Source organism: Thalassophryne amazonica, chromosome 21, assembly GCF_902500255.1.
Source record: "Thalassophryne amazonica chromosome 21, fThaAma1.1, whole genome shotgun sequence".
NCBI lineage: Eukaryota > Metazoa > Chordata > Actinopteri > Batrachoidiformes > Batrachoididae > Thalassophryne > Thalassophryne amazonica.
This window is the reverse complement of record NC_047123.1, coordinates 39,153,522-39,225,610: the sequence shown is the minus strand read 5'-3', so window position 1 is coordinate 39,225,610 and position 72,089 is coordinate 39,153,522. Positions and strand designations below refer to the sequence as shown.

General features: G+C 42.4%; 4 protein-coding genes across 7 annotated transcripts in view; 3 read left to right on the top strand and 1 right to left on the bottom strand.

Moving 5' to 3' along the window:
• The first annotated feature begins 22,302 nt into the window (after positions 1-22,302).
• Positions 22,303-34,409, top strand: aig1 (androgen-induced 1 (H. sapiens)). 3 transcript variants are annotated; one of them, XM_034161861.1, is made up of 6 exons: positions 22,303-22,551; positions 23,383-23,538; positions 24,370-24,471; positions 32,989-33,104; positions 33,430-33,596; positions 33,988-34,409. In XM_034161861.1, exons 1-6 carry the CDS (start codon positions 22,411-22,413, stop codon positions 34,005-34,007), a joined length of 702 nt encoding a protein of 233 aa, XP_034017752.1. In that variant the 5' UTR covers positions 22,303-22,410; the 3' UTR covers positions 34,008-34,409. The 3 variants fall into 3 exon arrangements, with proteins under 3 accessions (XP_034017752.1, XP_034017753.1, XP_034017754.1); XM_034161862.1 differs by lacking the exon at positions 22,303-22,551 and adding an exon at positions 23,111-23,180 and having other exon boundaries at positions 23,371-23,538; XM_034161863.1 differs by lacking the exons at positions 22,303-22,551; positions 23,383-23,538 and adding an exon at positions 23,285-23,290.
• Positions 34,410-35,230: 821 nt separating this feature from the next.
• On the bottom strand, positions 35,231-37,877 carry adat2 (adenosine deaminase tRNA specific 2). 2 transcript variants are annotated; one of them, XM_034161865.1, is made up of 6 exons: positions 37,672-37,877; positions 37,391-37,477; positions 37,140-37,290; positions 36,563-36,669; positions 35,713-35,785; positions 35,231-35,311 (listed from the first exon to the last, which is right to left on the bottom strand). In XM_034161865.1, exons 1-6 carry the CDS (start codon positions 37,738-37,740, stop codon positions 35,283-35,285), a joined length of 516 nt encoding a protein of 171 aa, XP_034017756.1. In that variant the 5' UTR covers positions 37,741-37,877; the 3' UTR covers positions 35,231-35,282. The 2 variants fall into 2 exon arrangements, with proteins under 2 accessions (XP_034017756.1, XP_034017755.1); XM_034161864.1 differs by having other exon boundaries at positions 37,373-37,477; positions 37,672-37,874.
• An 810-nt stretch (positions 37,878-38,687) lies between these two features.
• pex3 (peroxisomal biogenesis factor 3) lies at positions 38,688-46,988 on the top strand. The gene is made up of 12 exons (XM_034161860.1): positions 38,688-38,911; positions 39,983-40,114; positions 40,697-40,778; positions 40,879-40,922; positions 41,852-41,973; positions 43,691-43,757; positions 43,843-43,897; positions 44,629-44,767; positions 44,894-44,964; positions 45,102-45,224; positions 45,904-46,000; positions 46,160-46,988. The coding sequence occupies exons 1-12, from the start codon at positions 38,839-38,841 to the stop codon at positions 46,241-46,243; spliced, it is 1,089 nt and encodes a 362-aa protein (XP_034017751.1). The 5' UTR covers positions 38,688-38,838; the 3' UTR covers positions 46,244-46,988.
• A 23,982-nt stretch (positions 46,989-70,970) lies between these two features.
• atf3 (activating transcription factor 3) overlaps positions 70,971-72,089 on the top strand; it is a 4,040-nt gene continuing 2,921 nt past the window's right edge. The window contains exon 1 of the mRNA XM_034162547.1: positions 70,971-71,110. The gene's annotated coding sequence lies outside the window, so the exon portion shown is untranslated. The remainder of the gene's footprint in view (positions 71,111-72,089) is intronic.

Genomic DNA, 72,089 nt, shown 5'->3' with positions numbered 1-72,089 from the left:
GCACTAATCCCAGCTGTGTGATGGACAGGAGCACAGAGCAGGAGCCAGCAGCGCTAGTTTTAAAGCATAAATCCCTCAGAGTGAGCGAGCAAGCTAGCGTAGAGTTAATCGGTCTTAACGCCATGCATATGGAGTTAGCGCCAGAGATAGCCAGCTAGCTGCAGCTAATCCTAGAGGCTAAGGGAAGAAACCCAACCTCTGGTTTCCCTAAAACTGTCAATATTAGAAACTGTAGATTAAGATTAAAGCAACAGATTAAAAATGGTGAAGGAGACGGACAGCAGGCAAGACATGAAGAGGGAGGACATACAGTGAGGAGAAAAGAACACATGAGGATTTTATAAACTAAATACACACTCTGTCTGTCTGTCTGTCTGTCTGTCTCTGAGTCTCTGTCTGTCTGTCTGTCTCTGAGTCTCTGTCTGTCTGTCTGTTTGTCTCTGAGTCTCTGTCTGTCTGTCTCTCTGAGTCTCTTTCTGTCTCTGTCTGTCTGTCTGTCTGTCTGTCTGTCTGTCTGTCTCTGAGTCTCTGTCTGTCTGTCTGTTTGTCTCTGAGTCTCTGTCTGTCTGTCTGTCTGTCTTGTCAGTGCAGCTCCTCCTATATCACTTTATGATGTCACTGAGCAACAGCTCACTGTGTGCAGACTTGAAGGGGAATAATTCAGATGGCGATCATTTGACTCTGGCGGTTATTTGTCACTTTCATAGACGGAGGTTTGGATCCGTTTGTTAATTTAGGTGTTACATCACAGAAGATTGACAGCCGCTGATTTGTCTGACGATAAGGAAATGTGTGGGTGCAGAAATATCTTGCCGCTCTCTCTTAAGTGCATGTTCAAACCGAAAGCACCTGCTGCTCGCTCTATGCAGACTGCAAAATCACAGCCTTCACTCACTCACACTCTCGTGCTCTCTGGTCCGCTCTCTCTCTCTCACTCTCACTCACTCTCTGGTTCCCTTTTTCTCTCGCAGGAAGCCACCATGTGGGACAGCAGAGGCGAACCACCTGTTCCTGGCAGATGAGATGATGGAGGGATGGAAAGAGTGATGAAAGGATGAAGGAAGGACAAATGACAGGAGACTAAGGGCGACTAAAGGGAAGTGGGAGGGCACAGTGACAGAGGGATGGAAGAACAAGGAAAGAATGAAAATGGAGAGACAAGAGGAAAGATAACAGTTTAAAAATTGGGAAAAAAAAAACAATAGGAGGAGGAGAAGGAAATAAGGATGAGAAAGTACTGAATTTAAGAAGGAATAAGAAGGTATGGAACTTTAAAAAGGAAGAACAGAAGAGGTTAGGGGAACAAAAGATGGAGGGAAGCTGGAAAAAGCATTGAAGAAAAGAAAAGGATAAATGAGGTAAATGAAAATTAGCCAAAAATTGAGGAATGAGGGACAAAGAAAAGATGGATAGAAGATGACAAAACAAGGACGTAAGGATGTGAAAATTTCCCCTGAGAAGCAATGACAAGGGTGACAGTGGAAGCATCTTGGTTGCTTCCCTCACTGTCGTCCAAACTCCAGACAGATTTATCATACCGTGTCGATTCACTGAACTCCGATGGATATTTATGATTTACCGTATACCGTGTCGATTCACTGAACTCCGATGGATATTTATGATTTACCGTATACCGTGTCGATTCACTGAACTCTGATGGATATTTATGATTTACCGTATACCGTGTCGATTCACTGAACTCCGATGGATATTTATGATTTACCGTATACCGTGTCGATTCACTGAACTCCGATGGATATTTATGATTTACCGTGTCGATTCACTGAACTCCGGCGGATATTTATGATTTACCGTGTTGATTCACTGAACTCCGGCGGATATTTATGATTTACCGTGTCGATTCACTGAACTCCGGCGGATATTTATGATTTACCGTGTCGATTCACTGAACTCCGGCGGATATTTATGATTTACCGTGTCGATTCACTGAACTCCGGCGGATATTTATGATTTACCGTGTCGATTCACTGAACTCCGGCGGATATTTATGATTTACCGTGTCGATTCACTGAACTCCGGCGGATATTTATGATTTACCGTGTCGATTCACTGAACTCTGATGGATATTTATGATTTACCGTACCGTGTTGATTTACTGAACTCTGGTGGGTATTTAATCTGAAAATTTAACCCTATACATAAATGTCTGATTGGCCATCATCAAACCTCCATCCCCGCCCATTCAGTTGTGCCACACAGGTAACACTGATGTCACAGGTCCCGATTGCAGTCGAGGGCAGCGAGGTGTGTGACGATGATGGACATGTGATATCCATGAAACATACAAAGACAATCAGCCGCACATGTGCACCTGAAACAGGAAATGTGCAGCCTGCAGAGGCATCATTTGCATCAAGACCGACACGGAAGTGAAACCAAAACTCCATGTTGTTCTTAACACCAACACTCAGGGTAACGTTATCATCACACCAACGTAGTCGTGCACTCTTACGCTCTCATTTTGGATTTTGGACAAATTCCGACTCTGCTTGTTAAATAACGATTTACAAATTAATATGAGAGACAAACAAAATATTTCAAAAACAGTCCAACACTGTACTGGATGCTACAAATACTTTCCCATCATGGAGTTATTTTCATTATTCAATTACAGTCACAAGCAAAACTGTTAAGAAGCTGAGAACTTCAATACATATATATATTTTTCCCATAACTGGATAAGTAGATATTTTTTATTTCTGAACATTTCTGCTCCAACAAAAATGTAAAGTGCCATTTTTCTTTTCCTTCATTCAATAAAATTACAAGCCTCATGAACAATTTAAAAACAAACAACAACAAAAAATCTTGCAAGTGAACTGCCCAATACTCAATAATAAAATTCTGAAATACTAAAATACCTGATTGAATAGATTTTTTTTTTAATTACAGAAATCACTTTAAAGGCAATAACTCATAAACAGTAAGTGCTATCATGTTGTAACTCACCACATTATGACAACAGATGATGAGGATGAAGTCGTTAGATCATGGTTAACTTTAATGCATGACGTCAATACAAAAAGCAGCTTTGTTTTACCTACATAATATCCTGTAGACATGTCTGCCACCTGCTGGATGTGGCACCTGCCTTCACCCGATTCCTCTGGAATACCTATCAAATAGAAGACATCCTGCACACTGGCACCTCCTGGATGGTCCTGCTGCTATTTCTTTCGGCTGACCCCGGTGCTTTGGGGTCGCCACAGCAGATCCAGCACAGAGTTGTATTGGGATCTAGCACAGGTTTTACACTGAATGCCATTCTTGACACAATTGCAGTTCTACGTGGAGAAACACACAAAAGCCCCTGAGCTTTCCAAGCAGTCTCCCAGCCAAGAACTAATCAGGACTGACTGCTTCACTGCTGAGATCTGACAGAATCAAAAGGGATGCTTCCACATTAAATGATGAACTACACATCTAAAGGCTGCAGTCAGTGTCAGGTCTGTGTGTGTGCATGAGCATGTGTCTTACTCTGTGCAAAAGTAACCATCTATCTTCTGCAGTCAGGTGAAAGGCGGGCGTGTCCAGGTGCTGGTTCCTCAACACTGAGGCACCTGCATGCTGGACCAAGACCAGAGAAACAGCACATGGACAAAATATCAAAAGAACCAGACAGATGTTCTCACTGCAGGAGCAGAACTCAGTCAGGTACACACGTGCACACACGTGCACACATTGCTTTCCATCTGATTTGAAAGTGCAAACAAAGAGACCAGTGGACTTCTGGGTATCTGGAGGAAATAGGAGGCAAACTAACTGCTGTTGTCTTGGCAACCACCGCATCCCATAATGCTATTCAAATGTAATCACTCTATCTCCCAAACACAGACACAAGCGTGTAAAGGGAGAGAGGCAGCTGTCCGTCAGTGCACGTGATGGTTTTGTGTCCATGTGAGACGTTGTCAAGGCCACAGCATGCATCCATCCTACTAAGCTGCGGTCACCATGGCAACAGAACATACACTTCTTCTTGCTCCTCGCTACCACTATTTTGCAAAAGACTTTTTCTATTGGAATTCAGAACCTTTGTGAGCTCTTCTTTGAGTCAATGTCCTCCTGACTGAGGATGGTTTGTTTCTTCAAACACCTTTAAAGGGATTGTTTGACGGTTTGGAACGTGGCTTTGGTTTGTGCTACGTGGTTTTTTTCTTTGTTTTTTTTCCTCCATGAACAAAGACTGTGGTCACCATGTGATGAATTAAAGTCCTGCATTTTGTTTGGTTGGATTGAATTTGGAGCCACATGTTTGTTCTGCCACCAAATAATTTCTGATGTGATACGTGAAAAAATCAAGTTTGTTCACAATGAGAACAATGAAAAAGTGGGTGTGAAGATTCTCCGTGAGCACTAAAAAGATGTTCTGACTTTATTCTCCTGTTTTTTGAGGGAAACAAAGATTAAAAACAGGTGAATAACTTTGAGGAGTGATCAGCAGTCTGTGAAGAAGAACCATTTCTATAAGAGTTTCAGGACAATTTTCCTCTTTAACGCCCCTGAAACTGGCTGCACGTAAGACCAGCATCCAGTTCTGACAACCAAAGAATTGTCTAAACGCATTCTTGTAGCGTGAAATAATCTTGGAGCTGCATCTGCCAGCGACACCCACCAACAAAGGCCAGCAAACACTGTAATGTTTGAAAAGGTGTCACTGTTATTTTGTCACTGATCAGTAGTGACGGATTTAGGATTTCAGATGCGGAGCGCCGCCTCCTGCGTTTATAGTTGGGCGTCTCGCGAGCAGGTGTGGATGTACTTTCTGAGCACGTTGCCTCAGTTTGGAGCAGTTGTTGATGTCTCCTTCCAGGTGCGTGTGCTCGCTCTGCACACGCTGCTGTACTTCTCACTTCCTGTGTTTGGTGCTTGCCTGTGATGTTTCACGCCGCACAGATAGTCATCTCTTTACAGGATCTATTTCTGCACGCTCTGAGAGTGAAACCAGCAGAGAGACAAATCAGGGTGTCTGGACAATCACCTTCATATTGCTTTGATCAGGAGCTGAGTCCTACACACAAAGAGGAAGTGACATCATCAACACACTAACGCTTCTTCATGTGTGCTTACAGTCATCACGTTTGGAAAACAACTCTACCAGGACACAGTTTGAAATCACTTCAAGTCCACACGTTCTGCTGTAGTTTTGCACCACTTGCAGAAATGATTTGTTTTTACATTTCTCGTGCACCAAATAACCATAAGGAGGACTGTGGCAGCTGGAGTCATCCTCTGTGAGGTGTCACTGTAAAGCGCTCTGAGCATCTGCTTCAGATGGAAAAACGCATTAGAACTTTATCTACTGATGTTCACTCAAAGATGCAAAACATTCACTTGAATTGTTGTCTTCACTTAAATTCTGGACCACAAATTAGCACCAGATCCTCATCACAGGCCGTGGTGACGCTGTCGTCCTCTGACAAGGTGACAAGCAAGTGCCCAGAATGCAGGCAGCGAGCATATTTGCGGGCTGTCACATGACCTGGTGTGACAACAGATCAGCTTTATCTCCTTTCGTTTTCAGCTATGACTCGGGTGTGGCACTCCATGTCATCACACCCACGGCACCATGGAACCACCCCAGGTACTGGGTGCCAACCACCGAGTACAGGGTGGTAGTAACGTCTATCTGCTGCAGACAGGTGCGACACAGGCGCATCCTTTACCAGGTGCAACACAGGCACGTCCATCACTGCAGATCGCTGGTTCAAGTCCAAATCTGACAATCACACAGTAAGACAGGAAACACCAGGACCCTAAAGACTTGGACCTTCATTAAAGATATCAGCATCACCAAACACCTCTGACCTTTGACCTCATGGCTCCATAAGATCTTTGAAGAGGTCTCTGGATGTCAAAGGCTGAGGACCCAGAGACATGAAGGTCACTGCTGAGATGAATGAATCCAAATGTTTGTGAAAGTGCTGTCCATGAGGCTGCATACGGAGAGCCCGTCCAGTTTCAGTAAGTAACCCTGAAACCTCCCCTCTGAAAACACGAAAGTTCATTTGTGTGTCAGTGGAGCTTAAAGGTCAAAAGGTCATGTGATTTTTTTTTTTTCTCAGCACACAAAGCAAGAATTTAAATTCCTGCCATAATATTAAGCCTGTTTGTTAACAGCAAGTTTGATGGATCCTGAGGGTTTTTAATCTCATGAAAAAAAATCCCTGTTCTCTTGTTCTTGATCTTTATTTTTCTTCTTCTTCAGGTACGCTGACAGTCGACAGATAAACACAGATGACACCCTCTTTCAGCTCAGCGGTGTCGTCGCTGTGTCGTGGTGATTTTGGGTTTTCTTTTGTCACTTTTTTCTTTGGGGTGTTTTTAGACGCCCGCTGGGGTTTCTGTTCTGGATCACCTGCTGAGACTGGATTTCTTTTCATCCCCTGATAGTTTGGAAGCTTTTTTTTCCTTCTTCTTATGTGTGAATATGCAAATCACTCAAACTAAAGTAACTGAATGTCTTTGTCTTTTCACACAGAATATGAGCTGGTTGGATCCGTTTATTCATTTAAGGCCCGTTGACACCTTTAAACTGGTTTTGTCTCATAAATACTGAGCTTGATTCGTTACATTTTAGTTCTCCACCTCAGTTTGGGTCTAGTATCATTATTATGATTATCTATTGTTTAGCATTGATCATTTGAAGGCTATAGCTTCATGCTAATCAGTCAAGCTCTCTGGGCTAATGAGTCATCGTAGCAGCGAGCGATGAGATGATCAGATACCACTTACTTCATGTAAACGTGTATGTGCACGCTCCAGTCTTGATCTGGTTTTGGAACAGGTTTTACGCATCACACTTGCTTCTGTCATTTTAGATGTTTAGCGGCGTCACCGTGAGATGTGATCATGCGTGAGTTCTCTGACCAAACTTCATATTTTACCAGCTTCAGCAAATCAGAGTCCAGTGATCAGAAATGATTAGAGATGATCAGAGATGATTAGAGATGAGGCTGAGTGACGGACAGATTCTCCTCTGAGAGACATGAAACTATCAAATACAAATAAACTGCCGCTTCCTTTGTATGTGAAAACGAATAAATAAATCATGTTTTTTCAGCTGGGTATGAAACTGAAAGCACGCCGTGGGGACACCGCACCACTCATTAGGCCGCATTTGAATAATTCAGCCAGCGCTGTCAGGACCTCGGGCAGTGCGGCGCTCTCATGTTCCACCGCAGCTCCCGTTACCACATGTGCATGCTGTCCACAATCAGTGTGCCAGTGCTGCCACTCAGGTGGTACCTCACTTAGTGATGTCATAAAGCTTTCTGATGTACACACTGGCACCTTTACACAATGCTGTGCTAATGCTAACATGCTAGCAGTATGTTGATCCATGACAGATGGCCCTTCAGCATATGCAGTTAGAGCAATCCAGTCACCAGAGGGCGCTACAGCTTTTACCCTGTATTCTGTAAATTATTTGACCATGAAAAATCTCTTTCAGACATTTTCCTCCTGTATGTCTTTCATTCCAGCTGCTATGGTGCATTTTCAGAAGCTGAAACGCAGCAACCGCATGCTAAAAAGTGATGACAGGACGCTCAAAGCGTTGGCGAGCTCATCTTGTACGGGACGAGTTAAAGGAAGTTGTGTGAAGAGCCTTGAGGCAACTTTGTTGTGATATGGTGCTATATAAATGACATAAATTGAAATTGTTATACATGATCAATGAAGGCAAGTCAGTCACTGCTGGAAGCATTAGCATTAATGCTAGCACATACTCAAAGTGGTGACCCTTGACCCCGACACCGGCTCAATGTCAGAGTTTAGACAAAGAATCAGTGATGTTCACCAAATGTTTCCAGCTCTGTCCTCTTTAGAACGTGTGTGCACGTGTGTGCACCCCAGTGCGGTGCACCGTGCTGACCATCTGAGGTGTCGGAGCGCCAGATGGCATGCAGGTCCATCTCTGCCATGCACGCACTCGCACAGCAACGTGCACACTGACACATATAACTCCGCCCCAAAACACACTCATCACGTTGCATTTCTGTGACATATTACAAAATTTTAAAAATATCACAACCGCTCACTGTGATGTCATAAGGAAAATAATACATTTATACGTTTGATCCTGACCTTTGACTTCCACACTATGACCTCTGTTATAGCAGTAGAACCTAATACTACAGCCAGTAATGAATACTACAGTTTTTCTGTGTTCTTGTCCAGGGTTGTATTGGTGATTTTCAGACGTTCCTCCTGTCCGGCGCCTTGAGGCAGCTTGTTGTGATTTGGCATTTTATGAATAAAATAAATTGTAATTCTACTTTACTCTGCCATAATTTCTTAATATACAGTACTAATAATGCAGTATTCATTATTGCACACATTGTTCCATTATACTGCTTTATTATACTTCATTGTTACTCCAAACTATACTACTTATTATTGCCCTGTTGCTGTACTACACTACCTAGTACAAAACTACAACAGTGGTACACTCTACTTACTGTTATTGCACAACCCCACATTAATACACTGTACTACAGAGTACTCTATAAATTATAATGCTATTTAAAATTAAATTAGGGTCGTTATAGTTACTGAACTGTAAATGACTCTGTCACATTTACTGTACTGTAGTATTCTGCATGAATACACAGTATTATTACTGAAGCACACTACAAATACACAGCAGCTCATGACTGCAGTACTCTGCTGCAAATACTAAACATGTAGTTCCAGTGGTAAATCTGTTTAGTGAGCGATGGATCAGTCAGCTGACAGGGAGCAGGGCCGCACCGGGTGTCGGAGGGCCCCACTCAGGGCCGGGCCCCGGCCTCTCCACACAGCTACACGTCATGGAACATTCCCGGAACCAGCCAGAGCACCGCCCACCACCTCTCTCTCTCTCTCTCTCTCTCTCTCTCTCTCTCTCTCTCTCTCAAAAAAAGTTGTGTGTGACATGTAACAGTTTGGACAATTACTGTACAAACAAAAATAAAACAATATTCCAGAAGGACAAACACGGAAGTGCCGCCAGACACCAGGGGTCACTGTCAAAAAAGTCTCCATGAGGAATGCTGCAGGAATGTTCTGGGAATGGTTTAGGAATGTTTTTGGAACAGGAGAGGATTTCCAGGTGAACTTTTCTGTCTGTCAGAAGGATTCAGAATAAATAATGACTTGTTGGACACAAACATCACCTCATACCCCGCCGTGTCCATGTCCTCACCACGCTGTCTCCATGTCCTTACCCCGCCGTGTCCATGTCCTCACCACGCTGTCTCCATGTCCTTACCCCGCCGTGTCCATGTCCTCACCACGCTGTCTCCATGTCCTTACCCCGCCGTGTCCATGTCCTCACCACGCCGTCTCCATGTCCTCACCCCGCCGTCTCCATGTCCTCACCCCGCTGTATCTATGTCCTCACCCCGCCGTCTCCATGTCCTCACCCCGCCGTCTCCATGTCCTCACCCCGCCGTCTGCCTGTCCTCACCCGACCATCTCCCTCTGTCCTTCACCCTGTTCTCCCCGCGTGTCCCCCCTGTGCCCCCCCCCCCCCCCCGGCCTTGCAGGCTGCTGCAAATTCCTCAGGATATTACGCAACCCGGGTAATCTGCATGCAGCGCAGTGCGTGCCCGGGGTATTCCCCGCGCACAGCCGTGCCCTTAAAAGATAAACAAAAGCTGAAGAAAGCGGCTCCTAATGTGCGCCATGGCGCAGCAGTCGCTGTCACTGCTCGGTGCCTTTTCTTACCTTCTGTTCGGTTCCGGTCCGCTGCGCGTCTCCGCCTCGAAAATGACAACAACCTGGCCGGTGACAGCGGATCCGAATCCGGGCTGGTCTCACACCTCGACTGGAGAAAGGATCGCTGGTTACCGGAACAGGCAGGAAACGCTTTTAGAAATCCACAAGAGCCGCTCGGAGCGGCGGAAACGTCGCGCTGAACGACGGCGCAAAAAGTTGTGCGTAAAAAAGAAAAAAAAAGAAGGAAGGAATGAATCCTTTTTTCGAGCGCGTGTGCGCTGCCGGAGCTGCGCTGTGCACTGTGCCGCGGACACGCTACAACTGTGCGTGTGACCGTGTGGTGAATGTGCGCGTGTGCGAGGTGAAATCAAAAGACGCACACATGGGGGTTATTCCGAGCGCCGCTTCCCAGAATAGAAGCACGGAGAGAGCACGCGCGGGTTGTGTGTGCGTGCGTGCGTGCGCGCGCGTGTGTGACGTCGGCGGATCCCCCAGCGCGCAACCAGGGCAGAGGCAGGGGCGGAGGAGCAGTGGCCGAGGAGGAGGCTGTGCGCGCGGCTGAGACGGGGCAGGATTCCCCGGTCAGGTCGGTCTGCGGCCTCAGTCCTCCGAGTCAACCGTCAAAAAACACTACAGGTTCTGTAGACTGTCCCAGGGTTTGAGGGACTGTCCAAAACCCAAAACATGGCTGACAGACAAACCATTTAGACCGTTTGAGCTGTCATATGTCAACACCAAAACATCTCCAGAAGAACGGGTTTTGGTTCCGTTTTGTGATGGGAGTCAGTGGAGCTGCAGCAGATCAGAGACTTCCCAGAGCTGGAAGACGGGTCACCTGTCTGTGTTTGGGCCTTCTAAGACCTAAAGCAGGGGGTTTTATGATGTGGTGGATCTGGTAAAATGCAGTATTGGGGCATGATCCTAGACCTGACCTGACCTGAGTTGACCTGAGGTCTTGGGTCACAGAAACATCCATTAGATTAGACCAGATTACCTTTGGACACCACAGATAGGGTTCTTGGCAAAGATTTGCTCTGTCTAGAGTTGAGACCTCAAGCTTGTTGAAGAATAAGATAAAAACTGATTTAGAATCAAATCTGGATCTGCCTGAAAATGTCATAAAATGGACCCAGAGAGACAGATACAGACACAGACAGAGAAACAGATACAGAGAGACAGATACAGACACAGACAGAGAAACAGATACAGAGAGACAGATACAGAGAGACAGATACAGACACAGACAGAGAGACAGATACAGAGAGACAGATACAGACACAGACAGAGAGACAGATACAGAGAAACAGATACAGACACAGACAGAGAGACAGATACAGACACAGACAGAGAGACAGATACAGAGAGACAGATACAGACAGAGAGACAGATACAGAGAAACAGATACAGAGAGACAGATACAGAGAAACAGATACAGACACAGACAGAGAGACAGATACAGAGAAACAGATACAGAGAGACAGATACAGAGAAACAGAGACAGAGAAACAGATACAGACACAGACAGAGAAACAGATACAGAGAGACAGATACAGACACAGACAGAGAAACAGAGACAGAGAGACAGATACAGAGAGACAGATACAGACACAGACAGAGAAACAGAGACAGATACAGAGAGACAGACACAGACAGAGAAACAGATACAGAGAGACAGATACAGAGAGAGAAACAGATACAGACACAGACAGAGAAACAGATACAGAGAGACAGATACAGACAGAGAAACAGATACAGAGAGACAGACACAGACAGAGAAACAGATACAGAGAGACAGATACAGAGAGACAGACACAGACAGAGAAACAGAGACAGAGAAACAGATACAGAGAAACAGATACAGACACAGACAGAGAAACAGATACAGAGAAACAGATACAGAGAAACAGATACAGACACAGACAGAGAAACAGATACAGAGAAACAGATACAGAGAAACAGATACAGACACAGACAGAGAAACAGATACAGAGAAACAGATACAGAGAAACAGATACAGACACAGACAGAGAAACAGATACAGAGAAACAGATACAGACACAGACAGAGAAACAGATACAGAGAAACAGATACAGACACAGACAGAGAAACAGATACAGAGAGACAGATACAGACACAGACAGAGAAACAGATACAGACACAGACAGAGAAACAGATACAGAGAGACAGATACAGAGAGACAGATACAGACACAGACAGAGAAACAGATACAGACACAGACAGAGAAACAGATACAGAGAGACAGATACAGAGAAACAGATACAGAGAGACAGATACAGACACAGACAGAGAAACAGATACAGAGAGACAGATACAGAGAAACAGATACAGAGAGACAGATACAGAGAGACAGACACAGACAGAGAAACAGATACAGAGAGACAGATACAGAGAAACAGATACAGACACAGACAGAGAAACAGATACAGAGAAACAGATACAGACACAGAGAAACAGATACAGACACAGAGAAACAGATACAGAGAGACAGATACAGAGAGAGAAACAGATACAGAGAGACAGATACAGAGAGACAGATACAGAGAGACAGACACAGACAGAGAAACAGATACAGAGAGACAGATACAGACACAGACAGAGAAACAGATACAGAGAAACAGATACAGAGAGACAGATACAGAGAGACAGATACAGAGAGACAGATACAGACACAGACAGAGAAACAGATACAGAGAGACAGATACAGACAGAGAAACAGATACAGAGAAACAGATACAGACACAGACAGAGAAACAGATACAGAGAAACAGATACAGAGAGACAGATACAGAGAGACAGATACAGAGAGACAGATACAGACACAGACAGAGAAACAGATACAGAGAGACAGATACAGAGAGACAGATACAGAGAAACAGATACAGAGAGACAGATACAGAGAAACAGATACAGAGAGACAGATACAGAGAGAGAAACAGATACAGAGAGACAGATACAGAGAAACAGATACAGAGAGACAGATACAGAGAGACAGATACAGACACAGACAGAGAAACAGATACAGAGAGACAGATACAGAGAAACAGATACAGAGAGACAGATACAGAGAAACAGATACAGAGAGACAGATACAGAGAGAGAAACAGATACAGAGAGACAGATACAGAGAGAGAAACGGATACAGAGAGACAGATACAGAGAGACAGATACAGAGAAACAGATACAGAGAGACAGATACAGAGAGAGAAACAGATACAGAGAAACGGATACAGAGAGACAGATACAGAGAAACAGATACAGAGAGACAGATACAGAGAGAGAAACAGATACAGAGAGACAGATACAGAGAGAGAAACAGATACAGAGAGACAGATACAGACACAGACAGAGAAACAGATACAGAGAGACAGATACAGAGAGACAGATACAGACACAGACAGAGAAACAGATACAGAGAGACAGATACAGAGAGACAGATACAGACACAGACAGAGAAACAGATACAGAGAGACAGATACAGAGAGACAGATACAGAGAGACAGATACAGACACAGACAGAGAAACAGATACAGAGAGACAGATACAGAGAGACAGATACAGAGAGAGAGAGACAGATACAGAGAGAGAAACAGATACAGAGAGACAGATACAGAGAGACAGATACAGAGAGAGAGACAGATACAGAGAGAGAAACAGATACAGAGAAACAGATACAGAGAGACAGATACAGAGAGACAGATACAGACACAGACAGAGAAACAGATACAGAGAGACAGATACAGAGAAACAGATACAGAGAGACAGATACAGAGAGACAGATACAGACACAGACAGAGAAACAGATACAGAGAGACAGATACAGAGAAACAGATACAGAGAGACAGATACAGACACAGACAGAGAAACAGATACAGACACAGACAGAGAAACAGATACAGAGAGACAGATACAGAGAGACAGATACAGACACAGACAGAGAAACAGATACAGAGAGACAGATACAGAGAAACAGATACAGAGAGACAGATACAGACACAGACAGAGAAACAGATACAGAGAGACAGATACAGACACAGACAGAGAAACAGATACAGAGAGACAGATACAGACACAGACAGAGAAACAGAGACAGAGAGACAGATACAGAGAGAGAAACAGATACAGAGAGACAGATACAGACACAGACAGAGAAACAGATACAGAGAGACAGATACAGAGAGAGAAACAGATACAGAGAGACAGATACAGACACAGACAGAGAAACAGATACAGAGAGACAGATACAGAGAGACAGATACAGACACAGACAGAGAAACAGATACAGAGAGACAGATACAGAGAGACAGATACAGACACAGACAGAGAAACAGATACAGAGAGACAGATACAGAGAGACAGATACAGACACAGACAGAGAAACAGATACAGAGAGACAGATACAGAGAGACAGATACAGAGAGAGAGACAGATACAGAGAGAGAAACAGATACAGAGAGACAGATACAGAGAGACAGATACAGAGAGAGAGACAGATACAGAGAGAGAAACAGATACAGAGAAACAGATACAGAGAGACAGATACAGAGAGACAGATACAGACACAGACAGAGAAACAGATACAGAGAGACAGATACAGAGAAACAGATACAGAGAGACAGATACAGACACAGACAGAGAAACAGATACAGACACAGACAGAGAAACAGATACAGAGAGACAGATACAGAGAGACAGATACAGACACAGACAGAGAAACAGATACAGAGAGACAGATACAGAGAAACAGATACAGAGAGACAGATACAGACACAGACAGAGAAACAGATACAGAGAGACAGATACAGACACAGACAGAGAAACAGATACAGAGAGACAGATACAGAGAAACAGATACAGAGAGACAGATACAGAGAAACAGATACAGAGAGACAGATACAGAGAGAGAAACAGATACAGAGAGACAGATACAGAGAGAGAAACAGATACAGAGAGACAGATACAGAGAGAGAAACGGATACAGAGAGACAGATACAGAGAGACAGATACAGAGAAACAGATACAGAGAGACAGATACAGAGAGAGAAACAGATACAGAGAAACGGATACAGAGAGACAGATACAGAGAAACAGATACAGAGAGACAGATACAGAGAGAGAAACAGATACAGAGAGACAGATACAGAGAGAGAAACAGATACAGAGAGACAGATACAGACACAGACAGAGAAACAGATACAGAGAGACAGATACAGAGAGACAGATACAGACACAGACAGAGAAACAGATACAGAGAGACAGATACAGAGAGACAGATACAGACACAGACAGAGAAACAGATACAGAGAGACAGATACAGAGAGACAGATACAGAGAGACAGATACAGACACAGACAGAGAAACAGATACAGAGAGACAGATACAGAGAGACAGATACAGAGAGAGAGACAGATACAGAGAGAGAAACAGATACAGAGAGACAGATACAGAGAGACAGATACAGAGAGAGAGACAGATACAGAGAGAGAAACAGATACAGAGAAACAGATACAGAGAGACAGATACAGAGAGACAGATACAGACACAGACAGAGAAACAGATACAGAGAGACAGATACAGAGAGACAGACACAGACAGAGAAACAGATACAGACACAGACAGAGAAACAGATACAGAGAGACAGATACAGAGAGACAGATACAGACACAGACAGAGAAACAGATACAGAGAGACAGATACAGAGAACAGATACAGAGAGACAGATACAGACACAGACAGAGAAACAGATACAGAGAGACAGATACAGACACAGACAGAGAAACAGATACAGAGAGACAGATACAGACACAGACAGAGAAACAGAGACAGAGAGACAGATACAGAGAGACAGATACAGACACAGACAGAGAAACAGAGACAGATACAGAGAGACAGATACAGACACAGACAGAGAAACAGAGACAGAGAGACAGATACAGAGAGACAGATACAGACACAGACAGAGAAACAGATACAGAGAGACAGATACAGAGAGACAGATACAGACACAGACAGAGAAACAGAGACAGATACAGAGAGACAGACACAGACAGAGAAACAGATACAGAGAGACAGATACAGAGAGACAGACACAGACAGAGAAACAGATACAGAGAGACAGATACAGAGAGACAGATACAGAGAGAGAAACAGATACAGAGAGACAGATACAGACACAGACAGAGAAACAGATACAGAGAGACAGATACAGAGAGACAGATACAGAGAGAGAAACAGATACAGAGAGACAGATACAGAGAGACAGACACAGAGAGACAGATACAGAGAGACAGATACAGACACAGACAGAGAAACAGATACAGAGAGACAGATACAGAGAGACAGATACAGACACAGACAGAGAAACAGATACAGAGAGACAGATACAGAGAGACAGATACAGACACAGACAGAGAAACAGATACAGAGAGACAGATACAGAGAGAGAAACAGATACAGAGAGACAGATACAGACACAGACAGAGAAACAGATACAGAGAGACAGATACAGAGAGACAGATACAGACACAGACAGAGAAACAGATACAGAGAAACAGATACAGAGAGAGAAACAGATACAGAGAGACAGATACAGACACAGACAGAGAAACAGATACAGAGAGACAGATACAGAGAGACAGATACAGACACAGACAGAGAAACAGATACAGAGAGACAGATACAGAGAGACAGATACAGACACAGACAGAGAAACAGATACAGAGAGACAGATACAGAGAGACAGATACAGACACAGACAGAGAAACAGATACAGAGAGACAGATACAGAGAGACAGATACAGAGAGACAGATACAGACACAGACAGAGAAACAGATACAGAGAGACAGATACAGAGAGAGAGACAGATACAGAGAGAGAAACAGATACAGAGAGACAGATACAGAGAGACAGATACAGAGAGAGAGACAGATACAGAGAGAGAAACAGATACAGAGAAACAGATACAGAGAGACAGATACAGAGAGAGAGACAGATACAGACACAGACAGAGAAACAGATACAGACACAGACAGAGAAACAGATACAGAGAGACAGATACAGAGAGACAGATACAGACACAGACAGAGAAACAGATACAGAGAGACAGATACAGAGAAACAGATACAGAGAGACAGATACAGACACAGACAGAGAAACAGATACAGAGAGACAGATACAGACACAGACAGAGAAACAGATACAGAGAGACAGATACAGACACAGACAGAGAAACAGAGACAGAGAGACAGATACAGAGAGACAGATACAGACACAGACAGAGAAACAGAGACAGATACAGAGAGACAGACACAGACAGAGAAACAGATACAGAGAGACAGATACAGAGAGACAGACACAGACAGAGAAACAGATACAGAGAGACAGATACAGAGAGACAGATACAGAGAGAGAAACAGATACAGAGAGACAGATACAGACACAGACAGAGAAACAGATACAGAGAGACAGATACAGAGAGACAGATACAGAGAGAGAAACAGATACAGAGAGACAGATACAGAGAGACAGACACAGAGAGACAGACACAGACAGAGAAACAGATACAGAGAAACAGAGACAGAGAAACAGATACAGACACAGACAGAGAAACAGATACAGAGAGACAGATACAGACACAGACAGAGAGACAGATACAGACACAGACAGAGAAACAGATACAGAGAGACAGATACAGAGATGCACAGACAGATAGAGACACATGTAATTTTTGTGCCCTTCTGTCCATGTTTTGAGGTTTATGAACTAATAACCTGCACCCTCAGGGTTTTGGACTCACAGCCGTTTGACGTGGATTTAAAGTCATCACTTCCTGTGGCTGGTTGTCTGTTGGGGAGACGGTGTGTTTTTGTGCTCGGTGTGGCTGATGCAGCTGGTCCTGCAGCATCAGCCACACCGTTTGTTCTTTGTGGTTTCTGATGCACTTTAGCACCTGCACCGTTTTAGTCCCGGAGATGAAGCTCAGAGGCTAAACACAGAACGTGTAACTCCGCCCTCAAGTTGAACACTCTGATGAGACTGTTCTCGTGATAATAAACTCTATTTTTGCACAGCCATTTTCAAATGGCACCTATTGTACGCAGGAACACATAATGATACATAATGGTTTGATAACTGTCTTCATGGCAACTGTCCAATCGCACGGCAGTGAGACGTTGTCCACAGTGGGAGAGGACAAGAAGATGAATCAGAGGAATTTGTCTTGTTGTTTTGACTGATGTCACAGAAACATCAGCTGACATTGTTACTGTGATGGATGTGGAAGCTGACGCGCTCTTTTGTCTTGACGGACTTCTGTTTTTCTGCTGGCAGGATGTGGGGACCTGCAGGGGGTGAACTCCATTTTTCCTTCACACTTCTTTGCAATTCCACATTTTCAAAAACACTTCTGCCTGTTAAGGACCTCACTGATGGCTTTGATTCATGAGTCATAGGTCAGCTGAGGTCAGAGAACATGCCACACATCGCCGCATCCACCAAGATGCAGAACCTCCCCATTTCCTGGATGGCAACCACCCGGACAGACACCTCCTCTCCAAAGTAACCATCTATTGCTGCAGCCAGGTGACGTAGGCGTGTCCTTGACCTTCTCCAGTCTCTGGGCTCCTCGGCATTGAGACACCTGTGTCCTGGATCATGTCCAGAGAAACTCACCACATGGACTAAATGTGGTGTCTGATGTTCCCTCACAGTGTCAGTGATCCTCCTCATCTGAGTCTCACTAAGTAACCGTTCATGGGACACAAAGTCATTCCAGCAGGACCCAAAGATCCTCCACAGAGACCTGGGACCAAAGACATCCAGTCCTCAACTTAGGTCCCTGGTTAGAGTCCAAGTCTGACAGTAAGCCAGGAAGCACCAGTACCCTAAAGACTCAGCCCTTCATTCTCCTGCAAAGACATCAGCATCATCAAACACTCCTGACCTTTGACCTCATGACTCCATAGGTTCTTCCCAGGCATCTCTGGAGCTCAAAGGTCAAGGACCCAGAGACATGAACATCACTGCTGAGATCAGTGACCGTCTCTGCAAGTTCAGCATTTTCACCACATACAGAGACACTTCTGATGGACGAGTCCAGGAGGTGACAGAGAGCCTGGACCTGAGTCTGGATCCAGGACCATCACAAACCCAGACACTGATTCGGACTTCATTTTTTTAACACAATCGTGGTTTCCTCTTCTCACCAAATGATGTCAGGAGGAAGTGTGGAGGCTCATTGTGAAGTTACAGTGAAAGTTTCATTTCATGGGTTTAAGATTTGAAGTTTTTTCTTTTTGAATGAAAGTCAGACGTGATCTCAGTATTCTAGTGTCAGTCAGCAGCTCAGTTTGAGCTTCAGACTGCATGACAGCACGGCCTTAACCTCAACCTTTGGAATGCATCTGTCACTGTTTATAGATATAGTAACAAATTATAATACTTTTGCCAGGAAATAATCAGCAATTGTACTTTTTTGTGGACATTAAATGTCAAACACTCTTTATTCAAAACCCTGAGGTGCCTAAAACATTTGCACAGCACAGCAGTTGAAATTGTGAGGTCTTCTGATGTTTATGTTCATGACGGTTTTGGAGACAGGTGAGTAACAAGTGGAGCGTTAGCGTTTCCCATAAGATGCTCACTAGGATGTGACCTCATCAGCTATGACCCTGGAGTCCCTATGGTGACACCGTGGCAACACGGTGCCATGGTAACGGAGAGCAGCAGCTTTTGATGAGTTAATTTGCATGTTTTTCATGAATGTTCAGCTGTACGCCATCCTCTTAAAGTCTGTAAATGTCGTGAAATGGTCTCTTCTGACATCATGTACAAAACATCAGAATTCTGAGGAGTGCCCGTATCCCTAGATGCCTGATGGTGAACTTTTATAACTGTGCCATCAGTAGTGTGCTGACATATGGGTTGTTAGTGTGGTTCTCTAGCTGCACTAAGGCTGATCAGCAGGCACATCAGCGGGTGGTGAAAATAGCGGGGAGTATCATTGGGACGACTCTCCCAGAGACTAACACTATTTATCCCACTCGCTGTCTTAATAGAGTGCGTAATATCCTGCAAGACCAGCACCATCCTGCTTATCAGTTTTTTCCATCTGTTGCCTTCAGGGAGAAGGTATAGGGCCGTAAAGGCCAGAACATCTAGACTGGCCAATAGCCTGTATCCTCAAGCTGTCAGATTATTGAACTCGCCCCCCCCCTGCCTCCCTCCCACGGATTATAATTATATCAACTGCATTGAGTTCATAATCAATTGTAGTAGCACTGAACTGGTTTTGCTTTGTTGCACATTGTTGTTATTATTTATTTATTTATTTGGAAATTGCACTCTTCCCCCTATGTCCCTCCTTCCGTGGATTATAGCCATCAGTTAATAGTATTGAACTGGTTTCTGCATTGCTGCACAGTGTCACCGTTTTTATATTTATTTATTTGGTCTGTTCTTACTCTTAATGCATTTTTTCAATATCTTGTTTTTATATTGCTGTCAAATGTCACTGTACAGATGTTATAAATGTTACATGGGGTATTTAGGGGGTTATTTATTGCACTGGTTGCTCTTTTTAACTACGTATGTGGATGCTCCAGACGTAATTTCGTTGTTCTTTGTGGCAATGACAATAAATGCTTGAATGAATGAATGAATGAATAAATTTGTGAAGATACAGCCAATCACATCACGTCACACACGAAAAACTCATCATTTCAAATGATGTCAACTGAAGAAGCGTCTGTCCTTGCTGGATTTTGCTGCTATTTTGCACAGCGAGAGTGGATGGCTGTGTTTTTATGGACACCTCTAACGACAGCTTGTTGGTGTTTTTGTTGTTGTTGTGGTGTCCTGGGACCTGGATGCAGATGTTCCCACGTTACGGTAACAGCTGGTTTTAGTGATTGGCATGAACAACAGTGAAATTTACCAATTCTCATTCCTGCACATAGTTTGTACTCTGTTCAAAGTTTGGTGCTCAAACAAACCTCCAAAGTGTCACTGGAGGTCTGCTGCAAATGAAACAGACATTTGTCCACTAGATGTCACTGTACTTGGGTGTTCTGACCATTCCACAAGAATGAATCCTTTTCTGTTTCATAAGTTCCAAAAGAGTCGATCCCTAGTACACTGATTTTGTCATTACAAATACATTTGTCATTATTTTGCTACAACAATTAACAGTATCACCAGATTAAAAAATCAGAGATGTACATCAAGATGATCCTGGAGCACAACCAAAAGGGCAGAAGACTTAATTCTAACTTTGGCATCCATCTCAGGTTTTGGAGGTAACATGATCAGACTGGTTCCAAATCAGTTTCACACATCATCATCATCATCATTATTATTATTGTTGTTATTATTGTAGTTGTTGTTATGCAATAAAAGCACATACCAAGTTCAGAGCACATTTGGAGACTCTGTTGTTCATAATGCACTTGTGTTGATCATTGTTTTGTGTTCTGGTCTGTGTTTCACAGAGTGATGCTCCGGTGCTGCAGATGATTGGCTCCTTTCATCACACGTCAAATTACATAAGGAAACTGAGCCACAATCCCCAACAGTGAGTCGTGTGAGCGCTTCAGATTGCAGACTGGAACTGTAAATCCTCTCTTTCTGTTTTCATTCGCTGTGTAGTTGTTTATTTTTTATTTTTAAAGTACCTGCTGAGTTGTTACATCAGAGTGGTGGACACACACAAACACACATGGACGTGCACATGCACACCAGGCCTGCAGCCTGAGGCCCTCGACCCCGAGTGCAACGGTCACACTGGGCAAGTCAAAGCAACTCGTGTGACAGCTGACTGATTACTAATGCTTACTCTCTCTCTCACACACACACACACACACACACACACACACACACACACACACACACACACACACACACACACACACACACACACACACACACACACACACATGCACATGCGCAGAAAGAACGTCTCCACACCTACTTTCCCACAGACTGTGAAAACACACCCTTCAACACGGACACAAGCACATCATCAGCATACTGACGCATGGCCAGAATGTTATGTAAAGGAGGAGGGTAAAGGTGTGTGTTGGTGTTGGTGTAGGAGAGAGAAAGAGTTGGATGATTGTCTGGAGTCCAACAGCGTCCCCTTAATGGGCATCGCAAGTACTGACTGATACTGAGGGACTTGAACAGAAACTTGCCAAATTTACACAGTTTTTCTCTTTTTAACTGTTCAAAAAAATGCTGGGCAGATTTTTAAAAAAATATATTAATATTCGCTTATATTCAACTTATATATATATTTAATGGTGACTTTCCAGAGTTGGAATAATGTCAACAGCCTGTAGCCCATGTAGTGGAAGGTTTGGAGGATGAAGGGAGAAGAGGAAAAGCACAGAGAAACCACACCGCTGCACCTCATACTGATCATTCATATCAGAGATACTAAATTAGAATTTCTAAATGCTTTTCTTTTTCATCTTCTAATTATGACTTAGTAGCATCTAAGTTAATTTGTGGTCATTTCAAATTTCTCTCTCGGATTTACAGCCTATTTTATCGGGGTTTGTGTTTGTTTGCTTTTCTGCGCAGTCACTGAATGTGACGGTCACAGAGTGTACGGGAACACGTGCGGCGTGACGTCATCGTCACAACACGGAAGCGGGGCAGGTAAAGAGGCGGTCATGGCGCTGATCCCCTGCCAGGTTCTCCGTGTGGCCATCCTGCTGTCTTACTTCTCCATCCTGTGCCACTACAAAGCTCTGGACATGCCGGCACATCAGACCTACGGAGGCAGCTGGAAGTTCCTCACCTTCATCGACCTGGTAGCAGCACTCGGTCACGTAGCGCCGTCATGCTAGCAGCGCCGCCGCTGCTCTTTCGTCATCACATTCCACCGTTAAATCACTCCGGTTCTCCGTTAATCCGTCTTTAACGAGCACATAAATGTAACGATGTGGGTTAAACGTCTCCTCTGGTTCAGGTGTTCCGCTGCAAAGTGCGTCCCGTCGCAATCTGTGTCCCATATAAATCTGATATTTTTGTCTGTCTGACAGATCGACTGGTATTATGTTTCTTTCCACACAGAGAAGGCGGAGCTAATTTTAAATGTTTTCACTCCACTTTCAGCTTCTTCAGAAGTGGAATTGAATTCAGACTTTAATTCTGTAGCGACCAGCAGGACACAAGAGACCAAAGTTCCCTCAGTCCGGCCGTGAGAGTCAAACAAACCGTCGATTATCTGCTGCAGAAACAAGCTCCTTCTGTCCTCTGCAGTCAGACCTCACAGCACGGAGCACGAGGCTCCCGGGTCGAGCCCACCCCGCCCTGTCTGCATGTAGGAAGGGCATCCGGCATAAAACTCAATATGCAAAAAATCAATATGCAGATGAAGCTCTGATCTGCTGTGGCGACCCTTAGTGACACATAAGACTAATTGAAAGGACTTTTGTCTTACCTGCGGTGGGAACACACGTGTGGTGGACAGACCGTGCACTTTTAGTCAGGTTGTCAGCGTGGCACTCGTCCCGCGTGGACCACAGCTCCGTGCTCGCTGATGGAGCCGTTTGTGCCTGAACAATAACTTTACACTTAATATTAAGATGTTTGTTGTGCGTCTGATGTGGAGCAGTGGTGGTTTGCTGGTGTCTCTGCAGGTGATCCAGGCTGTGTTCTTTGGCCTGTGCGTCCTGATCGACGTGTCCTCCTTGCTGATTAAAGGAGGCGACAGCAGGGAGCAGGAGAGGCAGCTCAGGAAGCTGGTTGGTCTGAAGGACTGGATGATGGCGGTCCTGGCTTTTCCTGTCGGAGCGGTGAGTGTGCACGTGCACAGTAATTAGTAAAAAGCTTTTGATTTTGTGTGTGGTGACTTTTGAATAAATCAAAAAGTGTTTTAATTGTAAACATTCTGCTGTTCTTTCCCTCTGGTGCTGTTCCTGACGGAATGTGGCCTCTGGCTCCCAGATGCCTCTGAGTCTGCACACTTGGCCGCTCTGTTTGTGGCAGCTCTGAATTGCTTTTACCGATGACAGAGATTGAAGCCCTCCTGTACCCTGGGGTCAGGAGGTCGTACACAGATGATTGACATTGGTCCTGGAGACTTTGTGTCTGCAGATGCAAATAGGGAGGACCTGTGAGGAAGAGACACTACAGACTGAATTTTCAGTGGGAGCTAAAGGATTTGAGGGAATTCACATGAAGTCAAAGGTGGTGTGAGTGCACAGGTCCACTGAGGCCAGGGTCACCTGGCCAGAGCCCTGCGCGGACTGCTGACTCCGCCATTCCAGGCTGCTCTCAGGGAGACGCTGAGCGCTCCTGTCATCCACCTGGAACACTCCTGTTTAAAAGGGCGGACAGGTCAAACTCTGACTGCCTGCCACCCTACAGGACGGTGCTGTGAAATGTTCCTGTGTGACCAACATGGCAGCTCATCCTTTGGATTTGTGTTCTGCTGTCAGTTCCTGTCTTGGCCACGATGGGTCATATTGTATTATGAAATGTGCTCATTCGTAGTGGAGATTGTGGTGTGTGCTGCCCCCTGCTGGTGGTGTGAGGACTATAATATTGTTTGAGCTCCTGCAGGATCCATGTTTCATTCTTTGGGATGGTTTGGTAACTGCAGTGTTTTCTGGGTCTTTCTCCAGTTTGTGGTCTCGACCTTCTGGTCGATCTACATGTACGACAGAGAACTGGTTTACCCCAAACTACTGGACAACTTCATCCCTCAGTGGCTCAACCACGGCATGGTGAGTCTGAGGCCACTCTCCCCAAACGACAAACAAGAGGTCAACTTGTCTGTCTGAAAAACATGTGAAGGTCAGGCCAGAGGTGAAGGGTCAAACTAAAGTCACTTTCTGGACATTGTACAGTGCAACAAGGAAATGATCTAAAGTTAATGATAAAACAATCACAATTTACCAATTCAGGGTGGTAATCCTTTATATGAACCATCTGAGGGTGCCCAGGTAACAGCCCTTAATCCACAAATTAACATGTTAATCCACACGTTAACAGATGTTTATCTACACGTTAACAGCCCTTAATCCACAAATTAACATGTTAATCCACACGTTAACACCTGTTTATCTACACGTTAACAGCCCTTAATCCACAAATTAACATGTGTTAATCCACACGTTAACACCTGTTTATCTACACGTTAACAGCCCTTAATCCACAAATTAACATGTGTTAATCCACACGTTAACACCTGTTTATCTACACGTTAACAGCCCTTAATCCACAAATTAACGTGTTAATCCACACGTTAACACCTGTTTATCTACACGTTAACAGCCCTTAATCCACAAATTAACATGTGTTAATCCACACGTTAACACCTGTTTATCTACACGTTAACAGCCCTTAATCCACAAATTAACATGTGTTAATCCACACGTTAACACCTGTTTATCTACACGTTAACAGCCCTTAATCCACAAATTAACATGTGTTAATCCACACGTTAACACCTGTTTATCTACACGTTAACAGCCCTTAATCCACAAATTAACATGTGTTAATCCACACGTTAACACCTGTTTATCTACACGTTAACAGCCCTTAATCCACAAATTAACATGTGTTAATCCACACGTTAACACCTGTTTATCTACACGTTAACAGCCCTTAATCCACAAATTAACGTGTTAATCCACACGTTAACACCTGTTTATCTACACGTTAACAGCCCTTAATCCACAAATTAACATGTGTTAATCCACACGTTAACACCTGTTTATCTACACGTTAACAGCCCTTAATCCACAAATTAACATGTGTTAATCCACACGTTAACACCTGTTTATCTACACGTTAACAGCCCTTAATCCACAAATTAACATGTGTTAATCCACACGTTAACACCTGTTTATCTACACGTTAACAGCCCTTAATCCACAAATTAACATGTGCTAATCCACACGTTAACACCTGTTTATCTACACGTTAACAGCCCTTAATCCACAAATTAACATGTGCTAATCCACACGTTAACACCTGTTTATCTACACGTTAACAGCCCTTAATCCACAAATTAACATGTGCTAATCCACACGTTAACACCTGTTTATCTACACGTTAACAGCCCTTAATCCACAAATTAACATGTGCTAATCCACACGTTAACACCTGTTTATCTACACGTTAACAGCCCTTAATCCACAAATTAACATGTTAATCCACACGTTAACACCTGTTTATCTACACGTTAACAGCCCTTAATCCACAAATTAACATGTGTTAATCCACACGTTAACACCTGTTTATCTACACGTTAACAGCCCTTAATCCACAAATTAACATGTGTTAATCCACACGTTAACACCTGTTTATCTACACGTTAACAGCCCTTAATCCACAAATTAACATGTGTTAATCCACACGTTAACACCTGTTTATCTACACGTTAACAGCCCTTAATCCACAAATTAACATGTGTTAATCCACACGTTAACACCTGTTTATCTACACGTTAACAGCCCTTAATCCACAAATTAACATGTGTTAATCCACACGTTAACACCTGTTTATCTACACGTTAACAGCCCTTAATCCACAAATTAACATGTGTTAATCCACACGTTAACACCTGTTTATCTACACGTTAACAGCCCTTAATCCACAAATTAACATGTGTTAATCCACACGTTAACACCTGTTTATCTACACGTTAACAGCCCTTAATCCACAAATTAACATGTGTTAATCCACACGTTAACACCTGTTTATCTACACGTTAACAGCCCTTAATCCACAAATTAACATGTGTTAATCCACACGTTAACACCTGTTTATCTACACGTTAACAGCCCTTAATCCACAAATTAACATGTGTTAATCCACACGTTAACACCTGTTTATCTACACGTTAACAGCCCTTAATCCACAAATTAACATGTGTTAATCCACACGTTAACACCTGTTTATCTACACGTTAACAGCCCTTAATCCACAAATTAACATGTGTTAATCCACACGTTAACACCTGTTTATCTACACGTTAACAGCCCTTAATCCACAAATTAACATGTGTTAATCCACACGTTAACACCTGTTTATCTACACGTTAACAGCCCTTAATCCACAAATTAACATGTGTTAATCCACACGTTAACACCTGTTTATCTACACGTTAACAGCCCTTAATCCACAAATTAACATGTGTTAATCCACACGTTAACACCTGTTTATCTACACGTTAACAGCCCTTAATCCACAAATTAACATGTTAATCCACACGTTAACACCTGTTTATCTACACGTTAACAGCCCTTAATCCACAAATTAACATGTGTTAATCCACACGTTAACACCTGTTTATCTACACGTTAACAGCCCTTAATCCACAAATTAACATGTGTTAATCCACACGTTAACACCTGTTTATCTACACGTTAACATGTGTTAATCCACAAGTTAACATGTGTTAATCCACACGTTAACATGTGTTAATCCACAAGTTAACATGTTAATCCACAAGTTAACATGTGTTTATCTACACGTTAACAGCCCTTAATCCACAAATTAACGTGTTAATCCACACGTTAACAGCCCTTAATCCACAAATTAACATGTGTTAATCCACATGTTAACAACTGTTTATCTACACGTTAACAACCCTTAATCCGCAAATTAACATGTGTTAATCCACACGTTAACACCTGTTTATCTACATGTTAACAGCCCGTAATCCGCAAATTAACGTGTTAATCCACACGTTAACAGCCCTTAATCCACAAATTAACATGTGTTAATCCACAAATTAACATCTATTTATCCACACGTTAACAACTGTTTATCCACACGTTAACAGCCCTTAATCCACACGTTAACAACTGTTTATCCACACGTTAACAGCCCTTAATCCACAAGTTAACAACTGTTTATCCACACGTTAACAGCCCTTAATCCACAAATGAACATGTGTTAATCCACACGTTAACACCTGTTTATCTACACGTTAACAGCCCCGAATCCACAAATTAACATGTTAACACATGTTTATCCACATGTTAACAGCTCTTAATCCACAAATTAACATGTGTTAATCCACACGTTAACAACTGTTTATCCACACGTTAACAGCCCTTAATCCACAAATTAACATGTTAATCCACACGTTAACAGCCCTTAATCCACAAATTAACATGTTAATCCACACGTTAACAGCCCTTAATCCACAAATTAACATGTTAATCCACACGTTAACAGCCCTTAATCCACAAATTAACATGTTAATCCACACGTTAACAGCCCTTAATCCACAAATTAACATGTTAATCCACACGTTAACAGCCCTTAATCCACAAATTAACATGTTAATCCACACGTTAACAGCCCTTAATCCACAAATTAACATGTTAATCCACACGTTAACAGCCCTTAATCCACAAATTAACATGTTAATCCACACGTTAACAGCCCTTAATCCACAAATGAACGTGTTTTAATCCACACGTCAACACCTGTTTATCTACACGTTAACAGCCCTTAATCCGCAAATTAACGTGTTAATCCACACGTCAACACCTGTTTATCTACACGTTAACAGCCCTTAATCCGCAAATGAACGTGTTAATCCACACGTCAACACCTGTTTATCTACACGTTAACAGCCCTTAATCCGCAAATGAACGTGTTAATCCACACGTCAACACCTGTTTATCTACACGTTAACAGCCCTTAATCCGCAAATTAACGTGTTAATCCACACGTTAACAGCCCTTAATCCGCAAATTAACGTGTTAATTCACACGTTAACAGCCCTTAATCCACAAATTAACGTGTTAATTCACACGTTAACAGATGTTTATCCACACGTCAACAGTCCTAAAGCCCCTTTCACACTGGGCCCACTTTGAGTTGCCTTGTGTGGTGTCATGACGATGCCACGTGGAAGAAACCCAGTGCTGAGATGATGTAGCTCAACGCCACCTCAGCGCGAGGGACACAAAGGACGAAGCGAATTGGACGCCAAAAATTAAACATGTTTAATTTTTTTTCATCCTGTGCTCGACACAGAAATGAAGTGGTTTCAGCACAAGTCAGGGCAACGCGACGGTGCTCGATGTGACTGGAAGCCACACCCTCAAACAATACAACATTACCCATCGCCAATTTATGATTCCTGCTGTGTTCCATTGTTCCCGAAGTATAAATCACGCAGGATTGTTTTTATACCATGTACACAATGCAGTAAAACTACACACTCAAAAAGAGCACAGGAAAAAAAGATGATTGCAGCCTGACCGCAGCTGCAGCTCCTCGCTCTTAAATTCTCTCACAACTATGTTCAGATAAAGTCCATAAAAGTCCTGCTCACAGACGGATTGCCAGAGATAGGACATGTCCACATCCAGTAAAACATCCGGACATCTCCAGTCCACTCACGGACGATTCGTCCGCATGCGCACATGTGAACAATTAACAGAAAAAAAAAACTCTGGCTGCAGTTCCTCACTCTCTCCTCAAACTCTCTCATCATTGTGTTAAAGTCCATAAAAGTCCTGCTCACAGACTGATTGCCAGAGACAGGACATGTTCACATTTACTCACAGACGGTTTAGTTCGCACTCGTAGGAAGAAAGTTAAACTATAACAGAACTCACACAAGCACAAGAACAAATATAAACTACAAGAGAAATCAGAGTGCACAGTCTGTCTGCAGACAAAGTGTGCACTCTGATTTCTCTGTGCAGAGAACCTGCAGGCTGCGTCCTCACCTCCTCTCTGCCCCCTGCTGCTCGCACCTGACTCCACATGAAGCAACTCGAAGCAGCCCCTGTGTGAAAGGGGCTTTAATCCACAAATTAACGTCTTAATCCATGTTAACAGGCGTCAAACCACACGTTTACATGCGTTAACAGCTGTTAATCTATGCATTAACAGCTGTTAATTAACACATTAACAGTCACTAATACGTCCATTAACACACGTTAACAGCCGTTAATCTACGTTAACAGGCGTTTATCCACACGTTAACAGCCGTTAATCTACGTTAACAGGCGTTTATCCACACGTTAACAGCCGTTAATCTACGTTAACAGGCGTTTATCCACACGTTAACAGCCGTTAATCTACGTTAACAGGCGTTTATCTACACGTTAACAGCTGTTAATCTACGTTAACAGGCGTTTATCTACACGTTAACAGGCGTTTATCTACACGTTAACAGGCGTTTATCTACACGTTAACAGGCGTTTATCTACGTTAACAGGCGTTTATCTACGTTAACAGGCGTTTATCTACACGTTAACAGCCGTTTATCTACACGTTAACAGCCGTTTATCTACACGTTAACAGCCGTTAATGTACGTTAACAGGCGTTTATCTACACGTTAACAGCCGTTAATCTACGTTAACAGCCGTTAATCTACGTTAACAGGCGTTTATCCACACGTTAACAGCTGTTAATCTACGTTAACAGGCGTTTATCTACACGTTAACAGGCGTTTATCTACACGTTAACAGGCGTTTATCCACACGTTAACAGGCGTTTATCCACACGTTAACAGCTGTTAATCTACGTTAACAGGCGTTTATCTACACGTTAACAGCTGTTAATCTACGTTAACAGGCGTTTATCTACACGTTAACAGGCGTTTATCTACACGTTAACAGGCGTTTATCTACACGTTAACAGGCGTTTATCTACACGTTAACAGGCGTTTATCTACACGTTAACAGCCGTTTATCTACACGTTAACAGCCGTTTATCTACACGTTAACAGCCGTTTATCTACACGTTAACAGCCGTTAATGTACGTTAACAGGCGTTTATCTACACGTTAACAGCCGTTAATGTACGTTAACAGGCGTTTATCTACACGTTAACAGCCGTTAATCTACGTTAACAGGCGTTTATCCACACGTTAACAGCTGTTAATCTACGTTAACAGGCGTTTATCTACACGTTAACAGGCGTTTATCCACACGTTAACAGCTGTTAATCTACGTTAACAGGCGTTTATCTACACGTTAACAGGCGTTTATCCACACGTTAACAGCTGTTAATCTACGTTAACAGGCGTTAAGATACACGTTAACAGGCGTTAAGATACACGTTAACAGGCGTTAAGATACACGTTAACAGGCGTTAAGATACACGTTAACAGGCGTTAAGATACGTTAACAGGCGTTAAGCTACGTTAACAGGCGTTTATCCACACGTTAACAGCCGTTAATCTACGCATTAGCAGTTAATCGACATGTAAACAGTTGTTAATCCACGTTTATTTGTAGATCTGAAGGACAAATTGCACCTGAAACTAAAATTTATTTATCCCAACTTCAAGGATTTTTAATTATTTCTGCAGAATAGTTTGTTTGATTGATTGATTGATCAATCTATGTGTTGATTGATCTGTTTTATGTGTTTGGGTGACACGTCATTGTGTGTCTCCTTTTTGCTCCAGAAGGTGATGTAAATGCTGACTGGTTGCCATGGCGTTGTTACTAAGGACCAAAAACAACACTGTGTGTGTGCGTGTGTTAGTGTGAGAGTGCAGAACAGCTGTAAATATTTTTCTGTATTCCATGGTACCGCTGTTATTTATTTACACGGGCTGCCATGGCGACCACTCTCAGTGCAGGTGGGAGGGGCTGAGCAACGCTGAAAGAAAATGAATAAGTTTTGAAAAGTGAGCTTCAGTTCCAGTACTGATGAAGGTATTGATCTGGGGTTACAGCTGCTGCACTCACAGCTCTAATGACAACACACACACACCTGTCACTCACACACTAAGGTGTTTTTGTGCGGCTCCAAATGTTCTGGTGTGATGGTGAAGCTGCACCGTGTGTTCCGTGTTGTGTAACATATGTCTGAGCTCACTGGCCTGAAGACTTTCTGCTGCCGTGCTGATGTCATCACATTTACTGGTGAATTTAATTATTTTTAAACGAGTGCCCTGAACTTCAGTCAAATATGTTTCTGATGAGTTGGGTTCAGTTCCAGTTTTGAGCGGCTGTTTGACCCTGTGGGCGTGTCTTGGCCCTTTGACCCCTCCCACCTCCAGCTGTCCATCTTTGTGTGACTGCAGGATCTGACCAGGACTGTCTGACACAGTTGGGTATTTTTCCACAGAGTCAGAAACTGTCTGCTCGAGCCAAACTGTCAACATTTGGTGGGTGGGTTAATAAAGGGATCATTATCTACTCCAGAGAGACTCGATTTAAATATGACCAGAAGGTTGGAATGTCACAGATGCATGCTGGGTAAATTTTGACATTAGGTCACGTGTGTTATGATGGGTGGGACATCTGTTGCTCTTCACAGCAGGAGGTGGAGCTAATCTGGCCTCTGAAATACCAATGCTCACAAATTCAGCATTCTTTTAGTCCAGAACCAAAATAAATAAAAAAATTCATTAAAAGTTTTCAGAACTCCAGCAAACTTCTCCAGAGTCCAAAATCCAACCAACCAAACCTCAAATGTCTTTTCTAAATCATTTGAACCTTGTTCACCTTCCCACTCAAATCAGGTTTTTAGCATGAAAATTCAGTAAGGTATACCGTATATATTATATTCCAATTCTAAGGTGGAACTATGCCAGTATAACAAGGTATATCTAAAAAGGAAGAGTAAAATAGGAGAGTAGAAAAGAGTCGAGTAGAGCCACTTAGGTGCCTGGTCTTGAGAACCAGGGATGGTAGGTTGAAAAGCTTTTTTATCCCATGTCCAGGTTGTATCCAGATTTATTGACACTCTGGAAAGAAAAAAAAAAACAACACAAGATCCAATTTTTCCAAAGCAGGTTGAGACCTCATATGGAGGTGGTTTAAGAAGTGATTCAGATTGTTTTTTTCAAACATGTTTCAATCTGAACACCTCAGGATGTCAAAGTGTCCTCTGAGTCACTCACAGCGCAACACCAACAGCAGTGCCGTTGTTCCAGAGAGACTGACGTCGATTTGAGGCACCATACATGTGGAGTTGGAATAAATGGAAAAAGAAAGGGGGGGAAAAAGACAGAAAACAGTCGGAAACAGACGGAGCGCTGCAGCACAACTCGGCGGTCTCCCCAGTTCTGTCGCTTCCTCACAATGACGGGAAGGTTTGTGTCGCGGCTCCACAGAACCACTTCATACACAAACAGGCACAGGTCCATGTTTTTTGTGGACGTGGCCTCTTACCACACCAATCGGTGTGGACACACGCTGTGGTCAGTCACCGTGTGTCTGATTGGCTGATGGGAAGCGTCACTGGTTTGGATTTTTATTCTGCTGTGAATTGGCCTGAGCTTTCCCTTCTGCGTCTCTTTCAGCACACTACTGTTCTGCCCTTCATCATCATCGAGATGAGAACCACCCACCATCGATATCCCAGCAGGCCGTGCGGCCTGGCAGCAGTGTGCTGCTTCGGCGTTGGATATATTCTATGGTAATATACAAACTGAACTCTTGTTTGACCTCTAACCGACCCCCCCCCCTTCCAAAAAAAGGGGGACAGAGAGTGAATTTTATTGTTCACATGAAAAGAAAATCATCTTTAAACAACACAAAAATCATAAAGAACAGGTTTGACTTACAGGTGGAACCAAAGGGGGTGATTGTTTTTTCTGAGGTCAAAGGTCAGGTTGTTGCTGATGATTTGGCAGACTGATCTGGAATTAGTTTCAGGTCGCTTCCTGTTTGGGGTGGTTGGATTTCCTCCCGTCTGAGTTGCAGTTGAGTTTGTACTTGGCTCCTGTGTCTCCGCCCACCAGGACGTGCTGGGTGCATCAGGTGACGGGCGTGTGGGTGTACCCGCTGCTGGAGCGCATCACGCCGCTGGCTCGAGTCCTCTTCTTCAGTGCTATGACAGCGGTGATCTGCATCTTCTACGTCCTCGGCGAAATCCTCAACAGCTACATCTGGGACAAACCCCACGCAGGTACACACTACCACGATGGCCCTGCCTCCTCACCGCGGGCACAGCGTTCAGCGTCATGGTGATTTTACAAAGCTCACATTTTTTTTATTTGCTGTGACATAAAAAAAAAATCAAATCTTTCTTAGTGATTTTTAATATAAGATTTTAAAGTCAGAAGAACTTCTACTTTCAGCAAACAAAATGCACAAAACATGATTATATACAAATAAACATAACACAAATCTGTTTATTCAAGTGGAATTTCAGCACATAGATTTTATTGGAATATATTTATAGTAAAGGCAAAGTTAAAAATGTATTATTTTTAAACTGTTTGACAAAAATATCTGTAAGTTTAAGGAATCGTCCTAAAGAACTGAGATAAAATAATATTTTTTTTTTTTTCCCCCAGAAAAGGTGAAAGGTGAGTAACCAGGGGAGCGGCTTTGCAGACTTCCAGATGGGCCTGGACCAGACATCAGAGGCTTGAAGCCCCGCCCACTCCGGACAGCACAAGAACAGAACCCAAGCGTCCTCTGGAACCCGAGGAGACGGTTTGGAATGTTTTCAACAAAAATGTAAATAGAGAAAATGCCGTTGGATGCCTGATGTCACTTTGTTTGTTTGTTTGTTTGTGACCGAAGCTAAAGAGCAGAGTCACACCCACTGTTCCCGTGAAGGATAAACAAGACAACACTCGAAAACAAACAACGTAAAGACTCTGAAAATAATTAATTTATTATTCAACATTCTTTCTGTGGATTTGAAAGAAAAGAGAATGAAGTCTGATTGTTTATGCTGCTAATTAAATGATAATAAAAGCTTAAGAACACATTAATGTTGAATATACCTTAAAAATGTTTTACATCTGAACGTGCTGATGACATGTTGACCTGCTTGTGGCGCTGTTTGGACAAGGCTCAGTCAAGTTCTTCAGATTCATTCTTAAATACAAAATGAATGTTTGATTTTTATCAAACTTCAGAAACGTCTGAATTTTCAAAGAATGTCTGAATTTCAAAATAAAGGTTTTACAAAATTCCAACTTTGAATAACACAGGAATATATCTTAATGACCACATAAATATAATCATTTAATGAATTGGGGAGAATTTATTTTAATTTGACATTTAATGAGGTTTTTTCATGTTTATAGCACAAAATTTACTCTGGCGGCAGCTGGTCAAAGTTTTCAGGAAGTAAATTCTGTGCTATAAATAAACATAAAAATGAACTAAATGAGTCAGTAAATATTTTAAGAGATTAAAAAAATACAAATAAAAATTTTTAAATGTCCTTTTACGTAGAGATGGAGAAAGACAAGTTTCATGTTGAGCACAACTTGAAAACATAAAATGTTTGTGTGAATTTAAAGTGGCTCCACCCCTTTATGACTCCACCCAGAACGTCATCCTTTCATGAACCAAGTGTCATGAAGCTTGGTTCATTTGTTGTTGACACGGGGCGTCACCTGAATATGAAACATAAACCTAAAGGAAAATCTGATCATTAAAATAAATGAGATGAACATGATTTTTAGTTTTTTTTTTTTTTTTTTTATTAGATTTTATTGGAATTTAAAATGTACATCTGTAACATTTAAAGTGAAAAAGTTCCCTGCTGACATTCTGATGAAGGTGCAACATGTTTATATCTATTTACAATCATGAAGTCAAAACAAACTAATGTGGCCGCGCTGGTGGAGCTTCAGTCTGTCCTGGTTTTAGGGTTGGGAGCTGAAATGAAAAAGCAAAACAAAAAATTTCCATGTCAGAGACGCTTCGAACAAAAAGAAGAAGAAGAAGAAGAAGAAAAAAAAACGGATCAAACTGACAGAAAAGAGAAAATCAGGAAAACTGCAATAATTCTGATTGTATCCATTTATCATTTTGTCTACTTCGAAAAATAAGATAAAACTTCTTAAATCAGTCTGTAAGTTTTATTTAAACTAGTTTAACTTTAGATTAAACCAGTTTCAGATTTTCCAGTATAAACAAATTATTTGTGTTCTGGAGGTACTGTGGACGGGTTCACGTCAGCCGCTGGTCCAAACAGAACCACCTCATATGTCTAATATTTTCTGATGTTTGACTCCATTTATGCAAATTTAATGAAATAATCCAATGGAGGTTCTCACCATTTGGATTCTCCTGCTTGTAGAATGTTTTCAGTATGTCGACGGCTTCGTCTGCCCGGTGACCTGAAACACACTGAGCGCACACACGTGGGGTCACACATGGGGTCATGCATGTCAGTGCTGTGCACGTGTTACTCAGAATCTACTGGCTGGTTATTTGTTTGTCCAGTTGTCCACAAGCAAATCTCAAAACCTGTCAGATTTCCACATGCAACCAAAAACTCTCCTTGGCAGGAAATTACTGACTTGACCTTTAAGCTTTACCTTTGTTTTTTAATGGCGGTATTTTGTGTTTTGTTGTTTTCTTTAATTTTTCTGTGACTGAACCAGACATTGACTTGTGGTGAGAAGGACTCCATGAAGTTTGTTTGTAAACAACAACAACAGTGTCACATTTCTGGGGTCAGTTTGTGTTCAGGAGAGAGCTCCTGATTGGCTGAGTGGGGGAATGTGGGCGGGTCCAGTGCTCCTCTGCTGCTCACTTTTACTTTTACTTTGTATTTTACTGAGAAAGAAATGTTATTTTGCATTTGTTTTATTTTCGTCATCAAACAGATGTAACAAATTTAAGGGCTGAATGCATCCCAAGAAAAAAGAGAAAATATTCCAATTTCTCATGTTGTAATAATAATAAATAGGAAGCAGCAAAATCACAAAGCAGGTGAAAGATTCAGTGTTAATCTGCCCCCTGGTGGACAAATATGTTGGAGGCCTAAGAACGCACACGTGAAAAATGTCTGTGAACTTACAACAAAACATGGTGGCTCGGGGTCCTGTGACCTGACAGGAGTTGGGTCTGACCGAGCTGTGGTGTTGGCTCGGCGCTGTGGTTCTGGTGAGTGACACTGACCTTGAAGGTGGATCCGGTCTGAGGTAAATCTGCGGAGGAAACATCGAGAACGGAACCGCAGCCTCCAAAGCGCTCGTTTCTGCAGCCGTACACGACCAGTGGGATTCCTGTCCGCCAGTCAAAGAATGCCACAAAATCACTTAGCATGTTGACACGCCAAAACCACAAGACTTAGCGCAGAACGTTTTAAACAGATAGTGGGACAAAATATTTAAATGTGAACTTTGACTTCAGGGCAATCCAGCAGGACTTTAAAAAAAGATGAAATAATTGATCCTTTAAATCCTGTTACTTTTGTTCATTTTGGGTTTATAATTGATCAATTAATTTCTATATATGGTTTGTAACATTAATTCACCTGGTATGTCAAATTTCATGAAATGAAACTTTTTTGATCTTTTTTTTTTTTTTTCAGAAGAATAATTTTCTTCCATCATTTCATTAATTTTCCGCTGTCATTTTCTGAATATTTGTAGCTTGTAAAACTCAATCTGGCCCCAAGTGTTAACGTTGGGACTCCTCGCCCATCAGGTTTGTCCCGTGCAGGACGGCCCGCTCGGCCTGATAAAGAGGATACGGAGCAGGCGCAGTGCTGCGGCGCACATCACGCACGGCTCCACTGTGACGTAGAGCGCCGTCTGCTCGCACACGGCCCTCACCTCCAGGTTGCTGTGACGACACCAGTCCAGGAGCTGGTCCAGAGCCACCATCTCAGCATGACGGGTGGCCTGTGGAGACACAAGGAACAGAAAACCTCTCTGAAACTCATCACACGTATTTGACCTTTTGAACTCTCTCTCCCTCTCTTACATTTTTGGTTTTGTTGACCTCGTTCTGTCCCCTCCCGATCACTTGATTGTCGTAGACTAGCAGACATCCCACAGGAACCTCACCGTGACCCAGAGCGTCTTTAGCCTGGAGGCACAAGGTCAAAGGTCACTCACATTTTGTGTGTATTTTTAGAGGCTGTAATGTAACAAGTGATTTAATTGGATGTTACAATGTGGGTGTGGCTTCTGAATAAAGGAAGAATAACACCAGTTTGTCTTAAGTCAACGTTACTTGATGTTTGCTTTTAAGAATCTATGAACTGATTAGTTCTTGATCACCATGTGGAAAGCGCTGTCCATCCACTTCACAGTCTCCTCCCTGCTGAGGTAGAAACTATCCGTTTCCATGGTAACGACAGCTAAAACTCATTTAAAGCGCAAATTGAAGTTTGTAAATTGTTTTCGCGCTGAATCGTCTTCGTGGTTTACCGACCGAACGGAACCTTCGGATGAGGAAGATTGTGACGGTCGGACGACTTCGACACGTCCAGAGTAATCGAACACCGAATCCTCGATGGCCCCGCTTCCACCGTTTGACATCTTAAATTTAACTTTATTTGCTTAAAGGCTTCCAGTCTGTGGTTATGTATTTTTTTTCTATTTTTGTGGCTTTATTTTTGGACTGACAGCATCGTAGATATACGCAGTTAAAGCTCGAGAGTCGACACGGCTTTTTTTCCCTTGGCTTTTTTTTTTTTTTGGGTGGCCATCTTGTGATGGTAAGCGACTGTCGGGCATCAGCGTGTAGTCACGTGACTTCAAACTGGATCGGCTTCAGTTTTCTTTTTATGGTAAAAATCTAACAAAAAGTCACAAACCACACAACATTCACTGAGATTCACGCGGTAATGGTGCTCGTCTTTGCTTACATTTATTTGTCTTCACAGGTGTCTAAATTATCTGATCGATGTTTCTTTGATCTCATTGAGTTTTTGGTGACAGTCGTCAGCACACTGGGTATTATTTATTGTACTTTAATTTCAGGGAAAGCCTGATATAAATAGTTATAGAGTTGTAACCATGACCCTGCTCTGATCCGGGTCCACGGGGATGATTTTAATTCCTGAAGGCTGCTGGTGAGAAAAAGACATAAAAATCACCTTTTTATCAGCACATATCGGAAACCATATCAAAGTGTGAAATCTTTATTCTGACACATGCAGCTGTTTGTTAGTGAGCTTTAATGTGGTAGTATGTAAAGTTACATAATTTATAAAGTTGTACTATTATTTTGGTTCGGTTGCAATATATATACACACCCACTTTGATCGAGATTCTGATTCAGCATCTGTCACTGTTGCGCTGTTTACCTACGTAAGATGGCGACTCGTCTGTTCAGCATTTTATGCTAGTTGGGAGCTTCGTGTCGCTAAAATCGTCCAGTTTGTTCAAAGTTCTCTGGGTTTTATTGCAGTTTTCCCGCGTCGGTTGTTTTACTGTCTGAGGATGTTCTCTTCTGTCTGGAGTTTTATTAAACGACACAGGAGGAAAATAATTTTCGGCGGAGCAGTAGTTGGAGGTAATGTTCTTCCAGTTAGCATCGACTTGGACTCGCACCAAACTCTTCTTTGAAATCTGACTTTTTCCACATTATTTAAGTACATTTTGGTGCCGGACTGGACTAAAGAGCTTTCAAAACTCCAAGAGTCTGGCTGTTAAATTCGGCATAAACTCTGTCCGTTGGAGAACGACACTTCAGTGGACTTTTTTACTTTTTAAGGCGTGGGGACGCATTTTGTTTCTAGATGGTGAAAGTGCGGCGCGCGATATTTTATATCGCTCGCTCCACGGAAGGTTTATGTAAGTGTTCAGTTAACATTACAGTCTAAATTGGGAGATTTTACTGACTAAAGTTCGTCCTGGAGCTCCCTGCATGCTAATTGTTAGCATGATCTGTGGAGAGAAAATGAAACACGGTTCATCAGTCGGTTCGATACACGATCCGGTTTGTTTTGGTGAAACCGTCCTCAGAATTGACGCCACTTCAGCTGTTACTTTGATTAGTAATGATCCAGTTACCGCGTTCGTCCTTGACCCGGTTTCACCGTGATCGAAGCCACACGCACACAGAGGCCACTTATGTATGACGATCCAGAACGTGGAGTTTATTCAAACCAGTTCAAAAGCAGATCATGTCTGGTGTGAACAGTTTTAAAAGCTGTTTGTTTTCTTACCAGCATGACCTCATTGTAAAACAGTTTTATAAAACTGAAAAGCGGGAGAATTGGTTAATTCTTACTTTGCAGAAAAACTGTTAAAATAATCAATTCTAAACGGAACATTCAGCATATTTGACACTTTTTTTTCCGATCAGCAGGTGTCTTAAATATAAGAACCAGTTATTTTGTTTGTTTTCCTGACTCACAATATAAACACTGTTTTGCTGTGAAGATAAAATAATTTCGAAGAAAATATTTGTCATGAGGAAAGGAGGCGGAGCTTCCTGTCTGATTGAAGGCGGAGCAGGAGCTCAGAGGGTGTGTCTGTTCATGATTTGAAGTTGGGCTATTTTACATAATTTTACAGGTTAAATGATCATTTTTCAGTTGTGGATTTTGCACAAATGTTTGCTGTTTGTTGTACTTGATAGGAATCTATATTTTGGGTAAGTATGCTCAGAAGAAGTTGCGGGAGATCCAGGAGAAGGATGCGACCGAGTGCTTCACTCAGGCCCGACGACAGTTCCACTTTGAGAGCAACCAGAGGACCTGCAACATGACAGGTGCAGGAGGGCGGGGCTATCGCAGAATGTAGACAAATCAACAATCGACCATTAATAACATTTTAAATTGAACATTTTAAGTTGTTTTTATGGAAGTCTTCAGAAACATGTGACAGTTTAGATGCTATGAAACAGTTTGAAACATTGTTTCGACTCTGAGGTTTGATACGTGGTCACAACAACTGTTCTGTTGACAGCCTATTGTCCTCCGGACCGTAGGCGGTCCTCCAGGACTGTATGTGGTCCTCTGCTGCTCCCACTGCAGCCTGGAATATGTTCTGACGCTTCGGGGTGGTTTTGATCCTGATCTGTGGAAGAGCAGGACCACCAGTAGAGCACCAAAGGTCGGGGTGACTGGTGATGTGCTGAGGGTTCGCCTGCTGGGTGGCGTTGTGCAGGTCCGAACCTGAGGCGGGTTTTTTGGCTGTGATCTGGAGGGATGCCTGTCTTCCACTGTTTGGACTTTATGAGGTCCATTTCTAGTCTGGATGCTCTCGTGGTCAGTGTAACGCAGGAAAGACAGTTGTGCTGAGTGGATCTGATGCTAAGGTGGCAGTGAAGTTGTGTTTTTGTACCTTTCAGCTTTGTCGATGCTGCCGCCACTGAAAGACGCCATCATTAATCAGCTGGACTCAGAAAGTCTCACTGCGCTGCTCAAGACCAAGTGGGTCCAAACACGTTCAAACGAGCAAACGCGGAATTCAAATTAAAGTTGTTTTTCTGCACAAACTGTCTGAAGCTGTTTGAAATCTTCCTCCTCACAGACCCGCCAACAAATTGGAGATCTGGGAAGATTTGAAGATCATCAGTAAGTCCTTCATTTCTCTCACACGTATCATTAAAGACACTTTGAGTTTCACCTTGCTGCAGATGCTGATGTCACACCAACAAAAGTCCACAAAACATCACCTTGATTCATTGACACTTCCGGAAAACTCTTGGAAGCCTCCTGATGTGGTTCGACCTGCACGGCGAGAAATAACGACCTCATAAAGTGAGACCGTAGAAAAAAAAAATGTTCACCACAAACTCGTGAGAGTTTATACTTATATTGGAGCTGAACATCCTGAATCCATGTTTGAATCCTGATTGGTACTAAAATGTAACCACTTTGTTTTGCTGCACAAAGTTTGCCTGAAAACATTTTGATGCGTCCTGCACAACGTCTCGCACCGTGAAAAGTCCTTAAAGCGACAGAATCACCTCAAAATCTCTCATCAGCTGTTAAACTTTTCACTGAAAACCAGCTTAATTTTTCGAACCATGTCCACTTCGATGTGTCTCACAGGTTTAGAAAAAATTTTGATCAAACAAAGCGCCAGTCTCTCAGCAACTTCTCAGACAAAGGAATTCCGACGAGGGGCTGGACGACTCCTCCCACAAGGAGTGCTCACAGGCGAATGACGTCGCCGACAGGCGTGGAAAAACTCACGCATGCGCACGAGGGTTCAAGCATGTCTGACGTAAAAACATATGAATGAAATCCATATAGTTTTTGAAAAAAATAAAAAGGACCTATACTTTACAGACAGCCCTCGTAATTTAATGTCTCACAGTTAAATGTTTAAAGCGGAAAGAATGTCATCCGGTCAGACATATTTAATAACATGACAACAAGCTGCAGTCTTCTGAACTCAGCCCGAGTCCGTTACGGTGATGGTGCTGGTTCAGGGCCGGTCTGGAACAGGAAGTTAGCTGTGTGTGTTTGAGTGTTTGGCTGTTTGATGTGTCCCTCAGGTTTCACGCGCACTGTGGTGGCGGTTTACAGCACCTGCATGCTGGTGGTTTTGCTGAGGGTCCAGTTGAACATCATCGGCGGGTACCTGTACCTGGACAACTCCATCTGCAAGAACGCTGCGGTGGGTGGCTCCGCTTCCTGTGCCGGAACATTGGGCTCGCTCAATGTTCCAGAATTTGCTCAATTAGAAATTTTACATCAGAATTTTTGGCTGAGTACCTTAAGTCTCTGGATGTTGTGGGACTGTCTTGGCTGACACGCCTCTGCAACATTGCGTGGTAATCGGGGACAGTGCCTCTGGATTGGCAGACCAGGGTGGTGGTCCCTCTGTTTAAGAAGGGGGACCGGAGGGTGTGTTCCAACTATAGGGGGATCACACTCCTCAGCCTCCCCAGTAAGGTCTATTCCAGAGTACTGGAGAGGAGAATTCGACCGATGGTTGAACCTCGGATTCAGGAGGAGCAGTGTGGTTTTCGTCCTGGTCGCTGCACACTGGACCAACTCTACATGCTCCATCGGGTGCTCGAGGGTTCATGGGAGTTCGCCGAACCAGTCCACATGTGTTTTGTGGATCTGGAGAAGGCGTTCGACCGGGTCCCTCGGGGCACCCTGTGGGGAGTGCTCCGGGAGTACGGGGTCCGGGGTCCTATGCTAAGGGCTATCCAGTCCCTGTACGACCGCAGCAGGAGCTTGGTTCACATTGCCGGTAGTAAGTCAAACCTGTTTCCAGTGCACGTTGGCCTCCGCCAGGGCTGCCCTTTGTCACCGGTTCTGTTCATTATTTTTATGGACAGAATTTCTAGGCACAGCCAGGGTGTAGAGGGGTCTGGTTTGGGAACCACAGAATCTCGTCTCTGCTGTTTGCGGACGATGTGGTTCTGTTGGCTTCGTCAAATCAGGACCTTCAGCGTGCACTGGGGCGGTTTGCAGCCGAGTGTGAAGCGTCCGGGATGAAAATCAGCACCTCCAAATCCGAGGCCATGGTTCTCGACCGGAAAAAGGTGCTTTGCCCTCTTCAGGTTGGTGGAGTGTCCTTGCCTCAAGTGGAGGAGTTTAAGTATCTCTGGGTTTTGTTCACGAGTGAGGGACGGGTGGAGCGTGAGATCGATAGACGGATCGGTGCAGCATCTGCAGTGATGCGGTCGCTGTATCGGACCGTCGTGGTGAGGACAGAGCTGAGTAGGGGGGCAAAGCTCTCGATTTACCAATCGATCTACGTTCCGATCCTCACCTATGGTCATAAGATTTGGCTCATGACCGAAAGAACGAGATCGCGAGTACAAGCGGCCGAGATGAGTTTCCTCCGCAGGGTGGCTGGGCGCTCCCTTAGAGATAGGGTGAGGAGCTCGGTCACTCGGGAGGAGCTCGGAGTCAAGCCGCTGCTCCTCCACGTCGAAAGGAGTCAGTTGAGGTAGCTTGGGCATCTTTTCCGGATGCCCCCTGGACCACCTCGCTGGAGAGGTGTTCCGGGCACGTCCCATTGGGAGGAGGCCCCGGGGAAGACCCAGGACACGCTGGAGGGACTACATCTCTCAGCTGGCTTGGGAACGCCTTGGGGTTCCCCCGGAGGAGCTGGGGGAGATGTGTGTCAATCGGGAGGTCTGGGCGGCTTTGCTTGAGCTGCTGCCCCCGCGACCCGACTCCGGATAAAGTGGAAGAAAATGGATGGATGGATGGATGGATGTTCTTATTGTACTCCTAATTAGAACTTTGAGTGTTGACGAACAAAAAAAAGCATCAGTCCACAGGTGAGAATTTTTTTTTTTTTTTTTTTTTTTTTTTTTTTTTTTAAACCCCTACTGATGTATAAATGAATCCCCTCCCCTTTGATCTCTCAGGTCCCTCTGGTGCCCCCTGATGTCCAGCAGCAGTATCTGTCCAGCATCCAACATCTGCTGGGAGACGGTAGGACACACCCACTTGCCACATGACCACAGAGCTGTTGCTTTCAGACAGCGTTTGGTGACCGAGCTGCTGTCTGTGTCTTCAGGTCTGACGGCATTGATGTCGGCGGTGAAGAGAGCCGTGCAGAACTCAGTGGGCGGGTTCGTGTCCTGAACACTCAAAACGCCAAACGCACAAAGCCTCCGTTTTAACACTACAAAGGCTTCGGCAGCTGGTCAGCCTCCCGCCTTGATTGACAGCTGGGTAGTGGGCGTGTCATTCACACTGTTACAAAGGCTGAGAAATGGATCGCGAGTGAAAACGGCCAAACCTGTCCGCTGTGATCCATCAGGATGGGCTGTTTAGTCCTGCCCCTTTGTGGGCAGGCCCAGAAACCAAACAACACCTTCATTAACTGTTTTCTGCTCTGATGAACAAAATAAATGAGAAAATAAAGATGCCCAGATTTTTGTTTGCTTCTTTATTTGAAGTATTTTAAAATGCCCCTTTTTGTGGTTCTGCTTCATAATGTAACTTTTCCGGACTGATCAGTCATGTGTGTGTGAAACTTAAGTTATTGATCAGATATCTGAGCTAATGTTTGTATTTTAAAGCTTTGTGGCTCCGCCCCTTTATTTGGATCCAGCCCAAAGTCGCTGGTTTCTGTTCTGGATCACAGAACCTTTTGACCCAGTTTGAGGGTTTGGGTTATTAGTTTTTGAGTTCTCTGTTATGGGGCAAAATGTAGCAACATTTTTACAATTACTTGACAAATGAACATAAAATGCTTGCATTCTGCTTCATGTTGAGTCCGAACCGTTTGGTGCGACCCTGAACAGAGACTTTTCATCAGTAATTGTGTGATTGCGGTAAAAGTGTTCTCTGTCTCCAGGTTGTCTCTGAAGCAGCCACTGTCTCTGCTGGATCTGGATCAGCACCTGAGCTGGATCAGAGCCGAGGTGGAGGCCGGATCTGAACACCCGCTGTCCTGGTACATGTTGGCCGACGATGAGAGCGCCCTCGCCGAGCAGGTCGGTGAGAGCGGGCGAGCGCTGGAAGTACAGCTGTGGGGTTCTGCTGGTTCTTCTGGGTTCTTTTGGATTCTGTCCTCGGTTTGTCTGGTTCTGTTCACATGTGTCGTGTTCTGCTGTGTGCAGGCGTGCGGGTTAGCGAAGAGTGACATGATGACCATCAGACTGCTGAATGAGACCCGGGACATGTTGGACAGGTAGACGAGTCATTTCCTCTTTGACGCATTGGAAGAAAAATGAATTAAACTTCTTCGGCATGTGTTGGAAACATGCTTGTTTCCATGGCAACATGTCAAAGCCTAATAGAACATAAAACATGTTTTCATGTGTTCAGTCCAGATTTCAGCACCGTCCTCAGGGTTTGTCTCCACAGAGGGTTCGCTCGTCTCCTTGACAACCTGGCAGAGTTCTTCCGCCTGCCTCCTGGTGACTCCACCCCCAGTGCAGCACCTGATAGGTCAGTTTAAAGTCAGTTGTTTATCTACCCCCCCAACTTTATGACCTCACTGTTTTGAGTTCTTTTGATGAAAGACTCCAGTCATCAAACTAGTTTTTGTAGAAGTAGGCGGAGCAAGTAGTTTATTGTAAATGTCACCAATTTTTTCCTGGGTTTTAGTTTTCACTTTGATTTTTTTTTTTTGTTTTTTTTTTTTTTGTTGTTTGTTTGTTTTTTTTGGGGGGGGGTGCCCCCTCCCCCCAAACTGGAAAGTGTTCCCTGGAGCTTTGTGATGTCATATAGTTAGTAGCTGAACAGGTTTTGAATCCGATCTAGTTCAGCTTCAGGCTGTCGACCAAATGTTTGACCATGTTTCTCTGAACACAGACACACACTTAGATTTGATTACTCATTGTCTGATTAGTGATTTCTGTCAAATTTTGAATTGTTCCAGTTTGTCAAATGTGCTGATTTACTTAACTTTCCTTCATTTTAAATCAAGCGGGTCTGGATTCAAAGATCTGGGATGAAATGATTTAAATTTAAAGTTGACAAAAAAAATTCCTTCATGGATTACAGAAGGTATTATTATTATTATTTTAATTTATGAATTTTGTTTTTATTTTATGAGCTAATTTTTAGATCTTGTGTTTTTTGGGGGTGGGTTCTGTGTACTGACTTTGTGCGTGTGCACGTGCAGTCTGTCTGTAGTCAGTCTGCCGCTGGCGAAGATCATCCCCATCATGAACGGTCAGATCAACGCCATCTGCAACGACACGCCGAGCCACTTCGTGCAGGTGAAACTTAATTTGTTCTGACGCCTCGTTAAACACTGATTTGCGCCGCAGCGAGCTGCTTTCTTTTCTGAACTTTACTGAAATAAAAGCGCCTTTGATGTTTTTTGCTGACGTTGGCGACAGTCCTGCAGTCTGATTTCTTTGTTCTCGGTGTGTCAGGACTTGCTGCTGAACGATCAGGTGAAAGCATTTGCTGCAAATGTTTATGAGAGCTTCAGCATGCCTCAGGAGCTGCAGAAATAACCACAGAAGAAGAAAGCAACAGACGCAGGTAACGTGCCAGAAACTTCCTCGTGCAGATCTTCACGGTGAGTGTTTGAAAGCAGCAGTGCTCTGAGGACAGAGAAACAACCGCCTCCATCTGGTGCGTCATCAGATGGGAGGCTGTGATTGGCCACAGAACTGGTGCATTCTGGGAAGTGGAGTCCCTGTTAATGTGACTGTGGGGTTTAAGGGGAAATACGGTGAAGACTGAATTAATTTCCAAGTTGAAAGCTGGATTTCTGTTTTTGTTTTACATTTGTTCACAATCAGCGTTTGAGTTTTTAGAGCGGTTTTTATTTAAAGGGGTCATGAAAATGGGTCCAGGTCTTACAAATCGACACTAAATCCTCTTAACTGCACCTGTAATTATTCAAGAATTTAGCACTGAGACAAAACACACCTCAGCCAGTGCTCACAGCGCCACCTGTGGGAAACGGAGTGGGCATGACTGCCAGAGCCATCAGATGTTCTTGAAGTGGGCGGGGCTTTTAAAATGCTTTGTGTGAGTTCACTTTCTTACAGCATTAGTTTACTTTTTGGAAGCTGCTGACTTTTTTGTTCATCAGGTTTCAAGTTTGAGTTTTTTTGTTTTGTTTTTTCCCCCAGTTTTGGAGACTCGTCTGTTAAGTCAAACGACATAAATGTATCATCTCAGAGAAATAACTGTATGAAAACTGATGACTCATCCAGATGTTTGTAATAAAGACAGTGATCACTTTTGTATGGGTCCAGCTTCAGGTTTGGTTTTTGGGGCGTTTCGTTCTCTCAAACCGGCAACAAACCCTGGATTTATTTGTTGAAACCTGTGAGTTTCTCTGTGTCCAGCAGGTGTCACTGTTGGACAGCTGGTGTCTCTGCACACTGACGCTTCAAACTTTGACATTTGCAGCTTGCTTACTAGAATTTTAGGAACTTTAACATTTGACGTGTTTTGTTTTTTGGCACTTGAGACAAACAGCTGCTGAATTTAGAAGAACTAGAAGGTCACTCAGAGCTGAAGATCCAGAACACCTCAACTTATACACTTAAAAGATTTTAAATGAGATGGGTCATTCAAACAAGCGGTTAGTTAGGGAGGAGAGGGGCCGGTTCTCTGCCTGGGTGGTTGTCATCCAGGATCCATGACTGTCCCATTGTGTGGTGGATGCATGTTCCCTGAGCTGACATTCAGCTGCTCTTACTGACTGCGTTTTAATGTATAGTTATGATGGGAAAGGACACCTTCACTGTCTGTGTCTCCAGTACGGTGGCCTGAAAGTCCAACACAGTGACTAACAGGTTTTGAAGCTCGTTGTCCTGTTGTGCTAAATGGACTGCATTTATATCACGCTTTTCCATCTGCATCAGATGCTCAAAGCACTTTACAATAATGCCTCACATTCACCCCGATGTGAGGCTGCTGCCATACACTACACACTGGGAGCAACTTGGGGATTAAGGACCTTGCCCAAGGGCACTTAGTGATTCTCTGGTCAGGCTGGGATTTGAACTGAGAATCCTCTGGTCTTAAGCCCAACGCTTAACCACTAGACCATCACCTCCCCACCCGTGCTGTGTCCATGTCTTAGAGCCACTGTGGGTCAGCACCAAGGAAGGAAACAACCGTTGAAAATGTAATGAATAACACATCAAGAAGAGCATCCAGTGTAAAACATGTGCCAAATCAACATGCAGGTCTGTATCGGATCAGCTGTGGAGACCCCAAGTGAAAGTCAAAAGAACTTTTTTTTTTTAAAATTAAAGTCAGTTGTGACTGGTGACACAACAAAACGTCTAAACAGTCAGTCACAGAAGTGTATAACTTCTTTGAGTCGTCATTTGTCTTGATGGTGTCCCTCATTTGTCCCCTTTTTCTTCTTCTTTTAGCTGCTCCCATTAGGGGGCGCCACAACAGATCAACCTTTTCCGTCTCTCCTTGTCCTCTGTGTCTTCCTCTGTCTCACTAACCACCTGCATGTCCATAAACAACCTCTTTTGCCTCCTCCTTCTCCTCCTGCCTGGTGGCTCCATCCTCGGCATCCTTCTCCCTATATACGAGGGCTCTGCAACTTATTCCAGAAAGGGCTGAGAGGGTGCATGTTTTCTTTGCACCCACACACTCTGCCAGGTGATTTCACTGATTAACATCATTTTGAGGAGGTGGAATCAGTTACATCTTCAGCTCCGCCTCCTGTCTTTTTGTTAGAGCCACCGTCTCAAAACCGTCCAACATAGCTGGTCTCACTGCTGTCTTGTAAACTTTCTTCTTCGGTCACAAATCACTCCTGCCATCTTTCTCCACCCACTCCACCCTGCCTGCACTCTCTTCTTCACCTCTCTACCACACTCTCCATTACTTTAGACAGTTGACCCCAAATATTTAAACTCATCTACTTTCACCTCTTCTACTCCTTGTAACTGGGCTCCCTCTCACTCAGTCTGACTCCTACTGACTTTCATTCCCCTTCTCTCCAGAACATATGTCATCTGCAAACATCATAGTCTATGACCAATCCAGTATGGAAATTCAAGGGGTGGTGGCCAAGTGGCTAGGCTGCTGTTTTCAGTACAGAAGGTTCCCGGTTCAACCCCATCCCTTCAGGTTTCTCCATGTAATGTGGAGATGCGTCAGGAGGAATATTGGCATAAAACTTGTGCCGATTCAACATGGAGATCCACATCAGATCTGCTGTGAAAAGAAGGAAGCAGCTGTGTTGGCTTGTTTTATTATGGATGCTCTTCCTGACACAACCCTCCTCATTTTTCCGGCACTCGGAGTGTACTGGCTGCTCACCCTGTGTGGCAGAGTTGTCCCCTTCATACGCTGTTTCTGAGGATGGCCTGATCTTGTCAAACTTCCCGTGCTGTTGGGCTCTTTACGGTTCTTAATGATTCTGCAATCACTTATGTTTGAGAAGAGAGGAATATTATATTTTTTTGATATTACGTTCTGAACCTCCTTCACTCAGAGGCGGCGGCAGTGGCGCCCGCTGTGTCACATGACCACCGCTGTGAGTGACTGATCTGCTGATTTTCAGCCTGGTGACCTTGTGACCTTCCTCTCTGGCACAGCATTGGGCGGGTTGCGCCACGCTGACCAAATGACTTGTTTCTGAAACCTGACGGCATCACACTGAACTCTGAATCGTGATGAAAGCGCTGAGTTATGCGGTGTTTCATCAGTTTAGGGTTAATTTTGTCGCCCATTTTTCAGTTTAGTCTTCGTCTTGTGTCAAAGTTCATTCTCAGTCACAGTCATTCACGTGTCATTTTTGTTAGTCATGTTTTAGTCGACTAAAAGTCTCAACGTTTTAGTCAAACGAGAACTCAAGGTATTTTAGTCGAGCTTTAGTAAAAACATTTGTCTTTTTTTCATGTCAGAGATCATTTTTGTTTGTTGATTCCAGTTGACTTGTGTTCCACAGCTGAAATATTGATTAACTGTCTGGAATAACAAACATCTTGAATGAATCTTCAGTGCAACTTTGAAAGTGTTTTGTTTGTTGATTCATTACACATTTAAAAATGCACTTGTTCTGATGTTTAATATTTATTAGAAACACCAACAACATGCAAGAAAATAACAGCTGGTGTTAAATAATATGACTCTTACAGTTCGACTGTTACAGCCGAGCAGACACGGGTTCAAATAAAATAAAAACTTAAAAAATAAAATCTACATGGTGGATCCTTGATCGCTGGACATAAATAGAAATAAACAAAATCTGTAGTTTTTGCCAAAAGTGTTTCCTTTCAGACATTAATGGCATGAGTGTCTCTCCGTCCCTCTGAGCTGAGCTCAGCCGGCAGCACGTCAACATCAGTGTAATTCATAAAGAACGCAGGACGTCTCATTTTGGGAGAAAAAACATTTTGGTCGATTGTAGTTTATTTTGTGGACAGAGGTGTTGTTTGATTTAAAACGGTGATTCGCTTTGAAGTTATTAATTCTGACCGGACTCTAAGTTGACTCAGCAGAGAGCCGCGCAGCGTTTAGAGCTGTGCCAACGGAACGGAGGACGAGTTTAGTTTTTATTTCTTGCAAACATTTTTGTCTCGTTTTTATTCATCAACAATAATGCACATTTACAGTTTTGGTCAGTGTTTTTAGAACATTGGCGTTGTCTCGTCTTAGTCATGGGAAAGTGGGTTGTTGATGAACGTATTTTGTCTCGTTTCATCTGACAAAATTAAGACTACATCAGTTTTTATCTTTTGAGTAACATCAGTCACGTTGAAGTCGCCTGATCCCTGTGACTGTCACTCAGTGACCTCTGACCTCTGTGTGGCACAGTGTGTCTGAGTGCAGCTAAATCAGACAGGAAGTGCCGTATTTGACCTTCGACTACAAAAATACATCATTTCTAACTTCTTATATGTTTTGCGTCCATGTTGAAATTTTGCAGAATATTTACAAAATTTGTGAATTTTCTTAAAGCTGGGAATACAAGGTGGACTGAGCGCTTCCTGGTGCTGGAGTTTCTGGTTTTGTAAAAAACAACTGTTGCATCAGTCACATGGCTGAACGTCAGGTTTGTGGAGGGGCGCTAAGAGGAGGGAGGCGTGGCTACAAATGTCATTTATTTGCTCACAGCCTCATTTCAAAAGCTGAATTTTTCTTTTGTATTTCACAAGCCAACTGTAGCAAGAAAAAAAAAAACCCTTAAAAACAACAACAACAAAATTGCGATTGTGAAATTTCAGTAACTGCTGGCTGCCTGCAGCAATTGTTGCCATGGTAACAGCCAGGAATTAAAGCATGGAATTTGACTGCGCTGTTTGTCTGAAGTAATTAGAAATTAAAAAAAAAAAAAAAAAACTTTAGTCAGTGTTTTTTGTTTTATATGTAATGAGACTCAGATGGTTTTTAATCTATTTTTTTAATTTTGTTAAATTGTTGTTTTGTGGAAAATCTCCGGAACATATTTAATATCCTCTGAACGTGAATATAAAATAGGAAGTTAGAAATGTATTATTTTGGATTTTGAGTTAACATCTCAAATTCTGATTTGCTTTAGAATTTTATTTTTTTATTCTGTTTTTTTTTTTTTTTTCATCTGCACGTGTTGTTGACGCTGACAACAAACAGGCTTGTTTTCACAGGGCGACACGGCGGCTGCTCTGGGTGTGAGCAGGTAAACCTGCTGAGTGACTCTGGTCATGTGACCTTTGGGCTGCAGCCTGTGACGTCGTCCCTGAGATTTTCCACACGAGACACTTTTTTTTTTTTTTTTTTTTTTTTTTCCTGGAGACTGTCTGTGGAAAACATTTCGGTTTGTTCCACAAACTCAGAGTGACTCAGCAACTTCACCTTCCAAAACGATACGATATTTAAATTTACATTTGCTGTGCGGGAAAATCCAGCCGAGCATTAATCAGGCAGGAAAGTCACCTGCAGGAAAACTAACGTTTACATTGTGTCGTCACGTGTCCTCGGCTCACCTGGTTTTGGATTTTAGAGTTTCTATGAGACGCTGTAGTTTCATGTTAAACACAAAAGTTTTAACTTTAACATCGTTCAGCTCCAGAGGAACATTTCTGACCTCAGAAGAGGAAAGACTTCTGTTCTAATGTCCATCTGTCCATTCCTGTCCCTCTGTCTGTCTGTGTTGATATCTTCAGTCTGTCCAAACACACAGACCCATTTCTGCTGAACCTGGTGCATGACCTAGTTGGTCGTCCTCTCCACCTGTCCTAAGGTCAAATCAGAGGTCATTGTCTAAACTCCACTAATGAGCAAATCTCAGGGATTTGAAGTGTCGTTTGCTGACCTCAATGATGTCACGTGGACCCGTGGTCGTCTGTTTTTGTGGCCCCTCGTCCAGAACGTGTCAGTAACGACGTTGTAAACGTTTCGTCTTGAGAGCCTGCTGAACGTGACGGGACCTGTAGTTATTTGTAATTTGTCTGTGTGCTTGTTGACTGAAAGTGAGTCATTTAATTATTAAACTTTTCCTGTTTTTTTAAGTTTGAGCTGTAAATAGTTAAATTTGCACTTAAACTTTTACAGTCAAATCATTTGTGTGACAGCATTAATTAGTGAACTCATTAATTAGTGCATGCAGACGTTTAACTGGTCAACACGAGCTCGGATACTTTTTTCCAGGTCACAGCGGGTCACAATCTGTTTCCTCAAACTCTGGCAGGTTCCTTCATTTAAACCGTGAAGTTTTTATCCAAACAGACTTTGTGACTGTTGAAGATCACAAAGATGATCAGACTGTTTCGGGCCAGATGTCATAAAGGAGGAGGGCGTGTCCAGGGCTTCGTAAAGTTCTACCTCAGAAGAAGCTGATGTGTGGTTGGAGCTTTTTGTCTCTTCTGTGTATCTTGCTGAAATAATACTTTTTAAAACCTGCTTAATTTTAATAATTTAAAATAAACCTGAGCTGTAAATTTCTTAATTGACGATTTGTTCTGTCTGATCATTTTTGAGATTAATAACTGAGTCATTTCACATAGTTTGGGTCTTTTTAACACGTATATAACTAAACATTGAAGGTGAGGACTGCTGTAAGTGTGACTCGTGACCTTGCCAGGTGACACAGAGCGACCGGTGAACAGGTGCTCATGTGACTCGGTGGTTTTCTGTCAGCTTTTAAAGTGATGAGTCACAGCGACCAGCACTGAATCACACCTAACGTTGACATCATTGTAGCCCTTTCTTCTTCTTCTTCATCATCGTCTTCGTCTTCTTCTCTCTTTCATGTTGCTCCGCCTTCTGGACAGGGAAGTGTAGGGGTGGTTTAGGCTTCATCCCTGGAACAAGTGATCTTGGTGGTCTGAAGTTAATTTTGCTGTTTTCTGAGTGATTTGTCTCAGAGAGATGGCTAAAAATGAGGTCCTTTGTCCCATTTACTGCCACTAGGAGGCACTGCTGTTCTGTTGCTAGCAGACTGAGAGACTAAAGCGAGAAATCGGAACTCATTGCCTTAAACCAGCCTTTCCCCAAAAATGGTTTGTGGACCACTGGGGTCCATTAGCGACCCCTAGTGGTCCGTGAGTATATTGGTAAAAAAAAATCACATTTTAAATATCATTTTGTAACTAAAAGTTGTTTTCAACCTCTAAAAAAATTATTTCAAAGTACAATAGACACAGATTGAGTTAATGGAGTAACTCAAGTCATTTTTTAAATTATCGTTGTTCCGATTTTGGATATTTTGGAGTTGTGTGATCTGCAAGATTGTTTTTTTAATTATTGGTCAAGTTAACTGATTTTTTTTTTTTTTTTTTTTTTTTTTGGTGAACACTGTTGTTCTCTGGTCTGAAACCAGGAGAAAACCAAAGCTGGGTTTCGAACGCTGGCATTAGGGGGCACTGTTTTTATTTTATTATTATTTATTTTATTTATTTATTTATTTTTTAGGAGGGTCCATCTGTTGGATGCCTTTGAATAAAATCTGCTGATTCTTGGAGAAAGTTGTCTTTTTGCCTTCATTGGTTGGTTTGGTTATTCAAACACTAATGACCCAGTTTACACCAAACTCTCTGAAGTAGAAACTCTTTTTTTCTTTAATATGATAAAGATGCTGTTTAGTTTTTGGGGGTCTTGGCTGAGCTTTGCCACTCTAAAGACAGCTGGTTTTAGACACTAAATCCTCTGCCATAATCCAGCTGGAATAGAACCCGTGACATTTTGGGACGGAAGGAACGGAAATCGGGGCAGTGTGAAGTCCGTTAACACTTTACACGTTTGCATTTTTGTTATTTCTGTCATTAATTCAGAAATTGAAGCAGGTGACTGGACCTGGCCATGGTGGTCTTTGATCCGGATCCAGGGTGGTGTGGGTTTGACGCTTCGCTGACTGTAACCGTTGTGAGGCGGTGTTCTCAACATGTTTCTGCAATATTGATTTGCTTCTGAGCCTGATCTGCTGTCTTCTCTGTCCTCTGGCCTCTGATTGGCTGCCGGCTGTCAGGCCTTGTTTCCTCATAATCCAGGTCTTTGCTGATTGGCCGGCGCCTGCTTCCTCATTACCAATTCATGGTACTGCAGGCTGATGTCATTGCCCCTAAAGCACCTGATTGGCCCCGACTGACTTCAGGTTATTTGATAATGTGATGTGAATTTGTGCTCAGCAGCAGTAAAATCAACGTTAAATTAACTCTGTCATATGAGATGAGAATGATGATGACATGCTGTCACAAAATCTCACCTTATTTTATGTAATGTCACATTTAAAATGTCATTTTAGGTATTTGTGCCTCACTCATTTTGTTGAATCTCTGCTCACATCATTCATCTCATTTTGTTCTTATCCACCGGGGTCTCAACTCATTTCTTTGAACATTCCTGTATAATTTTTCTCATCTAATCTGACCTTTTAGTCATCATACAATATCACAGTTGCTCTCATAAACCCATCTCATTTATCTCATCATTTCTTGAGTCATTTTAGTATTCTTATCTTGTCCTTTTCTGCCTTAACATATTTCATTAAATTTTCTAGTCTTTCGAACCCACCAATTACTTATTTCTTTTTTGACAACAGCGTCTTTCTAAATTTTCCTTTATTGCTTTGATCTTAAGTCTCATCTGTCCTTTTTGTTCTCATGTCTTCCTTCTGGCGTATTTTATCTTCAGGTCAAACTTTTATCATCTCACATCATCTGATTTCATTTTATGTCAGCTTCCTTCATATCATTGTCACTCGGCTCAATTTATATTTTAACATTTCATCCTCATGTCATCTCAGGATGTCAGCATTTGCATTTAATCTCACTTTTTACTGCCTCAGTTTTGTCTTTACTGCTGTCATTTCATTGTAGGAACCTTTGCTCCACTCAGACTCTCTGGTCTTCATCTCTTGATCTTTTTTTTTTTTTTTTTTTTTTTTATAATCTTTTCTCATATGTTTCATATGTGGTCTCACTGTGGTTTATGATAGGGGGCGCTATCATGAAACCTAAGAAGATGCTTTCAGCACTAAACCTAACTGATGAGGTTTATTTGGTTGAGATGTTTCATTCCATTTAGACATCAAAGTGATCTAGTCTCCCTTTGATGTCTAAAGCTGTTCTGAAATAACTCAACATAAAATGATGTAATGAAGTTAAACATGCTAGAAATCATGTTGAAGAACTTGTGCGTCATTCTGTCTGAAAACATGTGACATCACCATCTTGCAGAGTCATGACTGAGGCATCATGGGTAAATGCACCAACTGTGAGGAAACCAGGAAGTAGTTTCTCTTCTTCGTGAAAGAATAAAGTTTGACTTTTTACTGCTGTCCAAAGTAAACATTTTACTTCTCAGGCAGCTCCCATTTAATGTCAAAATGTTAAAATTCGGCCACAGTTTCAGATCATCTCATTCTGCTTTATGGCATCACATCACCTGGAAGGTTGGGGATTAAATCCCATTGACTCTTGTCTTTGAGCAAGATGTTGAGCGTCAGATTGTTCACTTGTATCTTCATGTTCATCTGTGTCATTAAGTATCAAAAAAAAACTTTTAAAATGTGAAATAATTCAAAAAGTTTGAAACCATGTGTTGCTAAAGAGCAGCTAACTGTTAGCATGGTCCCTCATTTATGTCATATTGGAAGAAAATGTCTGTGTAATACTTTTTGAAGTCATCATAGGTATTTTATGTTTTGTTTTTTGTATTATTTTTATGAATTGTCAGCTTGTCGTGTTATGTCTTTAAATGAACCAGAGTTGTGAAAATCTGAAGCGATTGAATCCAGTTTATTTTTGTGGCGATGATGTCACGTGTTGTCGTTGGATTGCTGCCCTGTTTGGGGCGTCACTGGAGTTTTCACGTCACTGGCACTTAAACGTCTCGTGCGTTTGCGTTCCAGCTGCTGAGCTCATAGAACTCGTTTACACGCCGTCTAAAAATAAAAGCGCCTCTCAAAGATGTGACGAGGACGAAGCCTCAGGGAATCCTGGGATAAGACTCCTCCCAAAAACATTCTCGGAGTGCACATATCAAAACTTTGAAGAGCTGCCGAGAATTTCAAATCACATTGTGATTTACAACAGTTTTGAGAGAAAAGTCTTATACTTTAACGATTTTTTTTTTTTTCTAAATTATGCTTTGACAGGTGCAATATTTTCTTCAAAAAAAGTAACATTAGCATGTCATCTGCAAAGTGAAAATTTAGACTGAAAACAGTTTAATGTCCACATGACTTGTTACACTATTAAAAGAATATATATTCAAACTGAAGATGTTTCCATTTCTTACAATGTTCTCTAGCTGGCTGGGTGTCTCTGTCTGTCTCTGTCTGTCTTTCTCTTTGTCTCACTATCTGTCTGTCTCTCTCTCTCTCTCTCTTTGTCTCTCTCTCTCTCTTTGTCTCTCTCTCTCTCTTTGTCTGTCTCTCTCTCTCTCTCTCTTTGTCTCTCTCTGTCTCTCTCGGGTGGCAGCAGACAGGGTGTTGCCGTGGTAACAGCTGTGGAAATACAAACAGCTCAGTTGGAGATTAGCATTAGCTTCCACTCAAGATGTCAAATGACCTTTTGTTTGTGCTGCAACCTGAACCATAAAGTACGTATAAAAGTATTTTAATCATTTGCAAACAGTTGCTTGAAATCAGAAATATTTCTACGTGTTTAAGTGTTGAAGATATTTTTAGCTGTTCTATCTTTGAGGCTAAGTTTTTACATGTTAGCATGTTAACACCTGTAGCAGGTCAGTGTTAGCATTTTGGGCTGCCAACAATTCAAATTATCCAAATGTTTGTGATGAACCTCAAACTAAACACAGTTTCTGTAACATGACGTCATGAAAACCATGAACAACTTGTCAGCGATTGGCTGGTTAGCATAATGTGCTAATTCATGATCCCCTTGTATTTTGTTTACTTACACGATTCACATGAACTCTGAAGTGATATTCTACAAAAAATAATAATAATTAGAGCTGAAACAACTAATTGATTAAAATCGATTATTAAAATAGTTGCCAACTAATTTAGCCATCGATTAGTTGCTAAATAACTTTGTTTTACCGCAAATGTTTAGTTTCTTCCATATAATCAACCAAGCTTGCTTTGAATCTTGAACCAATGGAGTGCTTTGAGCTGCTGCTTTGTTGGTTTCATTAGTTTTATTTTGCTTTATCTTAATTTTTCTCCACTAAAACCCTAACGAGCATATGTCTGTGAGGAATATTTACCTTTTTTATGTTAAATTGACCTGTTATGGTCTCCTGAAACAGTTGATGGATGTATTTTCTGCTAACGCGTTAGCATGTCTATGGCGTTTTCAATGTTAAAGTTAGCATTAAGCTGCTGGCATTTCACCATGTTTGTGCATTTGTTTTCTGTATAATTAATGGCTCAGCGTTTGTTGTCGTAAAGAGTTGAATGTATTACAAATGAACATTTTTTTTAAATTTATTTTATATATTAATAATAATAGTAACAATAATAGTAATAACTAATAATGTTACAATTACAATTTTAGAGAAAGAGACATGAGTCATGTGTGTCATTGTGAAATGACACATAGTTTACAAGTTATACAGAGAATGTTGCACATATGAGTCAGGCTACAGTTTTTGATTTAGGTTTTATGGTTAACTGGTTATACTAATTGCTCATTTGCAGCAACAAAAATACCTCTTTTTTCACCATATATCTTATAACATTTATATGTTTCAATGTTGTTTTATGGCAACTCAACACTTTGTTAAAGCAATGTCATTTGAAATAATTATTTTTGTTCTCTATTATAAACTGTTTTATTCTTTATTATTTTATATTTCAACAGCCAAGGGACATTTGATGATTTGTTGATTTTCAAGTATTTTAAGATTTCAAATAATGTTCTGTTGTTAAATAAAGTGATGGAATGAGAAAAATTGTTTCCCTGGACATATTTTTTTAAAAGATTCATCGATGATCCAAATAATCGTTTGTTGAAGCCCTAATAATAATTCAAACCCCAGACAAGGTGGCACATTTCCATTCTAATAGTGGCCACCAGGTGGCAGTCTTGCTAACCTGTGTGCAGTAGATTCAAAGTGTATCAAGGTGAAACGTACATGGAGTCTTCATCCGAGTACTTAAGCTATCTTAGTATAAAGCAGGCAAAAACCAGTATGTGTATGGCGTCTAAATACTCTGTCTGCATTTAGTCCTCAATAAATGGTACCTGGATGAAGTACTACCTCTGTAGCATGCGAATAATTACACAACGCTATCTGCAATGAAGTTGGAATCTGTTAAGTAGAATTTCCTGCAAAAAAAAAGTCAAGTACGAGATCGTACTCATAGATCGTCTGTAAACATCCTGCTAAAGGACGAGGAAAGTAGCAGTGGTGTAGGACTTCCAACCGGTCCCTACTACTCGCTTGGACACTTCTCGGACCTGCTCCGGTAACTGTTGGGTGCAGTGAACGTTTTTCATTTCCAGTTGTGGCCAGCAGGGGGCAGAGTGAATGGTCTAGTTTAGTTACTGTCTGAGTAATAAGTTAACATACAATTACTCAAACTAGCTGCTGCTGTTCCAGCGCAGACGGCAAACCTCTGCATGTTTTTGGAACAGTTTGTATTCCCACTACGGGATGTTATTAACGATGGAGAATACGACAACTGCCTCTGTCCCTTCAAAGGTCAGAATTACAAAAACAAATCCACATGAAATATTTTTGCAGATTACTTGAGCAGATATTTCAGCCCCTTTAGTAAATTGCAATGATGTTAGAATAAATACATTTTTGTTCTAATTTGTTGGCCACATGCTGATATTAAACCTTCCGTTGTTTTCACTGCTGGAAGGAAACTTCCACTCAATCAGCAGAGATAAATAAAGGAATTAAAAGCTCAACATTAAAAACAAATTTTTTTTTAATGTTTTTGAGCTCAACAGCTCAAAACATTCACTGCACCCCTAAAACCGAATCAGCACAGGAAGTCTGCAGAGGAAACACTCAGGTGGACTAAATGGCAGAAGTTTTTCACTTTTTTTCCAGAAACTATCCATCATGAGTTTGTAAAGATTAACCAGCATCAAACCTGCAACCCTGCAGGTGGCAGTAAGCTCCGCCCCCTCCCACCTACATTCTTCAAGTGCTAAAATGCTTTGTTAATGCAAAATGTTCAACTGTAACTTTGAAATTTTATGATGTAATTCATCACAAGGCAACTTTCATGTGATGTGTGTGCGGGACTGTTTTTTATTATAAAATATGTAAATACAGAGCGATGATATGTTAATTCAATTTAAAAAGAAATAATGGTCAGGACAAAAACCTAAAGCTGTTTGAAAGATGACTTTTGTTTAAAACAGTATCACTGCATCTAAATGCACATTTCTATTTTTTAGTCCACTGGGTACAGCGTTAACTTTCCCTTTCAATAATGTAAATGTAAAAAAAATATCTAATTTTCTGTCAACATTAAAAACTCTGAAATTAATACGTAAAACAAAGTAAAAAAAAAAATTGTATTACCGTATTTTCTTTTTGTTCAAATTAGTGTTATTTGGTTTTCTGTGCAGCACTTTGGAGAGCTTGTGTTGGTTAAATGTGCTATATAAATAAAGATGGATTGGCTTATGTCCACAAATTTCTTTGTCAGTCTAAAGTGTCGCAGGACTGTGATTTAAAAAACAAAATAATACCCTCAAATTAAATCTCAAGGTCTGAGCTAGTTTACTAATCGCATAACATGCATCATAAATAAGAACTTTATTATTAGTGGATGTGGATCGTTCTGCACCTGCTTGCTCAAAATCAGATCTTGGGGTAAAAACATGGAAGAATAATTTATTATTTTAAACAAATAAGGGGGAATCCTGGATCCAGAATTTATTCTGGATTATTACCAAAATTTGACATGCTCATACTGCAAATTTAATCCAGATTAGTTCAAGGTTTAAAGTAATCATGCTGACGAACCACCAGATGTGGTGAAGCTGCGACCTCGGTGATGGGATGGGGAGCTGGAGTAATAAAGCTTTGATCCAGACGCTGCAGGGAGTCGAATCTCGAGGTGGACACGGTCTGAGACGCAAACCCCATGAAACAGTTGCTTCAGCTCTGACCTTTGACCTCATTTACTGCTGGTTCACTCCTACAAGCCTTCTGCTGTTCACCTGCAGGACCGTCAAAAGATCTCAGTCCTCTGGAGTGCTGGGGAAAATTCAACTGTTCATCAGGAGAAGAAGACAGATCCAGACCAGAGTTCCAACTCTGTTCATCAAATGTTTGTGTTGATTGGAATCACTACAGGACCACCAGCCGCAGAAAAAATGTCAGAAGTAGAGCCCAGCAGAACCAAGAGCCCAGGTTCTGACCCGCGTCAAGCTGTTAGACCACAGAGTCGTCAGGGTGATGAGATGAAAGGATGAAAGCTTCATGTTATCATTTTGTGTCTCATGGAGCCGCTGACATCATGTTTTTGACCTAGAAGCCTGTTTCACTGAGTGACTCATCAAATTGCAATCATGACTCAGCACATGATCCTTTTCATAATGACCTCCTTATCTGCGCACACAGACTTTATTTCACACAATCAGATCCACAAATGATCTCGTTTTATGTCTTTCTGCAAATCTGATCTCACATTTATCAGTTAAAACCAAAACCTGTTGTCATATCTGCAGCAAATGACCTAAAAAAATAATTAAAAAAAATCTTCCAGCTTCATTATTTTAAAATATCAAACAAATCAGCAAAATTAAAAGTTTTTGATGGGATTTTGAAACTGGATTTTTTTTTTATTTTTTATCTGAATTTCTTGATTCATCTGATGTTTTTTTATTTAATTTTTTTGTTTGTTTTGGTCGAAGAATCTGCTGAGAAAAACAAGTTGTTTTATCAGCTGTTAAACTTTATCGTGCCATAAAGTGGGATTTGATATGTGACTAAAGACAACACGACCATAAAGACGATCTGTCAACAGAAACATCACGTGTCGGGTCCAAAGCTCACACGTGTTGGTGGAAACAGTCTGCACATCAATATTAATGATGTGAGGCTGGTTTTTACCCCAAAAGTGAAACAAACTTAAATAAAAAAAACTTATTGTATTCGCTCTTTATTTTCCCTGATTGCTCTTTTCTAAAAACTCTTGTGCTTTTTTCTGCATTTCTGTTGTTGTAATTTGCTGTGTTTTGCACTTCAGGACCTCGGTTTGTCAGCTTTATTCTCGGATTCAGTTTTATGAATATAAATAATTAACGGCGAACTAACCGCTGCATCATTTCGCTGTTTGTGCTCGTTCCGGTACAACGTGCGGCTCTTAACGAACGGCAACACGAACGTTTACCGGAACCATGCAGCCTGAATCACTCTGACCGAAAGTGCAAATGATCCCAGCCGGCTTCCGTATCCGTAAACCACCCTTTACTGCTTTTTCACCACGTGACCGCGTCCATCCCAGGAGGGGGAGGGGCGGGGGGATTCCCGGACACCCCGCAGAGAGAAAGAAGAGCCGCAGCTTCCCGGAAAAGATGACGTCACCAGGAGTGGAGGGGGGAAATCAATATCGACCATAACTGACAATATGTGATCAAATATTAAACCCATTTTATACGTATAAATAATGAAAAAACATCTCGAATCTGGAAGATAAAGGCAGGAAATAAATAAACCAGTAACATCAGAAAAAAGGTACAAAACTACAAGTTTTAATACGTTTTTTGTATAATTTGCATGATGTTAATTTACATTTAATCAAATTATTAATGTTTAACTTGTACTGTTGCAGTATTTCTTTGCATATGGATAAATTAGACTTCTGTCAGAAGAAACAGGAAGTGGAACCATTCGACTTCCTTCTCTGCAGCACCGACATCATCCCACCAAAAAGGCTCGACACTGTTAGTTTACCCAGAATTCTTTCTGCTGCAGGTGCCAAACGTGCCGCAGACACCCGCAATCATTTTGATCATTTATTGATTTTGACCCCAGGCTGTTTTGCTCCCGTGCCAATATCAACAGAGTTAAAGGTCAGAGGTCACAGAACATGGCTAAATTCAACAAATTTGAGTTCAGTTTTTGTGTCGGTCGTACCACGTGCAAATATTTTCTTGACAAACTGCTAATCAATCATGCTGATGTAATCAATAATCAGGATGTTGTGACAACGCAGTCGGACTTGATGAATCCAGAATTTCACATGAGGACAAAACACAGACTCCAGCTGATCTGTGATGACAGAGACAGAGGTGTGTCTGTCTGTTTGTGTTTGTTTTTGTTTGCTTCTTTATTTCGTCTCTGTGCTTGTTTTTGTGCGTGTTTGTGTTGTTAGGTTCTTTTATCACGGTGAGTGATCCCCAAACAGAATTGGACAGGAAACAGATTTCAAAGTGTAGGTGTTGTATTGAAAGAGTTGTTTCACTGATACAGAAAGTCATTGCAGAGCTGGGATTTGGACCAGGTCACATGCAAACACCTGGAACAAAGAACCTCAACTTCCTTTATCCTCTAACTTTTACTCCTGTGCCTAAGCCACTCTTGAATCAGTGTCTATGTGAGCTGGGTGCAAAGTGAGGTGAATTAGGCAGGCGTCTTCGCGTTGCATTCAAGGTTGTTATGTAAAAAACTTATAGTTTATGTATGTCTGTAACATAGTGTCACACAATAAAAACAGAGTGTTCCATCATGCTGATTGGTTTTATAAATTAAACATCTATAAAAGATCAGATGGTTTTATCAATTAGACAGCTGTAAAAAGATCAGATAGTTTTACCAAATACAAAGACATCTTGGATGTCCGTCATCCACTTTGTGTTATGCATCATGAACACTTCTCTGTTTGTTTGTTTTTCTCTGTTTGTGTCTGTATCTCTGTTTGTTTTTGTCTTTCTCTGTTTTGTTTGTTTGTTTTTGTTTGTGTTTGTTTCCTTGTGTGTTATTTCTCTGTCTGTTTCTTTCTCTGGTTTTGTTTGTGTCTGTTTCATTGTTTGGTTGTGTTTATGTCTCCCTCTTTGTGTCTGTTTTGCTGTTTGTGTCTGTTTCTCTGATTGGTTTTGTTTGTGTCTTTCCTCTGTCTGGTTTTGTTTATGTCTGTTTTATGTCTGTTTCTCTGTTTGTTTCTTTGTTTGGTTTTGTTTGTTTCTGTTTCTCTGTCTGGTTTTGTTTATGTCTGTTTCTCTGTCTGGTTTTGTTTGTTTGGTTTTGTTTGTGTCTTTTTCTCTGTTTGTTTCTTTGGTTTGTTTGTGTCTGTTTGTCTGGTATGTTGTGTCTTTTTCTCTGTTTGTTTCTTTGTTTGGTTGGTTGGTTTTGTTTGTGTCTTTTTCTCTGGTTTTGTTTGGTTTTGTTTGTGTCTTTTTCTCTGTTTCTTTGGTTGGTTGGTTGGTTTTTGTCTTTTTCTCTGTTTGGTTGGTTGGTTGGTTTTGTTTGTGTCTTTTTCTCTGTTTGGTTGGTTGGTTGGTTTTGTTTGTGTCTTTTTCTCTGTCTGGTTTTGTTTGTTTGGTTTTGTTTGTGTCTTTGGTTGGTTGGTTTTGTTGTGTCTGTGTTCTCTGTTTCTTTGTTTGGTGTGGTTGGTTTTGTTTGGGGTCTGTTTCTCTGTCTGGTTTGTTTGTGTTTCTCTGTCTGGTTTTGTTTGTTTCTCTGGTTTTGTTTGTGTCTGTTTTCTCTGTTTGTTTCTTTGTTTGGTTTTGTTTGTGTCTTTTCTCTGTCTGGTTTGTTTTGTCTGTTTCTCTAGTTTGTTCTGTTGGTTAATATTTGTGTCGGTTTCTCTGGTTTTGTTTGTGTCGAGTAATTCTCTGGTTTCTTTGTTTGGGTTTGTTGTGTCGGTCTGGTTTTGTGTGGTTTTGTTTGTATCTGTTCTCTGTTTGTTTTTTTTGTTGTTGGGTTTCTTAGTGTCCTCTTTCCTGTTTGGTTCTTTGTTTGGTTGGTTTGTTTGTGTCTTTTTCTCTGGTTTTGTTTATGTTCCTTTGTTTTGGTTTGTTTCCTGCTGTGTTTTAGATGAATGTTTCGAGGGTTGGTGGGCAATCAGCTGTCCCGGTGTTTATTTCCTCATTTCCTTTTCCCTTTCCACTTCTGTTCCGTGAGCACAGAAACTCCCCAGTACTCGGATTCTGAATTTGTCAGAATGAAACTCAGTCCAGATCCGGTCATGCAGACCTCTCACACGCTGGCTTGGCGCCAGAACTGAACTGAATCTGCCTCTGAGGTTTCACTGATTCTTAACCATAACACCACTTCTGCAGCTCAGTCAAGGATGAACACATGAATGTTTCCATCAATAGATCAGAATTTGATTTAAAATAACGGAGCCCGACAGTGTCCATGCCGCTGTCCGTTCATGTCCCATTTATTTCAGACCCTGACTGATTCTGCGCTTGTCGTAGGCAGGTGTGAACGTATGAGTTAATTACTCTGCGTGTAAAAGATAGAGAACGAAATATTTAGCCGCTGGTTTCAGGCTGCCTCATGTGGGTAAAATGTCAACAGGCTCGAAGTGATTTAAACGCTGCTGCATCCGTCCGGATGATCACACTGACCTCATAAACTTTCTCCAGCCGCCTCCAACTAAAAATAAAAATACAACAAAACAACTCATACCGACGCAGCGTCACACAGACGTCAGTCTCTCAGCGTTCGATTTTCTGTTCCAGCAGCAACTCGAAGCATCTGGATCAAAAACTGACTGCTGGATTTTACACAAAAAACCTAGCTGCAGGGTCAAGTGAAGAGTTTTTGGGAAAATCAGGATCTGAATCACCCCCCACCACACACACAGAAAAAACAGTCACACGTACACGCTCACAGTCACGTACACCTCATTCCAGTCTCACATACACTCTCACTCACAGTCAATACGCTCTCACAGTCACACGTACACTTGCTCACAGACACACTCTCACAGTCCCATACACTCACAATCACACACTGGTCCTCACTCAGTCGCATACACTCTCAGTCACACGTACACTCTCACAGTCTCACATACACTCTCACAGTCACATGTACATACTTACTCATAGTCACATACACTCTCACAGTCTCACATACACTCTCACAGTCACATACATGCTCAGTCACACATACACTTACTCACAGTCACATACACTCTCACAGTTACACATATGCTCTCACAGTCACACATACACTGTCAGTCACATATGCATTCAGTCACACGTACAGTCTCACATACACTCACAGTCACATACACTCTGACAGTCACACATGCACTCTCACAGGCACATGCATTCTCACAGTCACACATACACTCACTCACAGTCAGATAGTCACACGTACACTCTCACAGTCACACGTACACTCTCTCACACAGTTGCATCCACTCACAGTCACGCATTCACAGTCACATACGCTTTCAGTCACACATACACTTTCAGTCACACATACACTCTCAGTCACATACACTCTCACAGTCACGCGTACGCTCTCGCAGTCACACATACACTCTCAAAGTCACATGTACACTTTCACTGTCACACGTACACTTTCACTCAGTCACATACGCTCTCACAGTCACACGTACACTCTCACAGTCACACATACGCTCTCACAGTCACATACACTCTCTCTCACAGTCACATACACTTTCAGTCACACATACACTCTCACAGTCACATACACTCTCAGTCATGCATACACTGTCTCCCACAGTCACATACGCTCTCACAGTCACATGTACACTCTCACACACAGTCACATTTTAAAAGAAATATTTTCAGGCTTCCATTTTTTCTCTTTAATCCCACTGATAATTACAGCTGTTATAACAAATAAAATCTCACATTCTACCAAAAAATTGTGACAGTAATTTAAAAAATGCTAATTATTGTTTATAATTCTTTTATTCCCTATAATAGTAATAAATAATCATAATAATTATAATAAAGGAAAGTATCTGCTTGTTAATCACATGCATGTGTAGTTTTTCCTTGAATAAACGCATAAATTAGATTTGACGTTTATTCCTGGAGTGTGAATTTGACTCAGACTCATCAGTTTTTTCTGATTTAACAGAGATGCTGATTGAAATGTGAAGCTGTCAATCAAACCTTTAGTCTCTGAACTTCTCATTTAGATGATAACACGACCAGGTGTCTGTTTTGTTTTGTTTTGTTTTATTTTTTTGTGGTAGTCGTGTTAAATCTTTGACACGAGTCCAGCGTCTGATGGTCTGATTTCACAGTCGGACAATAAATCCCTTAAATCCTGTTTTCCACAAACAAACACCAGCAGTAAAACTCAAAAATGACTTTTTGCAGACCTTTTTAAAAGTGGCGTTTGTGTCATTAATAACATCATCTCGTATTTTATAGCTTCCAACATCAGTCTTTTCAGGTTTGGAGGCGATTGATCACTTTGGTGGATCGTTAATGGTTTATGGTGTTTAAATCTTTTCACGTGATTTTTCCCTGAATGAAAAGTCAACAGATGTTTGTTTTTTCCTTCTTGTAAACAAAATAACAAATGGATCTGCTTTAAAATCACTTGTGTTTCCAGCGACTGAGTGAATTTTATTTTCTGAGCCATCGAGTTGTTTCTGAGAACCAACAGTGAAAGTGAAACCTGCTTTTATCGACTCCAAAACCATCTGGGACTTAAGTTTCTGGATTACAGCCTTTGACTTGACCTGTTCACAGACGGAGGGAAGCCAAACAAGAGGAGGAACTTCTGAATCTCAAATTTCACCAAAAACAGATGAAATCTATAAAAGTAAAAATGAGTCAAACATCTCTGAATGTCAAATTACTGGAAATGATCAACTCTGAATCATCTCATTTAGTCTGATGGACTTTTTCTTCTTATGAACAATGAAAAAATATTAACATCACAAACCTCAGACTGAAATGACAAAAGTCACAACTTCTAAACGAGTGTCATCACATTTACAGCCTGATTAGTTTGAGATGTGAACGCGGGAACATTTCAGAGATGCTGAATATCTCCTCCAATTTGCTTAAATCAATCAATAATCAATAGAGTGTCACTGGTGAGGGAAGCTTCCAAGAACCCAGTGACAGCTCTGATGGAGTTCCAGGTTTGTGTTGCTGTGACTGGAAAAACTGGATGAAGAGAAACTTCTGTTGCTTCACCAGCTACACGATACAAAGTAGGACTTTGTTAAAAAGAAGACGTGATGTTTCAGCTGCAGTTTGCCAGAAGGCACATGGGAGACTGGAGCCCAGATTTCATCTGTTGTTTTTTTTTAACATTCCACTGAGCTGTGACTGGAGAAGCAAGAGACTTTTTTATGAGTGTAATAAGAGCAAAACAGTACTGACTTCTTTTCCACCTTTGGAAGACAAAGTAGGTGTTAAATATTCCAGCTGCTAGAGGGCGCTGTTGTTCCTGTGAAACTGACTAAAATTCAGACCAACTGTTGCTGTGTTTTAAAATGTTTCCTGGTTCAGTTCCTCATTTTGAATTACACACACACACACACACAAAAATCTCTTGTAGAACCGTACATACCCAGGAGGCATCCTTACCAGATGCCCGAACCACCTCAGCTGGCTCCTTTCAACGTGACGGAGCAGCGGCTCTACTCAGAGCTCCCCACGGATGACTGAACTTCTCAGTTTATCTCTAAAGAAGACACCAGGCACCCTCTTGAGGAAGCCCATTTTGGCCGCTTGTAACTGCGATCTAGTTCTTTCAGTCATGACCCAACCCTCATGACCACAGGTCAGAGTAGGAACAAAGATTGACCAGGAGATCGAGAGCTTCGCCTTTTGGCTCAGCTCCCTCCTCGTCACAATAGTACGGTAGAACGAATGCAACACCGCCCCTGCTGCATGATTTTCTGCCCAATCTCACGCTCCATTGTCCCCTCACTCGTGAACAAGACCCCGAGGTACTTGAACTCCTTCACTTGGGGCAAGGCCGTATTCCCTACCCGGAGTAGGCAATCCATGGGTTTCCAGCTGAGATCCTCATCCCAGCTGCTTCACACTTGGCTGTGAACCAATCCAGTGAGTGTTGGAGGTCACAGGCTGATGAAGCCAACAGAACCACATCATCTGCAAAAAGCAGTGATGAGACCCTGAGCCCACCAAACTGGAAACCCTCCTTCCCCCGACTACGCCTCGATATCCTGTCCATGAATATCACAAACAGCATTGGTGACAAGGCGCAGCCCTGGCGGAGCCCAACCTCCCCGGAAATGAGCCCGACTTACTGCTGAGCACACGAACAAAGCTCTCGCTTTGTGAGTACAGAGATTGGATGGCCCTGAGAAGGGACACCCTCACTCCATACTCTAGCAGCACCTCCCACGGTATCTCTTGGGGTACTTGATCATACACCTTCTCCAAGTCCACAAAACACATGTAGACTGGATGGGCATACAGAGCCTTCATCATTTCTGCATGGATCTCATCAACCGGGGGCCTTGCCACTGCGGACTTGTTTGACTACCTCAGTGACTTCCACCAGGGAAATTGATGAAAATCCTCCATCAGCTTCCAACTGTGCCCCTACTATAGAGGACGCTCCGGTCTGATGCAGGAGTTCCTCAAAGTGTTCCTTCCAGCACCGGATTACATCCTTAGTTGAAATCAACAGAGTCCCATCCTTACTGTTGACAGCTTGGGTGATTCCCTGTGTTCCCCTCCTGAGGTGCCTCACGATCCGCCAGAAACACCATGGCACTGACCAAAAGTCCTTCTCCATGGTCGGTCCAAACTCCTCCCACATCCGCTGCTTTGCCTAACTTTCAGTGCCTTACAGCTGCCTCTGGAATTCTCCGAGATAACATATCCCGGAAGAATTCCTTCAGTTGGACGGCTTCCCTGACCACCAGTGTCCACCACAGTGTTCAAACGTTATCACCCCTTAAGGCACCTAAGACCTTCAGGCCGCAGCTCCCCGCTGCAGCTTCAGCAATGGAAGCTTTGAACATTGCCTATTCTGGTTCGATGTCAGGAAGTTCCCAGTTCACCTGCACTATCTGTTTGGGCTTACCAGGTCTATCCAAAGCCTTGCCACATCTTCTGATCCAACTCTTTACCAGATGGTTATTGGTTGACAGCTCCACCCCCTCTCTTCACCCGACTATGCAGAACATCCGGCCATAGATTGGATAATACGATCACAAAATCAATCATCGATCTTCGATCTTTGGCCTAGGGTGCTCTGGTACCATATACGCTTATGAGCATCCTTATGTTTGAACATGGTGTTCATTAGACAATCCATGACAACCACAGAAGTCCAATAACAAATGACCGCTTGGGGTTCGGAGGCCGTCCACGAGCAGAATAATGGAGTTCCCAACCGGAGCCCCATACAGGACTCCAGTCAGGGACTCCAAGAAGGCCGAATACTCCAAACTGCTATTCTGTGCACATGCACAAACAATAGTCAGAGTTGTTGTCACCGCCCCGCTGCCCGAAGCCACAGGGAGGCGATCCTCTCGTCTACCGGGGTAAACCCCAACATAACTGCGCTCAGCTGGGGACTCGTGAGTATCCCCACACCCGCCCGGTGCCTCACATCCTGGGCAACTCCAGAGAAGAATAAGGTCCAACCCCTATCAAGGAGAGTGGTTCTGGAGCCGAGGCTGTGCATGGAGGCGAGGCCCAGCAGATCTAACTGGTATTGCTCCACCTCCCGCACAAGCTCCGGCTCTTTCCCCCACAGTGAGGTGACGTTCCACACCCCCAGAGTTAGCCTCTGCCGCCCGGGTCTGATCCGCCGAGAACCTCGACTTTCACTGCCACCCATGGGACAGTGCACCCGACACCAGTGGTTCCCCCTGTGGGTGGTGAGCCAACAGGGTGGAGATGGAAGGTCCACGTTGCCTTTCCAGGCTTTGCTCTGTGGCAAGTCCAGCCACCAGATGCTTGCTGACAGGCCCTACATCCAGGCCTGGCTCCAGACAGGGGCCCTGGTCTTCCTCCGGGCTGGGTCAAGTTTCCTCTACCTCATTTTTCATGGTGTCTTTGTTAACCAATCTTAGTCTGGCCCCTCGCCTGAAACCAGTTTGTCAAGGGAGACCCTACCAGGAGCACAAAGGCTCCAGACAAAACTGTTCTCGGGTTCATAGGGACACACAAACCTCTCCACCACGATAAGGTGATGGTTCCCGGAGAGGTCTTCCACGGCCTGGAGGGCTTCTTCCAGAGGTGATCAAACTTTATTCAGTGAGTTTGATGGAAATTGTTCATTTTCAAAGTTAAAAAAAGTTTAAAACAGATAAGTTCAGAAACCTTGACAGAGAGAATCAACAAACATCAGTTAAACCTTTTTACATCTTTGGACAAAAAAGAGTTAATTTTTAAAACTCACCTTAAAACCCATTTTTACTCTCTGGCTTTTAAACCAGTGTGAGACTCTTTTATTCTTAATTGTATTTATTTGTTGGTTACTCTTCTTGTTTTCTGTTTTTTTTTATTTGTTGTATTGTTTTCATTGTATTTATGTTCAGCGCTTTGTGGCAGATGTTGTTTTAAAGTGATATATAAGTAAAGTTTGAGCTGAGTAATTTCAAAAAGGATGAATAAAAGGAGGTGAAGAAGAGACGTCACCATGCTGCTTTATGACGACAGTCAACCAAGTGAAGAAAAAGAACCACTTAAAAGAGTGAATATGGAACAAAATGACAGAGAGAGAAAAAAAAGAAAGGAGGGAACAAAGAGGGAGAATGAGAAAGAAAAGCTCGAAACTGGAGTTTATCCACTTATAGCAGAAGGACTTCAGAGTTACTGGATTGCATCATCGAGCTGAAGTCTTCTATAAATAGGATGACGTCACCCCCTCCTCCCTGTGTAGTAGCATTCCAGAGCCTCTGACGTAGCTCCGCCCCCTTCGCGCGGCCTTTAAAGCGGGTGATGCAACGCAGAGAACAGAAGAAGCGACAGCGGGAGGAAGAACAGGAGGAGCTCTGCTGTGAGGAGGAGAGCCGCGAGGAGGAGCACCGAACAAAACGGGAGCTTTTTATTTTCCCAGCGTCCAGTTAGCCTCAGCGGCAGTTTATACAGGTGAGTTCGAGTCTTTGGTCTTTGCCGCTCAGGCGGGCGGTGCTTAAGTCCAGAGAACAAAACTTAAAAATAAAACAAAGTTTGTTTTGAAAGTTTTCATCACTTAAACGTTATTTAACGTATTCTTGTCTTCTTCCTGGTCGTCATAAAAATAATTTGAATGTTCTGTTTACATTGTGTAAACGTTAAAATGTTCTATTTATTGTGATGAAAACACAATTGGGGATTAAAAAGTTTAATATATATGAACACAACAGAACTTTAATGTGACTAAACGAAGACAGTTTCACGATGATGTGATGTCAGAAACATTCTAACCTGAGGCTTTCTAAATTATGCTGACGTCACACAGCGTTACTCTGAGCCCTTTGTAGTACAACTTTTTGACCTGTGTGTGTGTGTGTGTGTGTGTGTGTGTGTGTGTGTGTGTGTGTGTGTGTGTGTGTGTGTGTGTGTGTGTGTGTGTGTGTGTGTGTGTGTGTGGACAAATATTAAACAGTTCTTCAGGTTTCAGTGTCACTGGTTAACATTTAGCGTGTAAAATGTCAACGTGATAAAATATGCTGTTTGACTAACAGTCAAACACTGAATGAGATAATAACCAGTAAACCCTCACAGCTTTTATTTGGCACAACCAGAGAAACTTTACAAATCTATTTAGTGACTGCAACAATTGTCCAAACTTTAGGGACACTCAGTGTCCCACTGACGGTGTCATTATTGAGTTATTACCACAATCATCTGACAGCCGATGGTGAGAATTGACAGGTTTATGACACAAAAAAGGTAAAAACCTGTCAAATTCTTCAAATAATGAGGTGGATCACCTCCAAACATTCAACACGTCCCCAAATGGATCCACTCATAAATTTATTGGTCTTTATGGGCTTCCCTTGCTGGTCTCCTACATGTGGCCTCACTCGGTTTTTGAGGATGACTCGATCTCAGCAGATTTACTGCAGTGTACTCTGAAACATAA

Coding starts and splice junctions, on each gene's coding strand:
- aig1 (XM_034161861.1), top strand. CDS start 22,411: ATGGCGCTGATCCCCTGCCAGGTTCTCCGTGTGGCCATCCTGCTGTCT. Junction 23,539..24,369: donor TGGCTTTTCCTGTCGGAGCG/GTGAGTGTGCAC, acceptor GTCTTTCTCCAG/TTTGTGGTCTCGACCTTCTG. Junction 33,105..33,429: donor GGCGTTGGATATATTCTATG/GTAATATACAAA, acceptor TCCGCCCACCAG/GACGTGCTGGGTGCATCAGG.
- pex3 (XM_034161860.1), top strand. CDS start 38,839: ATGTTCTCTTCTGTCTGGAGTTTTATTAAACGACACAGGAGGAAAATA. Junction 40,779..40,878: donor ACTGCGCTGCTCAAGACCAA/GTGGGTCCAAAC, acceptor TCCTCCTCACAG/ACCCGCCAACAAATTGGAGA. Junction 41,974..43,690: donor CCATCTGCAAGAACGCTGCG/GTGGGTGGCTCC, acceptor TTGATCTCTCAG/GTCCCTCTGGTGCCCCCTGA.
- adat2 (XM_034161864.1), bottom strand. CDS start 37,740: ATGGAAACGGATAGTTTCTACCTCAGCAGGGAGGAGACTGTGAAGTGG. Junction 37,291..37,372: donor AGGTCAACAAAACCAAAAAT/GTAAGAGAGGGA, acceptor GTGTCTCCACAG/GCCACCCGTCATGCTGAGAT. Junction 35,312..35,712: donor CAAGCAGGAGAATCCAAATG/GTGAGAACCTCC, acceptor TTTTCATTTCAG/CTCCCAACCCTAAAACCAGG.